Source organism: Mustela putorius, unplaced genomic scaffold (assembly GCF_011764305.1).
Source record: "Mustela putorius furo isolate JIRA1106 unplaced genomic scaffold, ASM1176430v1.1 tig00003898_pilon_pilon_pilon, whole genome shotgun sequence".
Taxonomy (NCBI): Eukaryota; Metazoa; Chordata; class Mammalia; order Carnivora; family Mustelidae; genus Mustela; species Mustela putorius.
The window spans coordinates 30,500,166-30,572,254 of NW_025422047.1; the positions used below are offsets into that span (position 1 = coordinate 30,500,166).

A 72,089-nucleotide genomic window follows, 5' to 3' on the forward strand; every position below is an offset into this window, starting at 1 on the left:
TGTTTTGTTTTGTGGTCTCTCTGCTCCCAAGCTCAGGAATCAATTGTAAGAACACCAAAACTCTAGCAGGATGAATTCTATAGCCCTAGCAAGTTTAGATAAGAGTATCATATCAATGTTAATTTTCTGAGTTTGATCATCGTAGTACAGTTAGTTTCTGAGAATTCCTTGTTTTTAGAAAATATATACCAAAGTGTTTAGAAATAAAAGGCACTCATGTTTCAGGTTAGTCTGTATGTATACAACACACACACACACCACATCCATCTATGTACAGAGAAAAGGATAAAGCTAATGTAGTTAACATAGGAGGGATCTGGATAAAAGATAGCCAGACATTTTTTGTATTCTTCCAACTTTTCTGTAAGTTTTAAATAATGTAAAAATTGTATAGAGAAGAAACAATGCTTTAATACCACAACAAATGTACATAGTAATGATTCCCAAAGGCTTTCCTGAAAGAGGCCTCTGGTCATGTACTCAGATAACCATATACTGGGAAGAAGTAGAGGACCTAAATCTTTAAAGGCTTGCTGTACACAGGGTCTTTGTTACTCAGAAGATTGAAGCACTCTTCAGACCTCCTGCTAGAGCAGAGGTATTTGGCATTGGGTAATAAATGCATTTCAAACCTAATCCTATCCAACTCACAATGGGTCCATGGTGGTCATTTCTACAATTCCTAAATGTATAAATCGAATGGACATACTAGTTTATAAACCTCCCACTTTGGGCATTCGTTTCTTAAACAGTAGAGGAATCATAGTAGGAAGGGCCAAATGAGAGCCCCTAAAACTAGACCTATCTTTAGAAAAACCAATAAATTAAAAACCAATATTGCTTCCAGAGAAAATTAGGTTAGGGCCACTCTTAGACTTAAGTGATGGTGATGACCAACAACCTCACTGATTTTCTAATTTACCAGTATGTCTCTTACAAAAACCTGGTGCATCATGGTGGATAGCAGTGGACGGCCATAAGTTCAAACAGTAGCCTCAATTGTAGTTATTGTGCCAGATGTGGTCATCTGTACTAGACAAAATCAATACAGCCTACAGAATGGGGCATGGAGGTATTGGGCCAGCAGTGCATTCTTTCTCGTATCTCTCAAGAGGAAAGATCAGAATCTGGTTGTATTCCCATGTGATGGCCAACAATGTACATGTATGGTATTGTCCTCAATTCTTAACTCTCCTACTCTCTGGTGCATCAGATTCCCAAAGTAACCTAAAACATCTGGACATTCTGCGGAACATCACATTGATCTTCCATATAGATGACATCATGTTAATGGGTCTTTATGAGCTATACAACTGGAAAGTATTCTTGATATCTTTGTAAGATATATGAGGTTTATGGGGAGAGATAGAAACCCTATGAACATTCAGAGTCTTGTTCTCTCCAAAGTTTTGGGATCCAAAGCTCTGGACCAGTCCAGGATAGCACCTCCAAAGTAAAGGACAATTTATTTTACCTTGTACCTCCTACACCCAACGCTTGATAGCCCTTTTGGATTTTTGTGGGCGGCATCATGCATACTTGAGAATACTGCTCCGACTCATTTATCAAATGATTTTGAAGGCTTCCAGTTTTGAATGGCACCCAGAGTAAGAAAGGAATCAGAAGTGAGTTCAGACCATAGTAAAAGAAATTCTGACACTTGGGCCACACTATTGGGCAGATTTCATGGTACTAGGGGTAGCCAAAGTTACCTTATGAAGTTGTGCGCAAGCTCCAAGAAGAGAACACAGCACAGATCATTAGGGTTCTACATATATAGGGAGTAGAGGGAATTAAACACTATTTGAAAAACAGCTCCCGGCATCCTAGAGATCGAGCATCTTATCAGGGAGTATCAAGTTACCATGTACGGTGAATGCCCATCATGACCCATGCAGGCTCAGAAGCAACCCACCATAAAATTAAAGTGGGACAGCTGGGATCAGGCTCAAAGCAGGCCTAAAGATCACAAAGAATCCACAAAAACAGGTAGCCCAGATTCCCATGACACCTACCAGTAATGCACAGAGCCCCTCCCTTGGCTCACACTTAGACCTTACGGTGCGAGTTCCCTAAGATTAGCTAATAAACAAAAGAAGAAAAACATGAGCTTGATTCTTGGGCTCAGACCCCTCAGTGATGAGAGTTTCAGTCATCCCATCAAACAAGACATTTAGACCAAAGCTGAGGGTACGAAGAATCTAAAATGAATGAAAGAAAAAAAAATAAAAAAGGAGATGATGAGTATTAATTGTGACTTCAGGACTAGCTGATCCATGGTGCTCTACTATTTCCACTAACTCTCCTCTTGTATGCTTTTTCTAGAAACCGTAACCAACCAAAATCATGAAGAATCTATGCTTTAATGAAATGAATTTAATGTGAGAAGCAATGAATCTGAATAGGCTAGACTTCATTTGATACTGTTAGTGTCCCACCCAAATCATTTTGATGGGACTGTGTACCCAGTTCTCTCAGCTGTTATGAGTGTTGGCTGATAATAGCTCATAGGCATGCCATTTATGGAAACTTGCCTTCAACTAAAGGCAGCTATCTTTCCCAGAAGGCTACAATTTCCACCTCCCCACTGCTATCAACAAAGACAGTGTCATTTGTGCTCCAGACTATACCTCTCCTACCCCATCAAATAGCTACACTTTACCTGAAAGTACATTTCATGCTTTGCCTCTTTCCCTTCCTTAGACCTCCCCTTGTTTCTTTTTTTCCTTTTATAAAATACATGAATCCTGAATCCTTGTCTCATGATCTGCTTCAAGCATCAAACTTAGACATCTGTGATAGGGATAGGACTCCTATTTGAAAATCTGTGGACAGATGAAACTTTTCCTACCAATTTCTAGTAAGGTTCTGCCTTAATTAAGAAGGTTGGCTGTTAAATAGCATTAGTTCAAGATTTCTCCCAGTGCTAGTGCATATTTTTAATGAGGTTAAAAACAACAACAACAAAGGAGGGGTCAAACTCAACTAGCATGCCAGGACTTTCATGAAAGTCCAATTCCCTTTTATATGTTAGTGAATTAATAGTGAAGGAGGGATTGGAGAACAGGAGGGAAAAGGTCTCCTGCTCCCCCAGTCATTCCTGTCCCACCCTTCACTCCATCTCTTCTGCCCTGAAGCTCCAATGAGTGTCTCCACCTCCTATTTTCAAGAGTCTCTAACACTATGACAAAAACAGCATTTTAGAGGGACCAGCTTGGCAATGGACCAGGACGGACTGGGGCTGGCAGAGAGACCGGTAGAGAGCGTGTTATGGAGAGGAGAGTGGAGGTGTGAAATGGTAAATGCCTACTTTTCAGTGGTGGCAGCAGGAATGGAAAGAAAGGAGTAGAAATTAGATTTTAACCCAAGTGTCCTCAGGCCCCATCATCCTGTGGCCTCAATTAACACTGAAGCAACATTAATACCCCGAATTCATGGGGTCATCCCCCCGCCTGCTGGTGTGCATCTCCTCTTCCCCATTCATTCATGGTCTACCGAAAGGGAGCCTTCTACGCCCTCGTGTCTTTCTGCCTCCACCTTCCCCTCGATGCTGGCTTCCTATACACACAGGAAGACAGTAGAGACTATCCCTCTCCCAACCCCAGTTTGTTCTTCGTGAAGACTTAAGGCATAATGAACACTGATGAAGAGCTTCTTTGGAGCAGTTGATAATATTAATTTATATATGACCATCCCATACCACTCAGTATTGCATACGGGTGTACGTTGCCTAATCACTTAGACTGGACATTCCTTCAGGGAACAAGCCTTCTCTGCATTCTCCATGGCGTGTAGTGTATATAATGGTACAAGGCGTATTGACCATTCTCAGAATCCTGGTGGAGTGACTAACCAGTAGAGACCTGGACAAGATTTCCAAGTCTTTGCCTAAGGGGAGGAAAAGCCTTCATCCCATCTATGATAGTAGTAATGACTCTAGGAGAGAGTACCATCTATTAATTTGATCAGACGATCATCTGGTTATTATTGGGGGCTGTAGGGCACTGGCACTGAAGACCTTTGACAGAGTTAAACTAGAAATAAAGAAAAGGCTGAGACAGATGGTCAAGTGAAAGAATAGCTCTTGGGCCCATAGGAGATGACTATACGTGGTCAGTAGCTACAACTTAACACACCATAAAGGGGAAACCACAGGAAAGAGAAAAGGGAGAGTGGCAGAGGCAAACGCTACAGTCCCTCCTCCAAAACCCTCTGACACCTGAGAAAGATGTCCTGAATCATTTAAAAAAAAAAGAAAAAGAAAAAAAGAAAAAAAAAGATTTCAGCACGTGCACAGAAGCCCTACGAGGGAAGCTAATGGAAATATCCAATTTTGCTCAGTGGCTGCTTAGCTCAAGTGGGGACAACACTTTACAAAAGAGCACCAAGAGGTGATCACTTCCCACGTGATCACGGTGATGTTGTGATTTATAGCAAATTTTATATAGAAATTTTAGGATGGTTTGTTCTAGCTCTGTGAAAAATGCTGAGGTATATTTTTTAAGGTTTTTTTTATTTATTTATTGGACAGACAGAGATCACAAGTAGGCAGAGGGTCAGGCAGAGAGAGAGGGGCAAGCAGGCTCCCTTCTGAGCAGAGAGCCTGATGCCAGGCTGGATCGTAGGACCTTGAGATCATGACCTGAGCCAAAGGCAGAGGCTTAACCCACTGAGCCACCCAGGGGTCCCTGGGGTATTTTTATGGGGATTTCATTAAATACATAGATTGCTTTGGGTAGCATAGACATTTTAACAATGTTTGTTCTTCCAATCCAAGAGCATGGAATGTTTTTCCCTTTCTTTATGTCCTCTTCAACTTCTCTCATAAGTGTTCTATAGTTTTCAGAGTACAGATCTTTTATTTCTCTGGTTAGATTTATTCCTAGGTATCTTACTATTTGGGGCACAGTTATAAATGGGATCACTTCTTTGATTTCTTTTTCTGCTGCTTCATTATTGGTGAATAGAAATGCAACAGGCTTCTGTATATTGACCTTGTATCTTGCAACTTTGCTGGATTCGTGTATTGGTTTTAGCAATTTTTTGGTGGAGTCTTTCAGGTTTTCTACATAGACTATCATTTCGTTCTCAAAGAGTGAAAGTCTGACCTCTTCCATGCTAATTTGGATGCCTTTTGTTTTTGTTGTTGTTGTTGTCTGATAACGGAGGCTAACACTTTCAGTACTGTGTGGATAGGCAGTGGTAAGAGTGGACATTCTTGTTCCTGATCATAGAGGGAAAACTCTGTTTTTCCCCATCGAAGAGGATACTAGCAGGGGGTCTTTTGTATATGGCCTTTATGATGTTGAGGTATGTTCCATCTATACCTACTCTGTTGAGGGTCAAAACCCTTGGACTCTCATGTGATGAGACCAATAAACGTAGCTTTTTTTTTTTTTTTAAGATTTTATTTGTTTATTTGACAGACAGAGATCACAAGTAGACAGAGAGGCAGGCGGGGGGTGGGGGGAAGCAGGCTCCCTGCTGAGCAGAGAGCCCGATGCAGGACTCGATCCCAGGACCCTGAGATCATGACCTGAGCCGAAGGCAGCGGCTTAACCCACTGAGCCACCCAGGCACCCATAAAGGTAGCTATTGTTAGGTTAAGGAAGAGACCCAGGAAAGCACCAACACAAGGGGGCTGGCCACCAGCAGAACCAACCAAGCTATTAGAGGGTTGGAATTTTCAGCCCTACTGTACCACCCCTCCCCAATACACACCTCCTGGAAGGGGAGAGGCTGAAGATAGAGACCCCCAATGGCCAAGGATTTAATTAGCTATACCTGTGTGATGAAGCCTCTGTAAAAACCCTAAAGGAGAGGATCTGGAGAGCTTCCCAGTTGGTGAACAGATGGAGATGCCAGGAAAGTGGTGTGCTTAGAGAGGGCATGGAAGCTACCCACCCTTTCCCCCGACTTTGCCCTACTTCTCTTCTACCTGGCTGTTCCTGAGTTATATAGCCTTTTATAATAATAAACAGTGATCTACTAAAATCCTTCTCAGAGATCTAAAAGCTGTTCTAGCCAATCAGTCAAACCCAAGGCAGGGATTGTTGAAACCTCCTATCCACAGCTCTTCAGTAGCCCGAGTGACAACCTGGACCACAACTGGTCACTGAAGCTGGGAACCAGTGGGGAGAGTCTTGTAGGACGGAGCCTTCCCATCTGTGGGATCTGACACTATCTCCAGGTAGTGTCAGAATGGAGATCAATTGTAAGACACCCCACTGGTGTCAGAGAATTGCTTGGTGGTGTGTTAAGAAAACACAAACACATTAGAATTGGTGTCAGAATCGTAGCTGGAGATCAGTAGCGGAATCAGGAGAGTCGTCGTCACTCAGTTATGCAATGTTATTAAGCAACTACTTTATAAAAGCTAATTCAGCTAGGTAATTTGTTTCCCCAAGGGCATATACAGAACCAAGTAAAATAAAACATGCTCATTAGTAGCTACAAAGGCAGTCTGTGAGGAATTCCTTAAAATTCGTCGCATAGCGTAATGGGAAATTAAGACCCGGGATAAGACTGGAGTGGTATTTAATTTTGTCTTGAACAGATAAGATTTGGGCAGGCAAAAGGACAGGAGAGTCAAGATTTTTTCTCTTCCACTAGCTTATTGTTCTTCCAAATATATTCTAATTGCAAAGTCAAAAGAAACCCATTCCCCGGGTGCCTGAGTGGCTCAGTGGGTTAAAGCCTCTGCCTTCGGCTCAGGTCATGATCCCAGTGTCCTGGGATCAAGCCTGGCTTTGGGCTCTCTGCTCGGCAGGGAGCCTGCTTCCTCCTCTCTCTCTGCCTGCCTCTCTGCCTACTTGTGGTCTCTATTTGTCAAATAAATAAATAAAATCTTAAGAAAGAAAGAAAGAGAGAGAGACAGAAAGAAAGAAACAAACAAACAAACCCATCCCTGCTCCTGGAACAACAGCTTCAAAACCCAAATCCAGCGCTGGGTGGAGGAGGGGCACGGCTACCAAGGACGGCATTGTTAAAGAAAAACCAGTGTCCATGCACGAATACAAGTTACAAGTTCAGGGCTGCACCAGACAAAGTCAACCAGTAGAATCAACTCCTTCTCCGGGTGCAGTACCAACCCCACCTGCCTCAGCCCCCCACCTCAGCCTCCCCCCTCCACGCCCCCCTCATCCCACACCGAGCAACCTTGAAAGTCCTTGGATTCAAGGGGAAGGCACTCGAGGCAGCGGGCCCAGCACTGGCAGTTAAATGCGGAGGTCGCCCTCCCTTGATTTTGTAGCCTTAGAAAACAGAGCCACTCCATTACCGCTAATAATGTAGGCCGAAAAGCAGAGACAAGAACGCTTTGCTTTTGAAGCTGAATCCCCACAGGAAAGCTGCTTTGCTCCGTGTAGGCAGAAAGAGACAAAGAGTTGCAAGACACAGTCACATGTGCCAGCACTTTCATCTCCTTGCTGCCTAGCTACCCTCGTAGGTAGAGCTCGCGGAGGGAAAATTCTGAGGCCAGCCCCAGAATGAGCAGGCACGTAGCTCCTGAGCTTGGGGAACACAACCTGGGCAAGGTTTTTAGTGACACGAACTCTGAAGAGCTAGCTCTCCCTTGACCACGAAGATCTGAGAAAGCGTTCTTACCTCTTCTTGTCTCTTCGCTCCCATCTTCTTTCCCCGTTGGTTCTTCGGGCCTCCTCCTCAGGCTGCAAGGAGAAAGGGCAAAGATGCTGTATTATTTGAAACCAGAGGTAGATTACTATGATTGAAAAATCAGCAAAAGCAAGAAGCTTAGCAGCACCAGTTTCCACCGCCTCCTCACTTCGTTGACTTCGACGCGACAATCCCCATCCCTGCTGATGCCGATCCCCCCTACCGCTTGCTCCCTCCATCTTGGGTTCCTCCAGTGGCTACACAGACCTTCCTAATTTTAAGCCAAGTGTGGCTTTCAGGTGTTCTGAGGAATAGCAAGGAACGAGTAGAAAAAGAATAACTGAAGAGGAAAATATTTCCCTCAGCAGAGAGGAGAAAAATCCGCCAATTAGAGAGCAATACTTAAAAGAGAGATGGAAAAGCAGAGACAGACCTAAATCCAGACCACCTGTACTTAGAGACTTGGTGGAGAATTTCTGATTTTCAGCTCTAGTAGACTAAAGAATATAAAAAATTAACATGAACAAAGAGGATTTAATAGTGATCTATAGGCATACTGCTAACTTTGTAGTCTTCTGAAAATAGACATTCTCAAATGAAATAAGTAAAAACATGCACATCTAAGAATTTTAACAAAATTCTTGGTTCAGAACAACAACAACAAAAAAACCTCTAAAGTCAGACTGTTCAGAAATAATGAAACTCTTAGTAGGAAGAAGCATTCAATTGTTACCTGTGTGTCACTTTTTTAAGACTACTTTACACTTAATCCTCATCACACTATGAAGGAGATGTTATTACTCTATATTTCAGGTGAGGAAATGGGGACACATAAAAGTCAAATAGCTCGCCGATGTCGAGTGGCAGAATCAGAACTTGAGTTGGCCATCATGTTGCGATCTTGTCTCCCCCAACCAGACCTCCTAGATCTAAAGCCCACATCTTTAACCACTTGACAGTAAAATTTCATAAAACCCCACAGGAATGGCCAAATCACAAAGAGGAAAATGCATACCCTCAATAGCTTTTTATTGTTTAAAAAACAGATGAGGGGAGACAAGATCGCAACATGATGGCCGACTCAGTAAAGGAGCCCATGGCCTCCTTTGGCATTAAATGTGTACGGGAAGGAAAAAGGAAAAAAGAAAAGTGGAAATTGTACTGCCCGGGCCGAAGATCTGTCAGTGTCTATGTGTTGGTGGGGAGGTGAGACATGAAGACACAAGCTAAGGATGGATAAGAGTGTGGCTTTGACTAGCAATCCCATGAGGATTACAGCATCCTTGCATATAGAGCCAAAATTGAGTTCTGTGATAACATCTCTAATGATTTTGATGTTAGTCACTCCCTGAATTGCTACAAATGGGGAACTTCCAGAATGAAATGGTTAAGAGCCCAGGTTGTTGTATCAGATCTTGCCTTGAGACTATGGCTTGGCCACCTGCTGGTCTTAGGCTCTTGGTAAAGTTACTGAACCTCACTTTCCCCTTATATAAAAAATGGGGAAAACAATAGCTACCACCACCATACCAGCTCCTGAAGTTGTAAGAACTAATTCTAAACACTAAAGTACCTGGCACAGAAGAGCTTCATTCTCTCATTTTATATGTGTTCTACACATGCACACATGCGCGTACACACACACAGAGCACAGCACTGGCAGATAAAGGGCCATCAGCAGACCAAAAATTGAAGAATATCCACCCTCCAAAAGTCAGAGTGGACAGAAATAAAGTGTCAGAAGAAACCATGAGACTTCACAGTCTCCATAATGATCAGCTAGGGTATTTGGGCAAGGCCCTCTTGATAACAAAACAAAAACAAACCTAAAGTCACCTGGTAAAATGTTAAAAAAATAAAACACAGACACATCTTTCTTAAAAGCAGGAGGAGCTAAGAACAGAGAAATAACCAGAAGGAAAGGAACTCTGAAGATAAATGAGCACAGAAACCACTTATGTCCAGAGATCTGTTGCTTCCATTAGACTTGAGCTTGCACTAGAAAGAATTTTGGTCACAAAAGGGACATAAGTCCCTCCCTCACACAAGATGGGGAGTCTAACGGGAGATGCTACCCTCAATAAGCCAGGACCCATAGCTGAGGATGAACCAGAGGAACCCAGGCCTTCCGTGAGATCTTGCGTCCAAGACAGACCCCGAACTCAAGGTTCAAACTAGGATTAGGGTAGTCCTGGACTAGAATTTCCCTCAGGTGCCAAGCAGAAGCGAATTCGAATGCCCTCTGGAGCAATGTAGCTTTCTTCTAGTTCCCCATTGGTTCTTAGAGATCGTCCAAGGGTAATAGTCAGGAATCGGTGATGAGGATGCATGTTAAAAACAAGCTACCTTCATAAGGAACAACATGGAGGACATTAAGAGAAGGAAAGGAAAAATGAACTGGGGGAAATCGGAGGGGAGATGAACCATGAGAGACTGTGGACTCTGAGAAACAAATAGGGTTTTGGAGGGGAGGGGGGTGGAGGGATGGAAGAGTCTGGTGGTGGGTAATAAGGAGGGCACGTATTGCACGGAGCCCTGGGTGTGGTGCATGAACAATGAATCTTGGAACGCTGAAAAAAATAAAATAAAACTAAAAAACAAAACAAAACAACAACAACAACAACAACAACAAAAAACACAAAAAAAACAAGTTACCTTGAGGGAGAAAAGCAGATATATACATACACCCACGTGCACACGTGTGTGCAAATCCACAAAAGAGTTGGCCTGTGAAAGAATTCTGATTATTTTTGTTTGTTTGTTTGTTTTTGTTTATTTATTTGACAGAGAGAGATCACAAGTAGATAGAGAGGCAGGCAGAGAGAGAGAGAGGGAAGCAGGCTCCCCGCGGAGCAGAGAGCCCGATGCAATGCGAGGCTTGATCCCAGGACTCCGGGATCATGACCTGAGCCGAAGGCAGAGGCTTAACCCACTGAGCCACCCAGGCGCCCCAGAATTCTGATTATGTTTAGTGAAATATGTAAGCTATGCCTAAGCAGGGTACAAGAAGTTTTCATCAAGTGATTTTGAATCACTTGGATCAAATAGAACTAAAGAATCAAATAGAACTTCTACCATTAAAAGATGTGATAGCCAAAGTTAAGAAAGAAGTGGGTGGAGAAGTTAACAGAAGCTCAGGAGCAGGTATAAAAACCAAAACAAGTTCTCCATAATATGTAGCCCAGAGAAACAAACAGAAAAACTGGTAAGAAGTAAGAGGTACAGATCTAAGAACAAGGGAATTCAGTCGGGGTCTCCAAAGAAGGAAGTAGGACAGAGACCACATTTGAAAAGATAATGGCTGAGAATTTTCCTTAACCGTAATTCAAGAAGCTCAGTGAATTCTAATTATAGTAAGTAAAAATAAGTCCATACCTAGACACATCACAGTAAAATTTAAAATTTCTAAAAAGCAAAAACAAGGAGTATACTTCTAATGAAGTCTGAGGGGGGAAAAAACAAACTTTTTTTTTTTTTTAAAGATTTTATTTGTTTATTTGAGAGAAGAGAGATCACAACTACGAAGAGGAGCAGGCAGAGAGAGAGGAGGAAGCAGGCTCCCTGCTGAGCAGAGAGCCTGATGTGGGGCTTGATCCCAGGACCCTGGGATCATGACCTGAGCCGAAGGCAGAGACTTTAACCCACTGAGCCACCCAGGCACCCCAAAACAAACTTTTTAAAACGATTTTATTCTTTTATTTGGCAAAGAGAAAGGAATGGAGCACAAGCAGGGGGAGCGGCAGGCAGAGGGAGAGAGGGAAGCAGGCTCCCTGCTGAGTAGGAAGCTCCATGTGGGACTCGATCCCAAGACCTGGGATCATGACCTGAGCCAAAGGCAAAGGCTTTAACCCACCGAGCCACCCAGACACCCCCCCAAAATAGACTTTATTTCTCTTTCAAGATTTTATTTATTTCAAACAGAGAGAGAGATCGAGAGATTATGAGCAGGGTAAGGGGAGAGGGAGAAACAGTCTCTCTGCTGAGCAGGGAGCCCAACGTGGGCCTCAATCCTGGAACTCTAGATCATGACCTGAGCTGAAGGCAGATGCTTAACTGACTGAGCCACCCAGGTACCCCAAAAAAAGATTTTCTTAAAAAGAGTGCTGGACTGACAGCAACAAGAGAGAAAAAAAGTAGGATAATCTTTTAGTACGTTGACGATCATCATCAACCTAACATTCCCAGTGAAAATATTTCTAGAACAAAGGTGAAATAAAGACATTTCCAGAAAAAGAGTTTATCATCCAAACAAGGGAAAATCTAACAAATGCCCTTTGGGCAATAGCAAATATGATCCAAAACTGTTGATCAGAGATGAAAAGGATTTGTGAGTTCATGTAAATAAACACTGAAGGCATCGAGTAGATCTTGTGGTTTCTAAATATTAAAAAGTCATTACCTTTTCTAAATGGAGGGTAGAATTACCGATGAACTTTAGACTTTGATACATCCCGGGATTTTTCAGGATAACATAAGAGGAATAGAGAAAGAATGTAGAATGCCTAAACTAGTAGGGGAAAAGTGAACTTACAAAAAATTTTAAAGATTCAAGAAAAGAAAAAAGTATAAAGTACAAAATAAGATTAAATTCAAATAAAAAAGTGATCACACTTCATTTAACTGAAACATAAACAAAAGAATGAGGAAACTCTCTACGAGCTGATAAAAATATATCCTGAATATCACCCCATCAGTGACAAAGCAAGAGGCAAAAAAGCTACCTGTCACCTTTTGTAGAAGAAAAGGAAAAATGGAAATGTGCATGCTTATTTTTGCAAAATAAAACCAAAGATAAATGAGAAAATCAGCGGCCTATGGGGGAAGAGGTCGTTAGCATCTATGAAGTAGAAGTGGTAGAGAGGGAACGAGACTTCTAAGTACACCTGTTCATAGAGCTTTGACTTTTGAACCATGTTAATATTTTATGCATTCAAAAATTAAATTGAAACAAGAGTGGGGAAAACACGAAAGCTGAATGCAAATAGAAACAAAAGAACTCAACCATATATCACATTGACTGTATCCATAACTATACACATAATTACACAGAAGGAAAAAATTAATCTAAATAATTTCTGAACGCAGTACTCTGACAATACACTTTCAGTGGAACACAGTTTAGTCTAGGGACAGAAAGAAAGCTGCAAAGAAAATGTTTAAACGACTTAGTTTGCTGTTGAAGAAGCCATTATGAAATACTGTCAATTTATCACAGAACGGAACCAACCTGTTGTTGGGAACCCAGGTTCTCATTGTGGGAGATGAGAGTTACAACTGTGGAAGGTGGACGAAGAGAAAAAAAAAACAAAACCCTGTGATATTAAAATAGAATTAAGAGACCTCATCAGTGTCAACTTGAGATCGCTTAGCCCTCCACAGAAAGGCCCTAGAAGCAATTACATCTCTGTACCGAGTGCTGTGGTATCCAGACCTTAGTTCAGAACACTGCTCCCCACTTTAAAGGAACATTAGGATACCTTAGAGAAAGGAGAGATTGCAGGGCTGAGACTGGGTAAGTTTAAAAGAAGTTGAAAAGATCTTGCCCTGGAAAAGTTAGGAAGTGCGCTCAGGCCTGGTGGGGAATCTCACAAGAACAGGCTCCCTGAACACCGGAGCTTGAAAGGGCTCAAGATGGCCAAACTGGGGAGAATTGAAGCATCAGAATGAAAAAGGACAGGAGTAGTTTGTAACACTGGATCAACAAAATCATTCACGAATCCATCCACCCTGATCGCAAAACCTTATTTTAAAAGGAATGGCACAAGAGAGGAGAGAAAGGGAAAGCTTTTCTGGAGAGTAGAATGCCAACCAGTGACTGTCACGGGAAAGACAAAAATCGAAAATCATTATTTTGCAAGCGTAAACATCACCAATGGATGGTAACATAATGGGGTAAGAGATTGCAGCGGAGTAGAGTATAGAGAAACTCTACAGACATCTACCTTAGCCAAGGAATCAAACTTACTATAACAAGACAAACCATCCCAAGTGTCCCTTACCCCCCCGCTGATGAGAACACAGCCTTGTCTGGGCTGTACTCTGGCCAGCAATATCTCCCTAGGCCGAACCTGAAACAGGGAAGGAGTCAGACAAATACAAACAGAGGGATAGCCTGCAAAACAAATAAGCTGGGATCTTGAACAAGAGACACACACACACACAGGCAAAATAAAAAAACCTAAGGATGGAAATTTTAAAAAGAAAAAAAAAAAAGAGTCTGGGTCTCTGTTCTTCATTAGTAAATATTATGGGATAATCCCCTGTTAAAGAAAAAAATAAATCCAAAAGGAAAACATAGAAACCGATGAGAACCAAGAAGGCAATTAAAAAACCAACAAACAAAAGCCCTCTAAAAATTCTTCATTACAGGAAAAATAATAATAATAATAATGACCCTAGAACGAGTATCTGAGATTTTCTTAATAGGAGAGGTGGTTGGAATCGAGAAGGATCTGAAGATGTGTAGACGTGGTTGTTTTGTACAAGAGGAAGCTACAGATTCTGATGAACTCCAGGGGATAAGAAAATATTTAGATGCACATCAAAAATTCAAGGTTAACTACTAGAAAAATATAGCATATTGCTTCTGAATGACTTCAGTGAAAAATAGGAACAAGAACAAAAACAAACAAAGAAGAAGTTGATCAAAGACAGGAAAGTAACAAAACAAGAAACTAAGCAGGGTAAAATAAGGTACATCACTCCAAACACATCAGGGACTCCAACGGAGGGCTTGTAGGAGGAGAAACAAAGCCAGGAGCTATTTACAAGAGATACCCCTAAAATAAAACACCACCACAAAGTCAAAAATAAAGAAATGGAAAAAAAAAAACCCACCACCTATCAGAAAAATTCTACAAGAATAATGTCAGATAATACAGAGTTAGAGGCAACAGTCACTAACAGAAAACAAAGAGATGTATATTTTTTAAAAATCATAGTCCACAAAAACCCTAATGGTCACACACAGTTGTGTATTAGCCCCAGAATTTCCAAGTACAGAAAGCAAAAAATCTTCATAAAAATATAAGAAAGGAAAACCCCTAAGCACAGGAGTAGGTCTAACATCCTTGGAATCCACCCCTATATTCCTTTCCAGGTTTCTCCTGATTTCTTAGCAAAGTCTTACAGGATCTTTAGTGTGTAAGTCACTTTTTCTCAGGTGTCAGTATATTTCTGTCCCCAGAGCTTGCTAGGAATGGACCCCAGTGATAGAGCCAAGTGTGACAAGGATGGCTGGGGTGGGTCTTCAGAAGAAAGAATATCCCCTTTTGAGACATCTACCCTAGCTGATCGTGTAGGTTTTAAGCAAAGGAATGCAAGCCCTTCCGTGGGCACGACCCTTCCGTGGGCACGACCCTTCTGTGGGCACAACCCTTCCGTGGGCACGGGAAGCTTGCAGTGATTTGGGGCTTCAAGACTATTCATTTTGTCAGAGTCTAACCAGACATTTCCATTCCTAGTTTTGGAATTCCATCCTTTCCCAGTCAATGCCCTAAACTTGAATGAAAGAAACTTGGCAACACTATGAACTTAGCACTCCTAACTCTCCAATCCACACAATTACATTTTGTACCTGACTCTTAGCAATATCAGCCCTGTGACTACGGAAGTACTAATCCTTGGAGTGCTATAAGAAAAACTCTGTGCTATCCTGTAATCAGACCAGAATCTGAGCTGAGAACAAATGGACTTGAACTTGTCCTCTCCTCTCTGTAAACGCTCTAGTAGACTCAGGCCAATCCACTTCCACGGCTCTGTTCTTTAGTCCTGTTCTTTTAGTTCTTTATCTAAGATTCCAGTCCAGCAGTTGCTGGGGATCTCAAGACATTTGCTTCCAATGACATTGCATCACAAGTAACCACAGATGATAGCTCGATTCCTTGTGATTCCTTGGAATGCCAAAGATTGCCAGCATCCCATTTCCCATTAGCAAGGAGCAGAGTACTGCACTTAAGCCTAGAGCAAATACCGTGTGTGTGTGTGTGTGTGTGTGTGTGTGAGAGAGAGAGAGAGAGAGAGAGAGAGAGAGAGAGAGAGAGTGAGAGAGAGAGAGAGATTGAGATTTATTTTCTGGGACCACTCCCCGTACCCATTCTATCACTCAGGGTCCAGGCAATAGACAAACTACATAGGAATTTGATCAGGGAGGATTAATAGGAGAAACTCTCTATAGGGAGGATATAGTAATAGAGAACAGGGCTAAGGAAGAGCAACCAAGGAAAAAACAAACGGGTTCCCCCCCTTCCCTAGAGATCCCCAGATTCAGGTCTCTTGTTAGAGGACAAGCCTACAGCCCACTGGATGATGGAGGAGCATTCTAGATGGCCTAGGGCCAGACCTGGTCCGTGGGGGGAGCTGAGGCTAGGGTCAGGAAGCCTCCAGCTGGGTGCCCACAAGCTGAGCAGATGGTCTAGGGGCTGGGGACACAGCTTGCTGGAGGGTAAGCCTCTCTCAGTGTCCTACATAGTCCCATGACTGCCGGAGACAAGCCCAATGGGAAGGTGCCCCTGCCTCCTGCAACGTCCCTATAGCACCCTCTACCGACAAAAGTTGGCATTGTGCCGACTGGCAAAGGAAAAAGGTCTTGCAGAGTCTAATTCCACTCTCCCTACAGAGGAGGGTATATTTGGAGACAGTAAATTGGTAACTAACTTATTCACTCTCCATGCAGCCACTTTTCCTTCACCCAACTCTATTGCTGTCCCAGGGCTCTTGACCTGGCTCAGTAACCAAACCTCTCATTCCCGGTGGGGTTAGCCCTGGGCAGTGCTGCCTGAAGAGTGCAGAGCCAACCTGTATTATGGACCTAGTGGTCCCAGGACAGAACCCAGGCAGAGCCCTAGATGTCTGTCATCCATGGCTCTCGGCATCCTCCTTGGGCAAGGAAACTCCCCTGATAGCTTAATCAATTGCTCCAGTTAACAGTGGGTCATGTTGTTGTCATTCACGGTTGCCCATGTACCAGGTAGGAGTCCTGAAGTCAGGACAGCCAGGTGGCTCTCTCAACGTCCAAATTAAAGAGCACTATCACTGTGCCTCCTGGAGGAAGCCTGTGGCTGTCGGGCACTAACAGCTCAGAGCTCGCTGAGCCCAGGTTCACAGGGACAGGAAACACTTTGTAAGTGAGTTATCTTATCATCAGCAGGAATGGGGGGAAAGTTACTGAGGAAAAAACTGAAGCATACAGAGGTTAGGTACCTTGCAGAGGTTGCACGTTTACAGACTGCTAATCAGGAATTCGAAACCATGCCTGGCTCGGAAGTCCACGTCGTTTCCACGATGCCATGTGGCCTCCCCGCTATCTGCTGGGCTGCTGTGAAGTATCGGCGATGACCACGACATCACACCCCAGCCTCCTGGGCTCCGTCTCAGCACCCAGGAGAATCGCCAACATCTCACAGACACATGACGCCCATGGTCGCATCTGGCTGCCTGCAGCTTCCCCTGCGGGTGTATGCTGCTCATCACCCAAAAAAAGGCATTTCCCCCAACAACATTGAAACTGGGCGTCCCACCCGTGCAGCCAGAGGGCTCTTCCCTTATCTTAGAGCCCAACTCGCTCCAAGCTTGAAAGCACGACAGCGGCGCAGGCTCACGGGTCCAGTCAGCAACTGTGTCACCACCCTTCCGACCCTGCGGTAGCGGACGCAGAGTCTGGTTCAAGGGTGGCGACAGTGACTTTGCAAGGGTGAAAAAGCATGCGACCTGCAACCCGGAGGAGCCGGAGAAACTTTAAGCTGCTGAGGGAGGAACCCCTGACCTCTAAGAACACCTCTAAGCACCAGCCTGGCTGTTTGGGCGAAGGAGCACTTCCAGGTGGTTAGCTGTCACTAATGCCTCTCCTTGGAGATGGTGGGCGTGACTGACGCAGCCTCAAGCTCTCTGCTTTATGATGATTTCTAACTGGCAGCGCCCTGATGGATGCAAGAGAAACACATGGCTCAGACTTAGGGAAAAATACGAATTGGATCCTATAGGTCCTTCTGAGTCTAATATAGAGTCTTCTTCTTCTTCTTCTTCTTTTTTTTTTTTTTTTGTTTGTTTTGTTTGTTTGTTTGTTTGTTTTAGAAGCAGCTGGCCATAATCTAATAGAGAAAGAAATGACCGTGATGTAGTTATTCTCTGGAGCACATGTTTCACTCCCAAGACCAGACTCCGATGTGGGTTTAAGAAACACGATCTAATTTGTGTGGCTCTAAGTTCTCAGCCAGGGTCTGGTATGTCTCATCCAACCACCGAGTCCAGGGAGGGACAAGGCAGAGCCCACCTCCGGAAATGGTGTGAAATGAAAACAAGTGCTTGCCATCGCCCACCCCCTGCATTCCTCCCTCCGTTCCCTGGAGCCCAATCCCCATCTGCTCTGCTTTCCCCCACTGCAACCTATTTTCTGCATCTCTCAGACCCCAGATACGGAGAGCCGTGAATCTGATTCACAGATCAGAGCACATGTGAACAACAAATAGGCAATGTACCATCATCTAAGTAGATGTGTATTAAAATTAAAACCTAGCTTTCACCTCTTAAGTGACAATGATTGCAATGACTTCATTTCTGCTTTAAAAAAAAAAAGAAAAGAAAAGAAAAGAAAGAGGGAATGTCAGCGATCCTATGCGATCTGGAAGGGCCCACACTGCCCACATCCTCTTTCAGAAGAAACAGCCTCATAGGGAACACAGCCACAGCACTGGCAGACACCTGACCCTGGGATGGTCAGTCCAGGCTTCTGGTCTGGCCCAAAAAGGTGAGCTCTGAAAATCATATTTTTCTGGAAAATTGGAAAACTGGAGGCAGCTAGAATGGCAGTTAGCTAGGCTATCATGGTCTGGAAGAAATTGTCCAGCCAAGAGAAGGAGAGCAGAAGAGAGAAACTGAGGGGGATAGCAGCCTTGAGGGTTTCCTTAGTCCGTGACTGCTTTCTAGGCTTCCAGAACAAGTCCAAGGAGTCCTCTTCTGTTGGCCTGTTCTTAGATGTCCATGACATTTCCTCTTGAATTTCAACACTGTGACAGCAGGTGAGCAAGGGGTCCATCAGTTAGTTAGTCACAGAGCTCAGAGCAAAATCTTGGCCTCCAAACCAAAACTGATGAATCTACCCTCAAAAGTAGGGGCGATTATGAGAACACCCAGCAATCGCATGGCAGAGGCCCCACTTCATTGGGAATGAAGGTCTGCCTGGTCAGACGCTGGCAAAGGTGTACTGGCCTCCAGCTTAAGGTGGGACCAGGGATCAGGGCACTTGAAAGGAGGCCATCCACAATAGCTTCACACCTCCCTAAATGAGGTCATGCCGCAAGAGCTTACCATAAATTAGCAAGTGTGAGACAGTCTTCACATTTCTCCCAACCAGACTCCGCCCTTCCAGCATCACCCCACTTTCCATGGTGCCTGAAAGGAGTGAGGGTGGGACCCTTCGGAAACACAGGGAAATCTCCCTGGTCTGGTGGCCAGACCAAATCCTTAGGTGGAACTCAAGTAGTCACTTCAAAATTTGGTTGCTCTGGATCCACATGAGTTCAAATGAGGCAGGGTATGGCCTTCAGAGCAGGGAGAGAATCTCACCGAAGCTCTTGGGGGAGATTGTGGCAAAAAGACGTACAGTATTAGTGGCCCTGGTGAAAAGCAGAGGCATGCTGTCTCTCATAGAGGAGGACCGCTCACTCCTTCACATGATCCCTGTTGAGCTCTACCAGTGATGTCCAGTTTTGCACAGACCCAGAAGAAACTTATATATATAAAAAAAAAATAGGTAACCCTTGCATATTTTTAAGCTAATATCTAAGTATTTCATTTTGAGTTTAAACAGTTGCAAACAATGTCACTTACAGAATAAATGTTGACATTTCAAAATAAAACTTTTTTTATTCTCTTAAATGTAAAAATAGAAGTGGATAGTGAGATAGAATATGACTGGAGGGTGAAATGGGAGGCTGAGAAATCCTCTTTATGGAGCTGAGATGATCAGTATCCAGGCATAGTGGTAGGACAAGAATTCTCTAGGCAGAGGAAACAAGTGCAAAGGTCCTGAGGCAGGGACAAACCTGATTTGTTTGAAGATCAGGACAATGTTAGTCTTGCAGACACATAGCAGACAAAGAAAAAAGTAGCAAGAGAGAGGCTATAAGACAGGGAGATAGCCAGGGGCTAGATTGTGTAGAATTCTGAAGGCCATTTGTGCTGATTTCTTTTTGCCCCGCCTAACTCTTCACCCTTATGTCCTGTCCTGGGCCTCAGGAGCCTGACCTGTGTCTCTGTCAGTGGACTTGGGTGATAGGTGACTTCTAGATGCATTTAACCAAGGGTGTGCTCCAGCAGGTCTGAAGAGGAAACAGCAGGAGGGCGGGGTTTTTATTCCTCTTGCTCCCTTCTTGCAGGATCCCATGAGCCAGTTGGGTTCCTCCAGCAAAGATCCCAGCTCCTGCCAGGGATCTTCTCCAGCCCTGCCTCTGTTTCTGTATACCACTTTCTTGCCCTGCCTTCCCACTTCCCACACCCCTTCATGCCTGGGGTGAGCCCACCTGCTGAGATAGACTTGGGTACTTTACTCTCTTATGGTTTCCCTACACCCTCCCCACATTGGAAAAAAGTCCCTTCACTTAACTCCTCTCCAATTATCTCAGTTCGTAGGGGTCATCTGTTTCCCCCAAGACCCTGCTTGGTACACAGGATAAAGTGTTTACATTATATTAGCCCTATTCTTGGATCCTCTAATAATTGTCTTCCATCCTGTGAAATTATATAACTGTATCACAGATCGTTTTTATTTTAGCTTTCATTTCCAGGGCTTTGATGGTGTTATAGGAAATGCAAAACTATAGATAAAATGCATGACGGAGCTACGTGATACTTGAGAGACAACTGGTCTACCGAGAACAGAATGCAGTTGGAGGCCATGAAGTTCAAGTCTTGAGCGGCATTCCCAGGCACAGCCCTCTCTGGGGAATGCAGTCACAGTAGCTGCAGAGCCCATTCCCCTCTCCAGGTTAAAAGGTTCCTCTTCACCCTGGTGATGGTGTTTGGAAAATTTTTCAGCCATAATCATATTCAGTCATATTTGGGGAGGCGGGAGGGGCAGGTTAAAAGCTAAAAGGAAAAATAAAGAAGGTATATATACTTCCATAACTGAGATCAGTTTACTCTTAGCATCTTTGTCTGGGAAAGCCTCAGTCAGAGGTCAAGTAGCCAACAAAGCCAACCAGAAGAGAAACTTCTCCCTTCGGTTGGGTGGACACTGGCTGCTTTCATTCATCTCAATCCAAGAAACATCATGTCCAGTCATGGCTTTGTCACACGGGTAGGAGCCTTAAGTGGCGGCCAGGAAGACAGTCCATGCTAATCACGGCAAGTCACAGCTATCTTGTTTTGTTTTGTTTTAAAGTGTGTTTCCTTCATCAAGATAACAGAAATGTATTGACAAAGGAAACTTACAGACAGCCCAGAAGGGAAGCAGGAGGTTAAGAGTGAATTGCCCAGTTAAAAACAAGAACATGTGCAGAGGAGAAAGTTTCCCTCCCCTTGGAAGCTAAGCCAGGTTCCCAGCACCCTGAGTGCCTGCTCCAAGATGGGGACACCCAGCAGCCCAGTACCATCCGTTGTCACCAGATGTGCTCACACCTTCTGAGAAAGCTGGGGAAGGCCAAGGTGCACGTGGGCTCAGGAAAATAAGAAGCAAAGAAAAAAGGATGTAGAGGTTGGTTAAAAATAAAACTTATCAGATGAGAATTAAGTCCGAGAATGTTATCTCTCCCCGCAGGAGGGTGGGAAAAAAAAATAGGCATGTCAAAGAGAACACAGGCCACAGGATGAATAAGCATAAAAATAGGAGGAAATGACCAAGGGAACGTGCCAACTCTGCCAGAGGAGGGCCTTTCTGGAGGTGCTGACACTCCAGGACAGGCCAGGAACCCTCAAGGGGGTACCCAAGAAACGGGCTAATGGACCGTTTCTCAGGCTGAGATAGATTTTATTCCCCCTCTATACTTTTTTCAAATCAATTGCTTTAACCCCTTCCCTTCCCCCACCGCACCGCCATGTGCTTTAATTATCTTTTCAGAAAAAAAATAAAAGGTCTATGGAAAATGTTCTTGGGGAATTCCTACTTACCAGCATTTTTATGGCAGGTAACCTTGTCCCCGGTGAATTTTTCAAGATTCAAAAGTTGGCAAGTGCTTATGTCTTCCCCAGCTGCTTGCTACCACTTCCTTCATCCTGGCCCAGCCCTTGGACACAGGGAACAGCTGCCCACCTCCCCACCACCACCCACAGCTTATGGGACACCTGACAGGAATTTGGGTTACTCCCAAAGCTCCCGTGGCAAGGGGCTGACCACACCGGCTCCTGTTCCCTTTTAACTCCCATTTGCCTTGAACCTCACAAATGATCCATAAAATGCTCCTTCCGTTTCTTCATCCCAAGTCACCTTCTTTCTGCCTCTAGACCCCCCAGGCATCTGTCATAAGGGTGATGCTGTTTTCCCTCAAAAAAAAAAAAAAAAAAAGGCACAAAACAGACTACTTGCTAAATTAATTTTTAATGACCTAGTGTTTATCCACTCCTGAAATTATGAATTTTCATTCCACAACTGCTCTTAAATCTGCGACGAGAAATCGTGACAATAAAACCCAATGGCCACTCTCTGAGCTCCTTCTCTAGCTTTAAAAAAAAGAATCACAAAATGGTCTTTGTAAATTTGCTGAAAAATCTCAGCATTCGGGAGCATGAGCAGCAACCACTTCCAAAAAAAAGCTGACTTTTCTAAGTGCGAAGTTTATCAAAGGTCAAACAAACAGGATTCAAGAAAGAAATCTGGTGCTTTTTCGTCACTCAGAACATTTAAGTAAGCAAAAGAGCTGTGTTAAAGAAATTAAAATGACAGCCTCTTACAAGCCACCTTAAAAAGATTAGGCAGAGACCGCCCAAGTGCCTTTGAGAATTAAAAATGTTTCTAAATCCCCACTCGATGTCACTGAGAGGTGATGAAAGTATTGCTGAAGATGCGAAGGTCTTTTTGGTTTTCTCCCTCAGTTTCTTTTTTTTTTTTCTTTTAAGATTTCATTTATTTGACACAGAGAGATAGCGAGAGAGAGGGAACACAGCAGGGGGAGTGGGAGGGGAAGCAGCAGGCTCCCCACTGAGCCTGATGTGGGGCTCAATTCCAGGACACTGTGATCATGACCTGAGCCCAAGACAGATGCTTCCAACAAGCCACTGAGGCGCCCCTTCTCCCTTAGTTTCTACTTATCAGATGGAGAATCATCAGTAACAGAACTACGCTGACATCTCAGCCTGACCTCAACCCCAAATTGGGAAGGTAGGTGCATCAAAAAGAAAAATCTGCTTTCCTCCCCGAGAGTGCATCAAAGCAGGGACAAGAGGCGGGAGACTTTGCACACTGCCCAGACATCCTGATGAGGAACCGTGGTCTGCTGGGAGGCCTCCAAATGGTGCCCAGGAAATCCAAACTGTTTTCCCTTCCGGTGGCCCCACCCTGCTCCTGTCAAGCCTGAGCCTGACAGGCCAATATTGGACACAGACCCAAAGTTCGTCCAAATCCTGAGAGGCAGGAGGAAAATATCCCATTGCCAGTCAAGGAATTTCTGCTCCTGTTCTTTACACTGAATAACTGACATTCCTTTAGGAGGCTGGGCAGCAGACCCCTGTGGATAGCCAAAACATTATGTAAGAATCCAAGCATTCATCTCCCCTTCTCTCAAATCCACTTAATCCTACTCTTCTGTCTGGCCTCTCCTCCACAGGAAGCGGAGACCACCAAAGACCTCAGGCACTGAGGAACCCGCAAGTTCCAAGTCAAATCCTGGGTGCTGCTCTGTTACCCTGTCATCTCAGACGAGCCACCTCACTATTCTGAGAACATGTCCTCGTGTGGAGAGAAGAGCTGTGTCACAGCAGCTGCAGAGAATAAACCCGTGACAGCCGGAAGCACAGGCCTGGCATAGAGGTATTCTTGGGGGCAGGGGTGTCATTTTACCAGTTGTTCTCTGTGGAGAATCCTTGACCTCTGACCCTGGACTTGCAAGGGTAAAGACAGGCCTTAATAAACGTAGCCTCTCTGAGGACCTAACCTATCAGCGTGGAGAAACAGAAACATACTTAAAAAAAATCACATTCAGATGGGAGTGGCGTGGGTCTGAGAGTGGACTGGTTCTTGAATACAAACCAGCATATATGACCCAAAAGAGCGCAACTATAACCAGCTTTGTTTTGAGAAAAACTATTTCTCTCTACTGTTTTGACAAGTCTCTAACCCACTTCACTGACCAGCCGTATTCTTTTCGTGTCATTCAAAGGATTCAAGACTGAAGCTAGGTCGGTCTTGTATTCTTTTTACTTAAAATTACATGACCAAGGGGCGCCTGGGTGGCTCAGTGGATTAAGCCGCTCAGGTCGTGATCTCAGGGTCCTGGGATTGAGTCCCACATCGGGCTCTCTGCTCAGCAGGGAGCCTGCTTCCTCCTCTCTCTCTCTGTCTGCCTCTTTACCTACTTGTAATCTCTCTGTCAAATAAATAAATAAAATCTTTTAAAAATAAATAAATAAATAAATAAATAACATGACCAAGAACATCCTTTGGGCTAGTCCTTGTAGTTAATCAAATATGAAAGTACCTGACATGTCCAAATTCCTCTTTAATACAAGCTGCTGAGCCAGCATGGCATTTCCCATCATTGGTCTCAAACACAGGAAATTTTGGGATTGAATGGCCCAAAGAAATGAGGATGACCCAGCCTCGAAAAAAACCTGAGTTATTTAAAGGAGAAAAACAAAATCATGTCTGAATGGGTAATTCATGATTCAGACAGCCCAGCATTTAATTGGTATTAACTACTCTACTAAAGATCTATTTAATGCACTTAGGTAAGACTTTTTATTTCCATGAAATTGGATCTTTGGTTCAAAATTGAATCTCCTGCCAAGGACTCTGCACTTTTTAGGTGACGTAACACTGAGGTGGGCTCTTAACATTTCATTGCCAGGAATATAAAGAAAATTGATCAGATTATTTGCCAAATAATGTTTCTTTGTCGGGGCTGAGTCCTCCCCTAAGTGGGCTGTCAAGGAGAAAAGCAAAAAGCAGACGCTATTACAGTTTTATTTTCTAGGTTCAACCTTCCAGGGCTCAGAGTCAACCCTGAGAAAAATCAGTGCATTAAAAATTGATTTGTTATTTAGTTTATTCGCTTATAGGACTTTTGTCTGAAAGGAATAAGCAAGGCCCAAGAGGTCAGATCTTTGGGCAAGTCAAAATAATGTCTCAAGTGAAAGATACAAGACATACTATTGGAATGATACGACATTCCTTCAGAATCTTGTCACAAGCACCCTCATGACATCAAGAACCACGGGAAAAACTTGATTACAATTCAATGGCATATAGAATTCCTGGTGAACAACATTCTTTCTTTCTCTCTTACTGAAGTGTTTCAAAATCGTTCCAAAGGAGGGATGTACTCTGTCCTATCTGAAGCTGTTCTGAGGTTCCTCCTGAAGTCCCAAGCTGCTGAAGGGCAGAATTTTTCGTTGTTCTGTTTTTAGATTCCTAGTTGTCAAAGACCGATTCCAATAGGGAAACAGATACAGAATGACACTATGACCAAAACTTCCTAATACTCTTTGCCTCAATCTGTAAGTCAATGAGAGAGAGAGAGTTATATAAAAACTTCCAGCAGTCCTTTTTTGCCAGAGATGGAGGAAATGAATCAAACCATGAATACGCTAAGGTAGGAAAGCAAGTTTATTCAATAAAGTATTTACTGAGCCCTTAACGTGCCAGGCACTATTTTAGGTGCTGGGAGTACATTCCATTGATTAAAAACATACAAATATCCCTGTCTTCATTGTGCTTACACTCTAGAGAAAGAAAACGAGACAATAAACATAATAAATAAGTAAATTACATAGGAAGTTAGAAGGTGATAAGCACTATGAAAAAAATAGAGCAGTTGTGAGAACGAAGACAAGTCTTATCTGGGAACTTTCCAAAACCAGAAATGGGGAGTGTGGGGGGAGAAAGCTTCTTTCTTGGAAAGTATATGTATCTATAAATGACAAAAGAATATACTTCTGGCTCTTTCATGTTCATGGGATTTGTATGCAAGAAATTAATGGGAGTTAAAAACATGAGAATGGAACTGAAAACTAGGAAGACTAACTTTCATAAAATAGGTGCACAATTCAGGATTCTCGAGACAGTGGGACCTATGCTCACTGCAATAGTAGGACCTTCCCCATTTCTGGTAAATTCCATAGTTCTGGACATACTGCCAACCACAGTGGATCTGAGAGTCAATTCTGTTGAAGAAAGGCTACTAGGGACAGAAAATAGCCTTCTGGGATTTTTTCCTTTTTTTCATTTTCCTTTTTAAAATACAACACCCCATTTTTTTTAATTTTCTCATTCTGTTAAACAAGAAGGGTGAGCTCATTAAAAAGGAAAACTGGAATGCGGGAGCGCCTACATTTCCAACCCCACTGCCATTCTCAGACAATCCAAGATGCACACAGGTTTACAGTGTATTAGCAGACCCACATCTTTTGATACCAGCTCCCAGAGGCTATTGCCTCTGCACGCCCTACCAAGTGGGTTCTTTTCCCCTTTGCTTGAAATTCAAATTCCATTTCAACAAAGTAACCCAAACAACTAAGGTCTAGTTTTTGCCTTTGGGGAATTAGGTTCTCAACTAACAAATGAAAACAAAAAATAGATGGTAGATCACCTTTGACCAAAAAACTCTATTTTCAGCAAAATGGGGCACAGGCAGCAAATCCAGGTTACAGGACCAGGAAAGAGAGAGTGTCCACCCACAGGATACTTCTAAATTGATGACAATGACAGCAGCTCTTTCTAGAGGTAATAATGTCATTAGGTTGTGATAATTCTCCAGAAACCCCCCCCCCCAAAAAAAAGCCCGGGATTAAGAATATCTGGAAACTGTTCAGATGACACAAATTTCTGTTTCCTGCTGTTAAGGCTTCATGAATGCCTCTCGGCATCTGTCACCATTTTGTTTTTCTTTGCAAACCTCCTCCTTTCAAACCAGGAAGTGTACATAAAGTGCAAGTAAGAGTCGTTCCCTTGCCCATGCTTCCAGGATCTTGTGTTGGTAGCCAGTATTATGAAATCTATCAGTTCAACCGCTGGCCAGCTAGGTCGTCTGCAGGTATTTCTGGAGTTAGCAAATGAGTTCATCTGGCAAAGAGAGTGTCTGAAGGTGGATGCAGTCTTGGCAAGAAAACACAAAGTACCATACGTAAGACAGGGATGTGAATGACGCAAGCAGTAGGGGGGCTTCTTGTCACCAAGTCACGGAAGAGGCCTTCTTTGGATCTCAACTCTTCAAGAGATAGAAGGAACCATTACCAAAATGAATGAGGCCAGCGGATTTCAGAGCACAGTCAGTCCTCAGTGAGGGCAGATTCAGTTTTCCCTGAGTTGGGGGCAGAAGAGAAAATGAAGAGGGTAAGGAGACAGATCTGATGAGTTTAATGCCACAAATGGCATCAAAAAAGCCTCCAGTGAACACCTCCCATTTTATAATCCAAAGCTGAGCATGATGCCCACCCCCATAGGACTCAGCACAATGTGTTTTCTTTGGTACCAAATGGGTAATAGGCAATGTTGCACATATCTTTATTTCAATCTTAGATTAACTTCTCTTGATTAATATGCCAATGACCACTGTAAGTCTTCGAAAGAAGGACACAGCATGTAACATTTCCCACGTTTAGGGGGCCAGAAGTTTTCCCTTCACAAACCAACATGGCGAAACCACTAGCAGGATGTTTCAGTATGACATATTTTGGGAAATGCTGCCTTACAGCTAGAGGCAGGACAGAATGGTGTTAACAATGGAAAGGACATATTCAGGTTGTATTACATGAGTGTCTGTAGACAAGTTACGGTCCCACACCAATATAATACATTTAACCATTCTAGCTGGGCTCCATTGTATCCCCTATGCAATATGCCAAAATCATGGGCCAAACTGAATGTTATGTTTGATGGGTGAACATTAATGAGAGAAAGTTAACTATTTACTGTCACACAATCAGTGGACATTCATAGGGGAGGTCCTTTGCATTTTTTTCTGATTTTTCCAGCACAGCTAAGGCCAGGGTTTCAGGATTTAGCCCACCAAGATGTCACTACTTATAAAGCTAAGCCCCAGTCAAGACCAAACAGAATACAGCTGACCCTTGAACAATATGGGTTTGAACTGTATGGGTCCACTTCTACACATGTATTTTTCAATAAATACAGTGCAGCAGTGTATTTCTCTTCCTAATGATTTTCTTAATAGCATTCTTTTCACTAGCTTACTTTATTGTAATACAGCATATAACACATAGAACATATAAAATATGTGTTGATTGAATGGTTTATATTTAAGGTTTCCTGTCAACAGGAAGCAATTATTAGTTAAGTGTTGGAGAGTCCAAAGGTATATGAAGATTATTGGAGAGAGGGTCAGCACCCCTAATCCCATGCTCATTATTCAAGGCTCAAGTATTTATTAGAATACATAGACAAATGTTAAATAAAAGTCACAGACTGACCCCATTAAAAGTCACAGAAAAATTTCAAACACCTACTCGTTAAATTCCTGAATTTCTTTTTGGCTTCTGCCCTTTCTTCAGCATCAAAGTACCAAACAGTCATAGCATATCTGTGAAAGATAAGCAGATATAAGAAAAGTAGTTTAGAAATACTACCAAAAAAATAAAAAATACTTATTATAAATCTCACATCAGAGTCATTCATAAAGCCAACATTTAAAGTTCTCCCTATTATTAGAAGTTCATCCCAATTTTAATTTAAAATAAACTTCTCTGGTTTCAATTCTATTTAAATGTAAAAAAACACGTAAGGAATTCCAAGTATGAAGCAAGCATTATCCTGAGCAATGGGAATTCAAATGATCTTTGTGAATAAATCTGCCTCTTTCTCAAGGAGCTCAGACTCTCATATGGGAGACAAACAATTCAACGAATAATGTAACAGGTCAAGATGATCTACACAGAAAGGACTAGAAGGGAGTCTTTTTTTTTTTTTTTAAGATTATTTATTTATTTGACACAGAGAGAGAGAGAGACAGCAAGAGAGAGAGAACACAAGCAGGGGGAGAGGGAAAAGCAGACTTAGGAAGCCCGATGTAGGGCTCCATCCCAGAACCCTGGATCCACGACCTGAGCCTGAGCCAAAGGCAGGTGCTTAACAACTGAGCTACCCAGGCACCCCAAAGGGAGTCATTCTGCTCAAGACTTGAGAGACCCAAGATGGTGTGTGTGTGGGGGGGGGGGGACACGGAGAAGAGGAGGTGACAGATGCATAAAACTTTGAAGAGCAAATTATTTAAACAACAGGCCCCTAAAACTCTTTTGACCTGCTTTCTTTGGTTTTGGATACTGAGGCAAGGATGCAACAGAATAATGATGCCCTCAAGCTTTCTATTGTGTTTCCACTAATCTGCTTTATCCCATCTATGGGATAGACTGTAATAGGAATCATTTCATGCATGAGTTTTCAGAAAGTTTCATTTTCTAATTATTATTAACTACTGGAATTCCTATAGCCCTTGATTTTTTTTTTCAAGGGCTTCCCATCAACATCTGCTAATGTTTCTCCTGTGAATTGGGTGATCAAGAGATTGGGGAATACCGAGGGAATGCTGGCACAAATGACAGGGCCCAATTATCGTACCCTATTAAACAAGCCACAACCAGGCTCTGGTGGGGAGAATCAGCTACCTGCTCACCTAGGGCGCATTCCAATTTGACATTTAATATGCAACACTGTGTGGGGCTCAGATCTGGGATTCCTTCGGGGGGGGGGGGACACCTATAAATCTTAAATGCGATGCTAATTTAGTTAGGCTTGTTAAGGTTCAGTCAATATTCTACCGCAGTTGTCTCCTCCTGCCCCCAATTGCGATTCCCAGTTCGGGCTGCATCCCCACAGCACAGGGCCACCGCCTGGTTTACAGCTCGGGCCATAAAACAAAGATAATGAAAGGTATATTCCGAAAGTAAGATTACATCTACAGTTTCTAGACTAATACTAAACAAGTTCATCATGTTCCCCTGAAAATCTTCTCATGCTTCAACTCAGGAAGGGGCTTTTAAAAATCCCATTACTGGGACATGATGGGTACACTGGGCCCAAACCAACTTGAAGGGAAGGAAAGGGTAAAAAGAGAAAGAAGTCAGAACAAATTCCTCTTTTCTCAAGGTTCTCTCTCTGTTTGCAATAGGCAACTTATAAATTCATCCGGAGTTAACCATCAGAATTCCTGATATGTGATGACCAAAACTCTCTAGGTCTACTTCAAAGTTAGAGGGTTTAAGGGAGGAGTAGCAAAGGAGAAAGGGAAAAGCACTATGGGAAATCGAGAATCCACCATGCTCACCTAATGGAAAATTATCTGTTATTAGTTCCAGCTGACATTATGGAAAACAATATGTTAATTGTTCCAGCTGACCTAAGGAATCTAGTTTCCCCTTCAACTGTGATCGCCTCCAAACAGGTTAGCTATCAGCCTTGGAGAGCAGTTGGTCCTTCGTATGCATGGGACATGAGTTTAGAGACTTCTCTGGGAACTGGGTTTTATACAGAAGTTTCTCAGGAGGCATCATGGCTCTGGCTATTACCTGGTCGCATAAGAAGGCTGGACTTCATGCGGGTTCCGGCGGTCCGACCAGAAGAACAAGAGTCTGTCAAAAATGGGCTCCACATCTGCTATGAATGACTTCCCTTCTGGAAATATCCGCAAGACCCCTCCGTGTAGCTGAGGGCCACAAAGAAGATGGATTATTTCCTAGCCTCACATATAATTAACTACCAATAGTATTTCAGCCTCATCTGGAGACACTGCCATCTTCCAACCTCCAGTCCGGGTGTGCATTACTCCCAAAATTCTCCACAGCCTTACACCTTGTATTTCGTTTTATTCCCAACTTAGCTAGTCATCCTTCCTTCTCCACCTCACATGGAATGAAACCTTCCTACCCCCAGTCATGAAACCCCTGGACACAAAATGGAGTGCTATTAGGTCCAATCACACAAAACGATCAGCATCTGAGTGTTTTTGACCTACAAAAACCCACTGGAAATTTCATAGGGTTCCATCTAATATTAAGAACGTCCTAGGACAGTCATCACACATAACATCCCCTTCAATTAGAATTTACAGCTTTCTTTTGAACTGCTCCAGCTCCTATGTGATCTCAGCAGCTGAAGTCCATGTTCTTTTTTCTGAACTCCGACTACCTTATCTACACTTTTTAGGACATGCATCACTCTCTTCCTTGGATTTCTTCTTAAAAACATGTACACCCATAGGGCGCCTCGGTGGCTCAGTGGGTTAAGGCCTCTGCTTTCGGCTTGGGTCATGGTCCCAGGGTCCTGGGATCGAGCCCCGCATCAGGCTCTCTGCTCGGCAGGGAGCCTGCTCCCCCACCTCCCGCCTGCCTCTCTGCCTACTTGTGATCTCTATCTGTCAAATAAATAAAATCTTAAAAAAAAAAAAATATGTACACCCGAACGCCTGCTGGGATAACCATATCAAGGTAGAAACCAGGCCCCACACATCAATGTTTCTGCATAGCACAAGGCCTGGCATTAACAGGCTCTCATGTATTTGTTGCATGATTTCATACTTCATGATTTTTTATCACTGACTTGATAACTTTACTCTCTTGCCTATAACACTATCTTTTAAAGATTTTAAAAGACAACTAAGGGATGTATTCCAGGCATGTTACCACAGAGGGGAAGAGACATCTGACTCACTGGTTTCCCAGGTTTTGTTTCCCTGACACCAGATAAAATATCCTTGTGCTTCAGGATGACCAGTATCTGCCCCAATGAACAGGAAATGGAGATGCAGAAGGTTCAAAAGCCAAATGAGCTTGAAAAGTTCTCTGACTTCTCAGACTCCTAAATCATCCTTAAGTTTCGGAAAGCATACAAATTCCAGACAAACGTCCATAAGCGTGGAACCAGACTTCCTATCTGTATGTATCTATATGTTCAAAAATATAAAAATAAGCCAGAATGCCTCTGACATTCATAAACCATGGTGAGCCATGGCAAGCAGCCACCAATGAGACGGGTCACCCCGAGAGGGCTGTGTGGGAAATCTCACTTGGGGCCGGTTTTATATCCTACAGTTAGTTCTATTTTTATAGACTCTGTCAATGTTGCTGCTGGAAGGAAAATGTATGTATCTTATTGTGCACTGAAAGTCCTATCAGCTCTGGTTTAGGCAAGAAAAAAAAAAATTGATGCCCCATTCCTGAAATAGTAAATTACCTTCTTCCTATCAACCACCCTTCCCATAACCTAATAATGACCCTCTCCTACTGCCCCCCTACCCCCCGCCCCCTCACCCCTCCCGATTAACTTCACATCCATTATTTTCATCTGGTCAATTTAAGTACTAACACCACAGTAGGAGACAAAAAGAAAATGGTTAAAAAAAAAAAGGAAATGGTGAAGTAGAAAAGAGTCATCCATGGGAATCATGAACTCCTCTAAGTCATCTGAATTTTTTCCCTAGAGTTCTCTAGCCCCGCGCTCTACTCCCTTTATTCCACTGTACCTTGGCGTCCCAATTCTTGTTCAGATAGTAGATGCAGGTGATGCAGCGGCCATCGCCGTTGGGGTTGTCCACATGTCGAACATAACCCGTCCCATTTCCTGGATAGCAAGCCACCATTGCCTGTGGAGACATCCCAAGAAAGCCGGTTAACAAAGCTGAGACACGTTCTCCCACTGGGGAACAGCAGAGTAATGCAGTCTCTTTGGGTGCTATGTGACATTACAGGCAGCCGTGGGCTCCTTAACTGCATGGACAGTACATAAATCGAGATCCTTCGTCATGTAAGATTAACAGCCACGTCATACCTTTTGACTCAGCCCCAGTGGAAAGTGGTTCAGCAATATTCCCACAGTCCTAGAATATTTTAGACAGTAACCCAGCTACAGCATCATGAGGATACCCTTCTTTTCTCTAATCCTCCTCTTTGAAAAAGCAGGTTCTGGGCTCCCATCCTAGACCCACAAAATCAGACCACTAGATAATGGAGTTTAGGAATTATACCTTATAAGAAGTGCTCCTGAACCACCAAATCTCACCAAATCACCCGCTGTCTTAGAATAATGGCTAAAGATCCTGGCATTGACAAAGAAACAGGAACCAATCACAAGGAAGGAAAAGATCAGGCCTGCTCAATAAAATGATTAGGACAGAAAGGATCAGTCGGAAGGAAGGAAGCTGTGCCCCAATTTGTTACCACAGGCAGCGTAATCAGGTCCAATTCATAGATGAAGCCACAGAAACATCAGAGTATGTTTCTCAATGCTTGTCTTCTTGCCTACTGATAACTATCACATCAGACAGAGAAGTTCTTCTCTTCCTTTGCCCAGGCACTACCTGTATCAGCCAGGCGGAGGAATAAAGTAGAAAGCCATACCAACAAATCCTACTAAAAATTACTATTAGAGAATTACTATTATGCAGGTACCAAACCTCTAATTGTTCCATGGGAAGATTATGGCAAGGAGTAGAAACAATGGGCAAAGCGCAAAAACTAGTTCTCTTCACAGGATACTGCCTTTATTCCTAAAATATTTTCATCGGAACGAGACATATGCAGGGAAGATACTGGAACTGGCAACATAAGATGAGGAAAGGGATATTTTTCCTATTTTATCGGCTGATGCCTTCTTAGTGCCTAACACAGTGCCTGCCACATGGAAGGTGTCTGTTTAAAATGTGATTAAGTAAATAAATTAGCAAATGGCTCTGTCCTCTACAGAGGTATCTGTCATCTTATTTTAAGGATTTATTTATCTTAGAGAGAGAGCACAAGTAGGGGAAAGGAGTAGAGGAAGAGAAAGAGAGAATCTCAAGCAGACTCCCCGCTGAGCATGGAACCCAACATGGGGCTCGATCCCAAGACCCTGAGATCAAGACCTGAACCAAAAATCAAGAGTCAGATGCTTTACCAACTGAGGCACCCAGGTGCCCCAAGATTTCTGTTATTTTTTAATTTTTTCTAAGATTTTATTTATTTAGTTGAGACACAGAGAGCATGAAAGAGAGCATGAGCAGGGAGAGAGGGAGAAGCAGATTCCCCTGCTGAGCAGGGAGCCCAAAACAGGGCTCGATCCCATGCCCTGAGATCATGACCTAAGTGGAAAGCAGATGCTAACTGACTGAGCCACCCAGCTGCCCCAAGATTTCCATCATTTTAAAAACCTATCCTCAAAATATATGTACTGATCAGTTGGTACTGTCCCTCATAAAGGGCAGGGCTGTTTTACTGGTAAAATGATCAGTCAGGTAGAGGTCCAAATTAATGCACGAGCGGCTCAATGAATCAGCTTCCATGCTGTGGCTCCCAAGTCACCGTGAGCAGTAGCATGAAAACACTAACAAAGAGTGTCGCTTTAAAGGCATCACACACACTGCATACTAGAAGAGTAAGGCTCAACAGTAACTTGGCTTTACAATGACCTTAACACTGAAATCACGTACCCCTCATGCACCTATCGATCCCTGTATCCTGCCTTTGACCATCTACAATGTTGATGCAATGTCATATCTTGGAGCTGACGTGAGACTGTTGGCCTGAACCTCATCCACAAAGTGGAGTTCTGAGGCCACTGCAATCAAGATTTAACAAATGATGGTACCATCAAGCGAAGGATGGGTTGGAGAAAGCTGATCGGTAGCAGGCAGAAATGATGGGCCTGGCTGGGAAGAAGAGATAAATGAAGTCACCTATAATGACTAGGGAATTACTCATCCCTGGAAGCAGCTATTAGGATTATAAGAGCCACCACTGAGCCAATAATGAAAGTCACTTAAGCCACAAACAATTATAGGCAAGATTCTCTACCATCTCAGCCTCTCCCCACTGTGAAGCCCTGAAAAGAAGCAGCTTTCCGTCAATGCTATATAATCTTAAATGCTTAAACAGCCCTAATCTACGGAAAAGGTCAGTGGTCTGGATGCCTGCCATCTGGTTCACTCAGCAACTAATTATGTGATCCCGGGCTTAGTTTCTTTTCTAGAAGGAGGGGCACAGGTTGAAGGGCCTCTGAAGGTCTGAGACTCCAGCTAAGCAGCAACCCTAGAAGGAGCGCCGGGGTTCTTCAGGGTGTTACGAAACACCTGTCTACCTCAGAATGCAGTCTCCAGTAAATACTGAAAAAAGAGATAAAAACTCACAAGAGTACCTCCTTTACAAATATTTGCATCCATAAAACACAGACACACACCCAGAAAAAGAGCTAGACCCTCCCAGGGACTTATTAGGACAAAACCCCTAAGTGTCAGCAGAGAATCTGATTGCTTAGGGAAGGGGAGCAGAGGGAATTTTTCTGGCCAGAGCAAATCTTCGCCCTCTCTCCTGCTTTCTGAAGCCATAGCATCAAGTCTGAAACAATGGAAGGAAATTATTGTGGGCCTCAGTGGGCCTGTCGAAATGACACAGGCCAATTTTATCAGTGTTTTCTGGACATGAGCCACAGGCGATAGGTCTTGGCTTGGGCATGCTCCCAGCTATTTGGTCTCTGATAGAGTCTAGAACCAGGAGGTAAGGATGTCCTGAGAAGCAAGGCTCCGTTCAGCAACGGGGCATGCATTTCTGGGCCAACTTGTGCACGGGACAGAAACAAACCCCGGAAACAGATGGGTTCAACTGCAGGGTGATTTAAGTCTCATCGAGGCTGGGAAGGGGTTTATAATGTATAAAGGCAGAGAACGCTTCGGAATAGTAAAAACGGGGCCAGAGCTCTTGAATTATCACAGGATCAACATGCCAAGCAGTAACACTGGCACTGACCAGGACGACTCCTTAATGGCAGACTCTTTATTTGCCAAAACTTCCTGACTAGATTGATACCTGAAATTTATAGAACTTTAGTGACATGTTAGCGTGGCCCACAGCAGTCCATACAATACAGCCCTAGATTTGCATTCTTGGATGTGCAAATGAATCCCGTGTCCCCTTATGCATTCATCATTTCTTCCTCCAACCCCGCTGTGCCCCACAACAACCCACCACCACCACCCCTGGAAGCCTTTCCAGAGCTCTGTAGCAGAAGGAAATGAGTGGAGGGGTGAAATCCTCCCAGGCTGGCTCTAGACCAGAGACAGGTGCTCCAGACATCTGGGTGGCCACATTCAGGCCGGGACACATATTGTCTCCTCAGCAGTGACAATCATTTTAGACCCCTAGGTGGAAAGGTGATACGTCTGCCCCATCAGCCTCTGATTAGACTAACCACTTCCTTAGGAACGACCTAGATTTTTAGAGAAACATACCTCACATAGCTCATGACTTTGGAGTCAGATTCACTAGTATGACTTGGTCTTAAACAAGTTATAAAGTGGCCTTTTACGTAAAATTGAATGTAGCACATCAAAATATTAATCAACTCATTTTATTCATAAAATTTGCAATCAATGTGAATCCACTGTAAAAAATGTGTCAAGAATAGCATAAGTTCAGAGCTGCCTGGCTGAGTGACCTTCAAGCCCATATTTTGGTCCACTGCCAAATGCTAGACCCCTCTCATTGCTAGATAGAAATACCAGTCAGTCTTTGTAAGGATTTGCTTTCAATTATGAATGCCCTTGAGCACACACATACATGGAATAAAATGCAACCAAAGTACAGGATAACCTGTACTTAACCTTTTCCTACCTCAGTTTTCTTATCTGTAAAATGGGCTTATGAGGACTAAAGGAGTTAAGCCCTGTAAAATGCTGAGCTCAAGGCCTGGCATACACTAAACGCTGCTTCTTTCACTATATATTTAGCTATTCCCCTCAGCCAGGGCTTCTGAATATCTCCCCTTCAAGGATCAGATTCTACTTAAGTACTCTGCAGCTTCAAATCCAGGACTGGCTGACTCAAATAGCTTTGGTGCTTCCAAGTAACAGAAATGACTGAAGCTAATCAGGAATATAATGTGTGGCCTCCGGAATGTGTGCTCTGCTGCCTACAATCAGGAAATTTGCAGGTCTTTGCAACGAAGGCCCAGTGTTCCAAATCCACAGATTTTAGAAGACACACGGGCAACCGAAGCAGATCTGCGTATAAACTCTCTTGAATGGTTTTTATCCCAATTTTTTAATCAAGGTCACAAAAAATTACATCAGGCTGTACTCTGAGGTCGCCGTTTGTGGTCTCCTAAGAAGTCAAGCTACTCTGGGACAGCTCCTGAGCTCCAGGGGGGCACTCGCCCATCTTTCCTCGCCCAGCTCAGATGTACCCCGTCCAAATGCAAGGCCTCATCCTTCAATGCCATCCACATCCCATGGGCCTCCTCTGGTCCTTCCCCCATGTGGGCTCTGGACAGGGTCCTTCTTCTCTCCACCATTAGACAGTTAACCACACAGAGAACTCGGGTGTGTAAAGACTTGAGAAGAAATACAGGAGATGATGTAGCTTTGTTAGCTTGCAAAAATAGCCAAGCAGCTCACCATAGTATAAAAGGTAAGAGTTCAAACTTTCTGGCTAGAAATGGGTCCAATTTATAGATGGGTGACAACCGCCAAGGCGATAAACCTGCCAATTTTCCTAGTCAGATCTGGGCCCAAGGAGCTGAAGGCTATACTACCAGGGTCATTTTTCTGGGTGCTTGGAGTTCAGCACATATTTAAACACACACATTTTATGGGGACAGTGAACAGGGCAGTCCTCGGGCTGTATGCTTTACATCCTGTATTCACAGAGGCCCCCACTGAGGAAGGGGTCCCATTTGGTAATTCAGGACGGGGTAGGGGGAGTGTTAGTCCCTGCAACAAAGACATTAGCTCTAAAATTGAAGTTCTCCTATTTAAAAAGAAAAGCAAAAATTAGAAGTATTCAAACTGCTATATGCAGGTAAACCATAAGAAAGGCTAGAGAGAAACTGGAAGAGGCATGGTCTTTCCAAGTTTTATTCTTAAAAAAAAAAAAAAAAAGAAAGAAAGAAAGAAAAGAAAAACAAGACAAAACGAAAGACTAAAGATAAATTAAGCCAAAATGTCATTTTCCATGGTTTTCCACTTGGCTCTGACAAGGACTGAGAGAAGAGAACTACAAAAATCCTTTGCAAAGGCAAGGAAGTTAAATCCAGAGGACAAGAAAGCATATGGTGGGATTACTCCATTAGCCTCATATTCTTTGTTCAGGAGTATGTAATCTTCAAGGACCCGCTCATGGGACCCACTGTTGTCACTTAAATTCCTACTGTACAATATTCATAAGGCATCTTTGCAAGATAAAGGCAACCATGTGCGGCTTCCTCCAAGAGTTTCCAGAAAAGTCACTCTGCGAAGTTCACACTTCTGACAGTTCTAGCCTTCATCTGAAATTGAACAACCACCAAAAAAGCAAACTCTCAAGGTGATGACGAACCGCTCATGCACATAAAAAGTACTTTCGAAACCTTTTACACTCACTCTAACTTCATCCAGACTGGCATGAAGAAATTAGTTGTAGATAATGTAGGCATTTTTGAGAACAAAGCAGGAAACTCTGCAAACTGTCACGAATTATCTTGGCATCTTGCTTGTTGTCTATCGGGTTGGTTAAGAGCAAACCTAGCTGTTTCCTTCTGCCTAGTGCTTCTAGTTAAAGACTTATGTAACAAAATGAGGAAAAAATAGGAAATATGCTTTTGGTGGGCAATAACATGAGCTTGGCCAACTACCTACCATGTCCCCTTCCCAAAGTCTCAGTATCTGACCAGACAATTCAGAGGAGTCAGAACACCAGACAACTACAACTGTAAGTAAGTAATCCTTTCAGCAAACCTCAAGTTGTTCATTCAAATGTTTTCTGCTATTCTATTTCTATAATGAGAACCACTTCTGCCTTCCTCATTTGTTCTAAATCCACACTAAAAATACCTCTTCCTGGAGTGCCTGGATGGCTCAGTGGGTTATGCATCTGGCTCTTGATATCAACTCATCTTGATCTCAGGGTCCTGAGTTCAAGTCCTAAGTTGACTTAAAAAAAAAAAAAAAAGGAAAGAAAAAAGAAAAGCCTCTTCCTGAACCCAGAGCACTGGGACAGAAAACCTCACCTTCAATTTACAGCAATAATCATCATGCCCCCCCATGCATGGATTTTGTTGAAATGCAAGAGCACTGGTAATTCTGAAAATGAAAAGTAATAAGGCCAAACCCACTCTCAGCTGCTCTGATGATGAAGGTCTATCCACCGCTTTCAGGTCAGGTGAGAGCATGGTGCATGTGAAGGCAGGGAATTTACCATCTTCACTTGAAAACCTGTCCCCAGGTAGACTTTTCCATCCATGCCCTTGTTCAACTCTACTAAGAATTTGGTCCTAGCTCTGGAATCATCCAAACCACCACCAACTACCCAGACTCTAGAACCTTCGATTTAGTTTTCCTAGCTCAATGACGGCAGTTTTACCAGATGCCAAAGCTCCTTGAAATTCTTCATTAAAGAGTTAGGTTCCCACCCTCACCCCAGAAATGCACGTGTGCACACACACACACGTCTGCATAAAATCACAGGGGATTCACACGCCTGTAAAGTCTGACTGCACTGTATCAAGATTCTATTCCAGGGAATCCTGCACTTCGTGCATGAACTTGAGTGAATCACTCTCCCTGGAGAGACCGTGGAAACTCTGTGAGGCCAAGAATTTCAGAAACTATTGTCATTCCTTTCTGAATTGTGGTTAATTCCTCTCCTTGGAGAGGATTCAGCCAGAGCTCTGCAATTAAACACAGTAAACAGGCTGGGGAACATGGACATATCAATACAGGCTGTTTGGGTTTGGAAAGGCAGCCCTTCCCCCCAAGAAGCCTGGCTCCCGGCCAGCAGGGTGACGGCTGAGTGACAGGGCTACGTGCGCTGCGTGAGGGTGGCAGCTAGCCCACGCCCGAGCACACCGCAGGGCAGACTGCGGAGGGAACCGGTAGAGGACAGCCCTCCCCCGGCGCTCCCCGAGTCACCAGAGAAATGTTTTGAATAAGGGCTTCCTTGCACTTATGAAATCAGCAACAGTCAGCCAGACTCAGGGTGAAGGACATTAAGAAAGGCGTTTAACCATATCCTTTCCAATGCCTTTCTCCACACTTTAACAGCTGCCATTTCCTGAGGACCTGTGTAGCCAGGTGGCCCTCTGGGGTGGCACTTTCCACGCACCATCCTGTTTCATTTCCTGACCGTCGGGTCAGCAGCAGCCTTGGCCAGGAGTCCCTGCCCCCAAGTTCTCAGTAGAAGTCATTAACCACCACACCCCCCATCTCCAAGTTATCTTCTTTGTATAGAAAAACAAATTCATGACTAATCCTTAAGGCAATATGGGGGTAGGGACTCACAATATTTGACTTCTTTTGATGTTAGAAATAGGCTTATCAGAAGAACAAAACTTTACCTGCAGCTCTCAGAAAGGCTCTGAAAATAAGAGAAAACAAGAATGTTTGTGGTTGCAGGACTCAGAAACTAGAAGTGTCTGTCCTTAAGTTCTCTTCAGCCATGAATCCTCAAACATGTTAAAAAAAAAAATCATAACTCAAATATAATTGGGAAGACAAGATTTTATAAATGGGTAATAAAAAAAAAGTTACCAGTCAAAACACATCATGAAAAATGCCTTGAAACAATCTTAAGCTAAGAGAAACCAGCCAAAACACTACCTGCAATTCTCTAGGGATACTGCAGCTGTGCGGGAAAAAATAAAGTCAGATTATTTTCTAGGAAGCCAGATCTTATATTTTCATGTGCCCTTCAACACCTGGCAAAATGTATCAGCGCAGTTAAAGAACTGACACACAGCAAATAAGCTGGAATTAGAACTTACGACATTGAGGAAACACACTGATTTACTGAACATTCTGTATAGTGCTTACCACGTGCCTGACACTGATCCGTGTGCTTCATGAATATTCCCTCACTCAATATTCATAAATAACCCCATGAGGCAGGAGCCCTCTTCAGGTCCATTTTACAGATGGGGAAACTGAGGCACCAGGAGTTTCGTCTAGCCAAGTCACCCGTTTGGGGAGAACCGAGATCTTCAGTTCTACTTGAAGCTTTTAAATCCCTCTCACCCTTGCCTAACACCCATTCCATAATCGTAGAAAACTGTAAAGGGGAAAAAAAAAAAGACAAAAATATGAAAAAGAAGGGCGCTCGTATTGAGTCTGTGAATGAAAGCTTCAAGGCAGGAGAGCGGTTAATAGAAGCACAGGGTAAAGGAGACTGATTTACTCCTGGTGGAAAGCACCAGCTGTCCACAGGGTCTTTGCTTCAGATCCTCCCACTGAAGGGCAAACTCACGCCCACTCTAAACCCGGGGCCCCCAGGGGCTGCTCCCAGGCCCGGGGGTTCCATGGGAGAAGGTCAGCATCTCGGGACCTTTTCTTGTTAGCTCAGGTCAACACCCGCCAAGGTTTTCACACTTGTTTCAAAGTCGGAAGATAAATGACCAAGGAAAAAAAAATCTTCAAGGAAATACAAAAGTGTTTTGTCAAAGGAGAGGCACCTGGTAAACACAAAGGAATGCCAGAGATGAGATTAAGCTGTCCTTACTCACGCGCCGAGCTTGCTCAGGAGACAACTCCAGCAGTACGGTGTCAACCAGAAATCACTGTACACAGAACTTTCTAAAAACCATGTTAACTACAATACGTTGGCTACAGGCCCACTGAAGCCCAGAGGAGGGGTGAGACCCACAGGGGTAACTTAAAGAAGAAATGAAAAGGCTCCTCTAAGAGCAAAGTATAAACTATTTGGGGGCGCAGTAAGGAGACTAGAAATAAAGGGGTGGCTGGCTCTGAATCTAGGGGACAGGGATCATTCATTTATGTGTCCCCGTGTTCTTCTAAGACCCATACAAAGCCCCAGTTTATAGCGGGGGAGAAACCCAAAGTAACTCATGGAACGTTGTAGAACTAAGCATGGTCCTTCTACCACTAAACACCACTTCTAAAATATCAGGAAGCATTTGTTAACTGAAACAAGTGCTCTTATTTCCAGGGCAACCGCTTCAACTCCAAGATAAAGCAAGGAGGTGGATTCTCAGATGACTCTCTTGACTTACCAGATGCAGACTCAAACCTTTAACTGGGGATTCAAAGGCCTCCACGCAGAAGGAAGAAAAGGCCAAGCAGCTGCTCCTGCCAGCCCTTCTCCAGGTCCTATCATCGATTCCCATCAAGCTGGATTTGCTTGTCAGCTTTTCAGCCCACCCCCAAAGAGCTCCTCCGGTCTGCCTTCTCAGGTCTCCCATGGGGCAGCCATCCCCAACCCTGGTGGGGCAGAGACCATTCTAGGCTTCCGTGTGGGAGTCACAGGGAGCACAGGCAGTTAGCATCTAAGCCAGGCAGTTGATGCATATGGTCTGTGCTCATTCAAAATCATGAGGGGCCTGTCCACCATCCTCGTGGAGCCTTCAGCTCCCACTTCTTGCGACACTGTTGGGCACATGGAGGGCAGCCACACCCCGCAGTCCTTAACCAAGATTCTCACCACCGTGCCCCCCCCTCCCCCGCCCCCGCCATTTCACAGAAAGAGGGGGCCATCAGTTCCAAGCTGCACTCCAATTCTGGCTCTAGAAAACTTGTTTACTGATACAAACAACAGAAAGAAAGTCCTAACATGTTCACAGGTGGTGGGTTTTTCTCAGAAATCTCCCAGATGAGCCTCACGTGCTTGTATGTTTTCGTCTTAGCAATAAATACACTCAGATCTGAGCAAACGACTGAACTCTAATTTTCTCACGAATAGGGAAAGTGTAGGAAGATACAGCCCCACCCCGGTTCAGCCTCCTCTGATTCATTTCACTGTTTCTCCAACTTGAGCAAGTGTGAGAATCACCTGACTGATGAGGTCTGGGGAGAGGCCCAAGAACTTGCATTTTCGGCAAGTTTCTAGATGAGGCTGATGCAGCTGACCCAACCACCCCACTCTGCAAACCATGGCGATTCTGTGGCCAAACCAAGAGTTTTTGAGCAACGCCTCCTCCTAGACGGTGGAGAGTCACCAACCACCGGTGCTTGTTCCTCTGAGGAGGGTGGTGGGTACCCGGAGGAGGTTGGTAACAGCAGGAAGGGAGAGGAATTCCTCAGGCAGTTTCTGGCCCAGGCTTGGCAGTGTGATTCCTAAAGCTGGCAGGAAACATCCCAATTTTAACTCGGTGGCATGGCTGAGGATTACTGTCATGTCAGCGCTGGAGTGTGACCGCTGGTAGGAGTTGCTTCTGGAATCAAATAAGAAGTGCTGAGAGCACCCATTTGCCCTCTCAGATGGAAATTCAGTCTCAATTTTCATTTAATTCCCTATAATCCCGGAGGCAGAGAAATAGTTATCATAGCCATGGTATAGATGAGGAAAGCAAGGCTCAGAAAATAGGCTTGCCCAGAGTCAAGGCGAGATGAATGAAAATGTAAAATAAAATGCCCATCCTAGGGTCTAGTGGTAGGTACCAACTAAATAGAACTTTATATATATATATTTAAAAAAAAAATCCATCTCATTCATAAAGAAGTGGAGATGGAGGTCCTGAGACACCACTTGCCAGAAGCCAGGGCTTGAAGCTCACGGTCCGGGGTTTTCTTGCTTCCCGGCGCCAGACCCGTCCGAATGTGTGAGCTGCCAAGATCTGGGCGTGACCCCGGTACTTGCTGGGGCCAAGAATAAAATTTCACAACTGAGGGGAAAAAAAACCTCATAAAGCCAAAGTCTTGTCTTTGAGATGCTCCTTCATAGCATGTTAATATAATAAAATATTTAAAGACTTTGACATCAAATTAGGGGCCACACTGCAGAATCTTTTTTTCACCTAACAAAATATTTATAGCTTTTCTGACACCCTGACATCCTTTGAAATCAAAGTTCCTTTTGAAGATAATGAAATTAAGTCAAGCACCTATGAATTTTAAGAGACTATTCTGAGGCACTAGAAGTTTCTTTCAAGCTTAACAGTCTCTGCCGGAGTCTGTAAGTAAATGGAGGGTAGGGTAACTAAGTAAGTAAATACAGGTATGTCTGTAGGTAGCAGGGAGGCTTGGACTGAGCTACCCACAGAGTTCTGGGAAGCAGGAGGGACAGCTTCATGGAGAAGTCACTAAGATGGATTCTGAACAGTAGAAGACAACAGGGACGCTCAGTGTGCCTGGCAAATCAGCTTCCAGCATTTCAGGGAGTGGGAGGAAGAAGTCGGTCATCAGGAGATTAAGCATAGTAGGGTCAGATGGGGTCAAATGGGGTCAGACATGGAGGGCCTTAAATGACACGGTAAGAAGTTTGTAGCACATACGGTAGACACTGGGGTGAGAGCGTGGTTTAGTCTGCAGAAAGCATGGAGATGACATGATTAGTGTTGGGTTTTGGACTGCTTACATTCCGGCAAAACCACATTAAAATCACATTAAAATGGATCACTGAGTGATAGTTCGCAAGAAACAAAGGCAGGTGATTTATGGTTAAAATAAGGCTCTTTAAAATAATTCCCTCCTCAGGGATTCCTACTAGGAAAGCAAAACAAAATTTAATTAAAAGGTTTGAAGAAAAAAAGACAAAACCTGAGGTTCCACAATGAACCTGAAACAAAACAAAAACAAAAATCCAAAACAGACCAAGTTTGAACCAATAATATTGCATGTTCCTGCCCGAGTGTTCGATATTTTGTTTGTTTTTAAAAGATTTTATTTATTTGACAGAGAGAGACACAGCAAGAGAGGGAACACAAGCAGGGCGACTAGAAGAGGGAGAAGCAGGCTTCCAGTCGATCAGGGAGCCCATGTAGGGCTCGATCCCGTGAACCTGGGATCATGACCTGAGCTGAAGGCAGCCACTTAATGACTGAGCCACCCAGGTGCCCCAATATTTTGTGTTTTAAAAAGGTCCTGAATAGGCGGTGCCTGGCTGGGTCAGTCACTAGAGCATGGGACTCTTGATCTTGGGGTTGTGAGTTTGAGCCCCACGTTGGCTGCAGAGATTCCTTAGATGATAAAATCTTAAAAGAAATTATTAAAAAATTAAAATGAAAAATGAAAAGGTTTTGGGTTTTTTCTTCCCCCCACTCCAGTAATTCAAATTAACCTGCAGAACAGTATGAGTCCAAAAGGAGCCATCCAGAAGCACACACACACACACACACACAGACTCCCTGTCAGTTCTGTGTGGAGCACCGAGCTCTCTCTCAGGTTTAACTAGAAAGACAGGAGACATGGGAGAGGGCATGGGATGAGGGGCACAGGCAGAATCTTTGTTGCATGTGTTGTGTTGTGTCGGGAGAACACAGAGCAAAGCTCCCAGAGAAATCCAGACTGTTTAAAACCGTAGGTCCTTACCACTTCCAAGCAATGCTCAAAAGAATATTATCCCCAACACTTCAAAACAACTTCACATTCCCCCAGCAGAACCAAAAATAGATGTCACTGACACCTGGAATTGAGTTTGTCATTTTGCTTCCTTCCCAGTGAAAAACTAATCGAGGCTACCATCATATTCTCTGATCCTTTGTAGCTTGGAACTTTCTAAATATGGTAATAGCATGTTGGCCTCATTTTGGAAGGAAAAAATAACATTTAGTATGAAAAAGGCACACTTATTCCAGAACTTGAGAAACACTGATCACTCTATCTCCTGTAGGATGAAAACCCGGCACGGCCTGATAAGGAGGGATTCCTGTGCCACAGAGCAGGAGAGCCGGCCAGCAAGGAGGTACGGACTGAATCCAGTCCCGGATCTGAAAGCCTGCATTATACGACCAAACACCCACAGGTCCATAAGGCTGGGATCAAGTTGGGGGAGGGGGTGAAAAATACAACCCTCAGTCCCTCCTGACTCACCAAACCAAGAATAGGAATGTAACCCACAGATCATGATTGAAAGAAGATACGAAATTCAGGTAAGTGCCACCCTGGTTTAAGATTGAGATAATCAAGGGAAACAGGGTATAAATTCTATGTATAATGAACCAAGCTAACTAATCTCTCTTGGCAAACAGACACAGGGCTCTGAATGTGAGCCAAATCAACGGCTCCTGGCCACCTGCCAAAACCGGATTCCTTAGGCTGGCATCATAAAATGATTTGTCTGTCGCATTTACAATTCCAGTGCCTCTGGATTCCACTACCCGCTAGGCACCCCTGGCAGGGGCCCAGCAGAATACATCTGAACTATCATTACTGTCAGAACGTCAGCATTTGACAAACACTAGAGGAAAACGACACCCATTTCTTAGAGGAATATTACTTAACAACTATGAAGTGATACTACAAAGGAATGGTCAAATCTGTTGCTGTAATAATGAAAAAAGGAACGAAGAACCTTCTCCCTGGAAGGTTACCTGCAAAGCCTAGAAGGCTAGCCAGCAAACTGCTTCCTGGGTGCTCAATAGACTTGGGTCGAAATGTCACTTAATGTACCCAAGGCCACAAGGGTGTGTCAGAGGCAGAGGTCTTGTCAAACGGAGCAAACGTGGCCCACAGGCGAGGTCCTCCACGTTTCATCCTGAAGGGCATGGCGCTGGTGCCTGGAGATACTTCACAGACGCCCTCCACTCCTGCTGGGTTAAACCACCCCACCTTAGAGCTTCGGCAGAGAAATCGTCTATACATGGTGTGTCTTCGGAATGGTGTTGTAACATGCAAGGCTGCTTGTTATTTACAAATTTGAAATTTTTCTAGCCAGAGTCAGGATACAGGAAGAAATTTACAAATTTTGCCTGAGCTGAACAAGGTCAGAAAGGGAAATAATTCATGATACCCAAAAGTCGAGCGCACATAATTCCACCTAAGAGTGTCTATCAATTTTAAGTCTTCACTGTATTTTAAATTCCCAAGTTGCATGCTGAAGTGGCTGAATTAACCTAAGGACCCTGTTTCCTAGTCTACCTGACTCACGAGGCCAGCCCCTCTCTAGAACACCTTTCCTTGCTCCAGCCCAAGGCACACCCTAATCCCTTCCCCATGGCTTGCGAAAGAGCTCATCTCTCCAAATATAAAAACACCTTACCTGCTGACTGACTGACGAACAAGATAGGTGTGATTTCTCATACCTCTCTAGCTCTAAAGACCTCTTATTAAAGGTCTGTGTATTTCTGATCACTTAAATTTTAAGTACATTTTGGTCACTTCTCATTTTAAGTAAACAGAGAAACTGTTGAGAGCCCAAAGAAGAGAAACAAACAGGACAAATCAGTGAACAAGGGGACTGTTTAACCAGAAAAAGAAAAAGCAAAGTTGGTGACAACTATCTCACCCTCCTCCGTTTTCAATGTACTTCTTTTTAGGTAGTTTTTTTGTTTTGTTTTGTTTTTTACATTTTATTTATTTATTTGACAGAGAGAGACACAGCAAGAGAGAAAGCCCATGCTGAGAGGGAGGGAAAAGCAGGCTTCCCTCTCAGCAGAGAGCCTGATGTGGGCCTCGATCCCAGAACCCTGGAATCATGACCTGAGCTGAAGGCAGATGCTTAATGACTGAGCCACCCAGATGCCCCTCTTTTTAGGTAGTTTTATAATCACTTTCCACATCCCTTTGCATATCCATGTACAGGTCCACCACAGTGCAAGACATTTAATGTGTTGTGAATAAATAAATGAAGCTGATACCCACTGATTTGCAACTTCAATGCAAGCAGGTAAGCTGTGGTGGAATGGCCAGGGGCCCAAAACTGAGCAAAAGAAATTACAAGGTAAATGCGTGCACGTGCATACACACACACACACCAAGTCTTTTTCCTTGATCCTAAGTGTCATTCAACAAAATTCACCAAGAATATTATGAAAACCCACCCAATGGTGAAACTTGCTTTCCTGTCCCTGAGGTTGTAGCCTACAAATTATTTCATTGAATTAATATCCTTCCTCCAGGAGTTCAATTATTTTGAAATAAAAACCTTTTCTAGACATTCTTCACATCCCTACTAGAAGATAGTCCAGTACTTCAAACTCAGTGACTCTCCCCCTAAAATATCTTATTCACAGACAGACTTTTAAAAAAGTCTTAATTACAGAAACACCGTGCATGGTGTCTAGTCCTCAAACACCATGCTCTAAGAACTGGACCTTTCTTCGGCCCTGGTAACTGTGGTTTCATATGATTATACATTCCCACTACCACCCCAACCCAGACTGACAGGTCCCCAAGACCAAGGTGAAACCCTCAGACTTTCCTCCAGAGAATGAAAACAAGGATTCTAGAATGTTCGTCAAGTTTCTGTTGATTTCAGACTGAGGCTGAGGTGGCCATTGTGAGGCAGCCATCTTGAGCCAGATGCATGGAGAAGGAGCCAAAGCTAGATGGTAAGTAGATTGGGGCAGAATTCAAGAGCACACTCAGAGAAGCAAAGATGAGGGCCATAAACCTTCAGAGAAAACAACTAACACACCAGCTGTCCTTTGGACTTTCAGGTTCCTAGTTCACGGCCCCAGTCTTCTGTGAACCCTGATCGCATTTCCTGCGTTTGGGTCCCGAGACATATCCTAATCTTTGACGTATATTATGCCATTTTTGCAACCATGAGAAGCGCCCCTGAGGCAAAGATATTCCCGATATCACCGAAGAACGGTGGGCCACAACTGTCAGTGCTCAGCTGGAGAGGAACAGGTCTACTACCTTGCAACACATTTTCTTTTATTCACAACTTATTGCTGAGTCATCTTTTGTCTGTGCTGCTTCAGGAGGGCTGATCTATCTGTTCACAATACAACTCCGGTGACCCCACTGTCCAGAACTACACCGGGCAGGGGATCCTACCAACCAACCTTGTTAGCGAACACTTTCCCTGCAAATAACAGAAGGAAAACATTAGCCCAGCATTCCGCTTTCTTCTTCAATGCTTAGGTTTTTGTCTTTTTGCTGTTTTAAGCTTGAGAATTAATTGAGTGGGGACTACGGGATCCTACGATTCCACAGTACATGGGAATGGAAGCTCTATAAGGCAGGGTTGATGCCTGTTTACCTTGGTGTCTTCGGGCCCTGCAGAGCACCCCACACAAAGCAAACGCCCCTCAAAAAATCAAAGGGCGAAAAGGAGAACAGTCAAGAACACAAACCCTGGAGTCAGATCTGGGTTAGAATTCTAAATCCTCCACTTACAGCCTCGTAATATTCACCGGGGTACAGAATTCCACTAAGAATTTTATGTACATTATCTTATTTAATACTCCTTCCCCCCAAAAGCTTTAAGGTATTATTACCCCTCATTTTACACTTTATGAAAAGTAAACAACTTACCTGAGGCCACAAAGTTCCCGAGCCCATGCCTAAGTCCCTAACACCTATAGGATAAACTGTGGCTTACCATTCAATTTGCGACCTTGGGGAAATGATTTAATCACTCAGTTTGCTGAAGACTGTGATTCTGAAGGCTAAATCAGATAGACAGTGTTTATAAAGTGCTTAGCACCGTGCCAGACAGGGCAAACAGCTCAATAAAAAGTAGTTATTATTCTGAAAGTGACTAAATAGTGAGCCTACAGTGAGATGCTTCAAGCAGGAGAACATTTGGTTCCATAAATTACACGTTCTCTGGAAAACAGCCATTTCCAAGATCTAGGCAGCCAAAGCAAAAGGAGCAAATTATGACCACTGTTTATCTTGGATGGGGTCTGAATTCTCCAAAAGGGAGTAATAGATAAGAAATCTCTTGATAGCCTGGAAGCAATGACCATGCTTGAAGTTAGGGGGCGCCATGCCGCTGTGCATTTTAGGAAACTCCTTCCCCAGAGGGTCTCCAGCACCCTTGGATTTTTCTCCAACAAAGTGGAGAAAGATAAATTCTGACTGGTAACACCTTTTTTGGCAGTAAGGAGGAACCCTTTAACATTTCTTTCCAGTCTCTTTCACAATTTCAACTTTAGGTCCAACATATATATATTTCTATTTTATTCATAACCAGCACCTTTGTTTTTGCTTTTGCTTCATTGAGATAAAGGGCATTCTTGCATTATTCAATGACCTTTAAAAGTCTAAGGGGAAAAAAGTATTTAATTAGGATGAGTGGGTTAACAGATAAAACCCCAAGAAATATCAAAAAAAAAAAAAAAAAACTGTTGCGACCACTGAAAATGGGTCATGGGAGCAAAAATCACTACACTGACCTCTATACCTCATATACATGTTTGAAATTTTCCATAATAAAACCTTAGAAATAACTTTTGAAGATAAATGTATAAATCCCACCTTTCAAAAATTTAGTTTCTACTCAAAACCTGCTTGGAAGATGCAGCTGGAAACTGGGTTTGCATCACTACTCTGGGAAGCAGCATGGAGTAAGGCACTCAGATGAGGGAAGAGAAAAAGTTAAATTAATGTGAAACAATGGAAATCATGCTTTAATAAGACCCAAGGCCACAAAGCTAAGGACAACTGTATAACAGGCCAATCAAGCCTTTTTTATTTTTGACTCTAATAATCCAGTTGGCCAAGGAATAGCCCAGCCTAGAGGTGATTTTTCTAAAGGACCGGAATGAAGAGCTTTGTGCAAAAACAACCAAAGAAAAGCTGGAGATCTAGCTAGGGACAAAACATGTATTTCTCTTTTCACTTCAGTCACCTTCTGAAAGGGTTAACTGAGAAGTTATTTGTTCTCTCCAGAAGAGAATCTATAACTGAAGAATCTTATCTAGAGATCTTTCTTTTCCCTTACCCAGGCGTGCACAGTGTTTCTCATTCAAATGAGTCAAATTCTAGCCTACAACCCTAGCACGGAGGGTCCTTTAAGTCACAGGTAAATACAAACACCTAACTTTCAAATCTGTTCGTGACATCTTTCTACCAGCTAATTCTGCCCTCCCTCTGAGCAAATTACGTTCCCAGAATGCTGGGGGTAAAATCTTAGCACCTGAGCTGAAATGAAACTTGAAAAACTGATAAGGCAGTCATCTGCTCTTCTAGACTGAAGCAACACCCACTTCTGCAACACTGAGGCCGGCCCTTCCCCCCTCCCCTTTCCGGCCCCAGAGAGGCAAGGTCACTCTGTGCAAAACCAAAACTAACCGAGACAAATGGCTTTCTAATCACCCAAAGGATAAAGGAGCAAAGAAACACTTCAACGTCAACCTTCCAGAGTCCAGGTAACCGAATTTTCCCCAAATCAAAATAAAATTTAGAAAGCAGCATTTTCTCCCAAGATTTACTTTATTTGTGTCTGATTAGTAAGTGCTCACTGACATTCTATTTATGTCCTGCCAGCTTGAAAGGCATACAGCAATGTGTTTTCTCAACAACTGGGTTCCCCCACTCCAACCTCTTCCTTTCCACACATTTCCAGTCTTCACCACTTGCCCTTTATTTAAACTGTCCTGATCTATGAGAGAGATGAGACGATAAGGATATGTTTTATCAAAGAGTCAGTCTTGAACTGAGAAATACTAAACGTATTGTTGAAGAATAGTGCGCCTTTCTTCTCGTGCTAGCACACACTTGCCTCACTAGTGTTAATGTAAAAGTTTTCCATAGCTCCACGTGCCCCCTGACCAGTCCACAATAAAAGGGCAAATCACTCAGAACTGCCACTGGAAAATGGCAGAATTACCATCTGTAGAAAAGACCCGAGTAGCTGGACTATCCGAGAGTAAGGTACACAGACCAACATCAGGGTACCACAGGGCCCCGTAGTTCTGCCAATCTACCTGTAAATGTTTCCAAGATAAATTACCACCCAGGGAGTCACTTTTGGCCCTGTGAACAAAAATAGGGATTTCTTTCCCAAGGTGTACTCCCCATCACTTAACTAGCTGTTTTCAGTGGATCTGAGAGTTAGGAAAGGGAAGGTGGTGGCGGTGTAGGGCTCAGCACCAGGAGAGAATGAATGTTCTAATCAAGCAGTTGATCTAGGAGCGTCCTGGGCGCAACAAGCCAAGGGTACCTCTCAAAAGGGAAAAGCAGCTTTACTCTTTCACGGGGCAACTTTCTTCCCACCTGCCAAACTCCACACACCAAATGCCACACTAAAAAATCACAACCGTCTCCAGAAGCCTTAAAGCGCGCTCTTTTTTTTCAAAAAAGAGCTCTGAACACCATGAAGTACAACAGTAGGTGACTTTCAAGTGGCCATTTAGCAGCATGAATTCGCACGTGTCTCAGATCACACGCAATGTTTCCAATAACCTGTCCCTCGTCTGGACCTTGGAGAACACTCACGTGTTACAATCAGACCAAAAAAAAAAAAAAAAAAAAAAAAAAAAAAAAAAAAAAAAAAAAACCAGAGCTTGTCCGGTTCGCACCACCTACCGGACCCATTATTTCAGTTAACAGAAGGTCACCGTAACGACACACCTGAGTCCCTCAGTCTGGATTTTTGCTCGAAGGAGGGGTGGGGGAGGGGGAGGCAGACCGACTGCCCGCTTCTCAGGTGAAAAACTAAAGTTCACTCGCAGCCCCGAGAAGCCAACAGACCGCGGGCTCCGCAAGTCCCCCAGTCCCCGCGGGCTACAGCGGCGGCGGGGAACCCGCGCGCGTCCTACCTTGGATCTTTCCTTGACGTAGTATTTGCCCAGCCGGCTCCCGCAGTACAGGACCAGCCTGTCGATGAGGGACAGGAGGAAGCTGATGGCCTCGCAGCCCTCCTCGTTGCCCCCGATCCACGTGATCTGGTCGCCCCGCAGGTGCCGCTTGGAGACGCCGGCACGCGGCCCCGCCAACTGGCCGTCCCGCAGGGCCCCGTTGCAGTGCAGCTGCTTGACGCGTTCCAGGACGCAGTCGCCCACCACCTCGCCGAGGAAGTTGTCTAGGTAGCAGAAGCCGACCTCGTGCAGACAGGGCACGATGTACTCCAGGGCGATTTTCTCCAGATCCAGCCTCATGATGTGTCCCAGGGGCATCTCGCCCTCAGAGCCGAGCTCGGGGATCCCCAGCGTGCACGGAGACCCGGGGCGACCGACGCGCGCGCGCGCGCGCAGCCGAGGCGCGGGGAGCGTGGCCCGGGGTTCAGCTACCTGAGGTGGCCACTGTCCCCGAGCCGCCGCCGCCGCGCGGGGGGGAGGGGAAAGTTGCTCTAAACTCTGGAGGAGGGATCCCTTGAGAGGCCAGTAGGAGTTGCGCGGGGCTCCACGACCCGGCGCCGGACTGGCCCAGCGAGGAGTCGGAGGGCCCTTTTTGGAGATGCTGAGCCACCACTGGTGCCGCGGCGGCCCCAGGCTGGGAGAGGCTGAGGTCCAGCCCCCAAGCCGGCCGACTCGGCGCGTCACGGGCCCCGCCCAGGCCCCGCCCCGGGCCCGCCTCCGGGACAGCCCTCCCCGGGCCCGTCCCCCACCCGATCCCCGACAACCGCTGCCCCGCGCCAACCGCGCTTGTTTGTGAGTAGAGGAGGGGCTAGAGAACAGACGGAATTTTTAGACTGTGGTCGATTTGCATATGTTTTGCATAAAGTCCCATCTCAAACTTGAAAACCTGGATCCCAACTCTGGAAATGTAAATGAAATCAGCACAGTTTATGGCCGCGTTCTGGGCCGGTCACCTCTTGAACAGAATAACGAACTCAGGAACAAGTATGTGTATTAAACCGTGATCTGGTTCTAGCTTCACCTGGTTCCTTTCCTTACTCCCCTTGATTCTGCTGTTTGACCCAGGTCAGGAGACTCAAGCCACTGAAGACTGGGAGAAATCCAGTTTGAACTCAAAACATTTCCCTAACCCCTGTCTCCCCAAAGCCCTGTGTCCTCTCAATGGGGGTTGGGGGGGGAGAGATGCACAATGAAGAAATGCTGGATTTTATCTGATTGAACCCTGAAAATGTTGTATTTTGCTTTGTTGGATGTTTTCATCAACTTCTCTTGCAAGCTGCTTACTCAAATAGGGTGTTCTGAAAGTCTGCCTTCAGAATTAATCACATGCTCATATAACAACCATCTAAGTATATCCCCCAAATGACACACTAAATTCTAGGTCTCCAAGCTCACTTTTTCTTTTTACAAGAAACTACACTTACGCAGGAGGGATGGACACCACCTGAAAAACTTTTTAGTTATCCAAAGGTAAGCTGACTGCTTTATGAATTTTTTTCATTCCCTTTCCTACCAAACACCAGAGATTAGAATCAGGGGGGAAAAGGTTCATAAATTGCATGCAAAGTTATTTCCATATTTTAAATTTTACATTAGATTACATTCAGGTTCTTCATTTAAATGGAACAAAAGAATATACAAGTTTTACAGGTATTGTGTATTTTGTACACAATCCTCTATAGCTTTTTCACTTTCATTCCCCTTCCAATAGCCCTCTCTGCTCAGCAGGCAAGGGGAGAGATATGAAAGGAAGAAATGGTGAATTTCAAGCCAAGAATAAAGAGTAAAACAGGAAAGGGGCTACTGCTACATGATGGAAAGAAGCAGACAGGGGCACTTGGTGGAGTGAGAACCTAAGGAATGTTCCAGAGGAGCAGTCAATAAGAAACCTTTGGTGGAACTTCTGTTATCCTAAGAGGAGGTTCTCTGCCAAGACGATGATTAGTTGGCACTGTCTGCATGACCCTTCTATAGGAGCTGCACCTACTGGGGTTAAGTCTTGACTTGGCCAGAATGTCCACAGCAGCTTCTTGATGACAGGAGCCCATCCTCCTGGGACCCCCCAGGGTGCCTAATAAATAGTTACTGGGAATCTGGTGTGCAACTTCCACAAGGATTTGGGGCATGTCTGGACTTGTCTGAAAGCCTACAAGAAAGGTCCGTTTGCTTGAGGACCTGGGGAACCTGCTCAAAGAGAAGCCACTGGAAGAGGGTCTGGCCTGGTCCAGAACCAAATCGAAGAGGCCAGTGAAGGAGGCAGTCTGAAAGGTATCTGTCTCTTGGCTGTGTTTTCCCCAACCAGCCATGGTAAATGGTCCAGTCCTGGGAGCAGGAGACCTAAAGCGAAAGCTGAAGGACTGACTGTTCATCTGTGCAAGGAGGGAAATGGAGATGCCATACTGGAAGGGAGGAAAGCATTCTCCCACTTCAGCAGGATCCCCCACATAGGGCAGGAACTGCTCTGGTCCATTCAGTGATCTCCAGGGACATTATGGATATCGGGATACCCAGGAGAGATGTGGTCTGAAGTGGCCTGAATATGGGCCCTGGTAGGCTGTGGCTTGTAGCATTTGCAGCTTTGGGGTCTGCTGTAGACCTTAGAAGTTGATACCTGAACTAAAAAAGGAGGAAATGACAGATAATCCTTGGTAGTTGGCTGAAATTTTGCTGGTTAAAACTTCTCTGCAGGGCACCTGGGTGACTCAGTTGGTTAAGCAACTGCCTTCGGCTCAGGTCATGATCCTGGAGTCCCAGGATCAAGTTCCACATCAGGCCTTCTGCTCATCAGGGAGCTGGCTTCTCCCTCTACCCCTCGCCCCTTTCATGCTCTCTCTCTCTCTCTCTCTCAAATACATAAAATCTTAAAAAGAAAAAAAGAAAAAATCTTCTCTGCAGATACACCTGACACTCAGAGGAGTAATTAGAAGGAAACGTACAGAGGGCTGAAAATCTGCCGTAGCAGGTGGGGGAAGTAGTAGCAGTCAGCAAAACACAGAAGACTGCATTCGTACCCATTTACCAGGATGCACATATTGACCCAGGACTTTAAATCCCAGGACTGGGTTACCTTGGCTTACTAGCAGCTAATGTTTCGATGGTTATAACTAGTCTAGTTGTAACTAGAATAATAGCCTATAAACAAGTTCTAGCGACTGACAGCCTTCAACTGCTCTAGATGATTTGGTTGCACCATGTGGGCAGAGTGGAAGGGGATTCAATACCTTCCCACGCTTCCTGCTCAGCTAGGGTGCCTATTAATCAATCAAGGGCCCCCGATCCACTAGGGGCTGCCAGCTCCACACTTGGCAAAGAAGCCCGAGATACTGTGCCTGGCAAAAAGCACTCGGTGTGATTACACAGACGGGGGCAGACAGGCTGGAGCCACAGGCAGGCTAGGAGGCTGAGCCTCAGAGTGGCAAACCCCAAGCTAAGCATTAAAGTACATTTGCTTTAGTTATCTGCCCATTAATGTGTGGCATTATAATAATATTAAAATACTTTTCATATTCATAACTAAAACAAATTAATGTCCATGTCATTTAGTTACAATAACATTGTCTTCCAGGGTCCATCTGCGGGACAGATGCTGTCATTTTCAAGCACATGGTTGAGTCAGGGAGAGAGAAGTGTGGTGAATTTCTTTGCCTTCGAATGTGAGCTGAAAGGGATCTTAGTGGTCACTTGGTCCAACTTCATCTTCCTACAGATGAGAAAATCAAGACCCGAAGGGCTGAACATCAGCTCTTCATGAAGGAGTCTCTGGTAGGTGGGAGAAGGAACCTGGAATGCCTCTGTCTTCTCAACTAGAACAGAGAGAGCACTCACTCTCATCCTCTTCTGTGTCTGTCTTTTTAATGAAGTGAAAGCGACAAAACATAAAATAACCTCGTTTAAAAAGAACAATTCAGTGGCACTTAGTACACTCATATGTTGTGCATCAATGGCCTCTGTCTAGTGCCAAGACATTTTCACCACTCCAAATGAAAACCCTGTACCCGCTAAGCAGTTACTCCCCAGTTCCTACCTCCCCCCAGCCCCTGGCCACCACCAGTCTGCTTTCAATCTGGATAGTCCCCATAAGTGGAACCACAGGATATGAGATCTTTCGTGACTCACTTCTGTCACTTGGCATGTTTTCCAGGTTCATCCACGTGATATCATGTGTCAGGACTTTATGTCTTTTTGAGGCTGAATGATATTCCATTGTATGGATATACCACTTGTGTTTATCCATTCATAAGCTAGTGGACATTTGGGTTGTTTCCACTTTGGGTTATTTTGAGTAATGCTGTTATAAGCATACACATGTAAGTATTTGAGAACCTGCTTTCAGTTCTTTGGGCAGGAGTCGAATTGCTGGGTCATACGGTAATCCTGTTTAACTTTCTGAGGAGCCACCACACTATTTTCCACAGCAGCTGCCCCATTTTACGTTCCCACCAACAACATGGAAGAGTGGGAGAGTTCCAACACATCCTTTTTTATTTCTTCTATTTCTTTTTTTTTTAGAGAGGGAGTGAGAGGTGGGTGGGAAGGGGCAGAGGGAGAGGGAGAGAGAGGAAGGAGGACTGAATCTCATAACCCTAAGATCATGACCTGATCAAGAGTCAGACACTTAACTGACCGAGCCACCCAGGTGCCCTCATTTTTCATTTCTGATGAACACTGTCTACATTTCTTTTGCCCTTTCAATATCCTGGTGTGCCTGAGGTTGCCTCTCTCCTATCTGCTACCATTCTTCCTTGTGTTTTTGCCATGACACATCAAGAGGTTGATCATTACATTGAATGACCTGAAAATGGGCAAGGGTTATCTTGTTTGCAACATTTACCACATTCTAGGCACTGTGCTAAAGTGTTTCAAATGTTACTTCTATTAATTCTGATGACACTACCAAGAAAAAGGTACTATTATTATCCCACATGATAAAGATGATGAAAATGGGACATAGAGAGGCTAAGGAACTTGTCCAAGTCACAAAGTAAGAGAGTATAACCACAATGGACAAAATCAGAGAGATTCCAATGTAGTAAGATCAGGGGGAGAGTTATTTTGAGCCACTTGCTTGGCACAGCAATGTTTTCACCCTTAAATACTCTTTTTTTGTTATAACTCTTAGTTATAATACTCCTCAATGACAATTTTAATTATTGGTTCCCTTACTGATATTTGGTGCAGAAAGGAAATAAACAAAACTTACCATAAATTATTTAGTCAGCTGCATTAAGAGTAACCCTCCAAACCTCCAAACTACAAATTAGGATTTGTTCCTTGCTCCCTTCCACCAGTTATGGCCCAGTGTTTCCAGGAATCCCACATAAATCCAAGGATAAAAAGCCTGTTGACAATAGTCAAGTAGTCCCTGGTAATAAGCCACACCTCAGTCCATTGGGTCCTGTGGCTGCCCTTCAGGACACAGGAAGTGCATCTAATTTAAATGGAGCTGACGAAACAAGAGGGGAGTGCCTGAAAGGAATCTATGCTCTAGCTCACTGCTATGAATTGGGTTTAAAGAAAGATGCATATGATTATGTGCCATTCCCTGTGAGTCAAGCCATCCTACTCCTTTCCAGGTCTAGCGGGATGGCAAGGAAAGCAACTTTCAGTATGTGTCTTGTTTGTATGTTTGTTTGTTTGTAAGGGAGGTAGGGGCTCAGGGAGAAAGAATCTTAAGCAGGCTCCATGTCCAGCGCAGAACCCAACAGGGGCTCCATCTCACAACCCTGAGATCATGACCCGAGCGGAAATCAAGTCGGAGGCTTAACTGACTGAGCCACCCAGGCGCCCCTATGTGGGTTCTTAACTGTTCTAACATATGGACAAACTTAAGCCTCTCTCATTTGCTCTTTGATAATTCAGGCCATGTGCAGATTCTGGGAAGTGTGAACTATCAGGAATCTTCATTAATATTTTCCAAGTCAACTCCTGCTTAAAGCCGAAAATGTTTTAAAAGCATTTGCTCTGACTAAAAACGTGACACTGATCATAAAAATATAGCGGGGTCAAGCTTATATTAATGTGGAGTATTTTAAAGAATGATTTATGCTTAATTTCATAAAGCCTTTTCCTAAATGTTTTTATCCATTAGAATTTCACATCTTAATGTATCTTTTTTTTTTTTTTTTTACGATTGTATTTGTCAAAGAGAGAGAGAGTACAAGCCGGGGAGTAGCAGGCAGAGAGAGAAGCAGGCTCCCTGCTCAGCTAGGAACCTGATACAGGACTCCATCCCAGGACCCTGAGACCATGACCCAAGCAGGAAGCAGACACTTAACTGACTAAGCCACTCAAGTGTCCCTTAATGCACTGTATTTTTGAAAACCTTTATATTTTAGAGTAGTTTTAGATTTACAGGAGAATTCTGAAGATTTATACAGAGTTCCCATATGTCCCATGCCCAGTTTCCCGATTAATATCTGATTTAGTACAGATATGGTATATTGTCACAACTTATGAACCAATATTGATACATTATTTTTAACAAAAGTCCTTATTGTACTCAGATTTCCTGTGTTATCAAAGGTCTTTTTTCTTTTCCAGGATCCTGTGGAAACTGTACAGTGGTTGAAATGAGTTCACAGTGTTTTCAGGAAAGTCTAGACCAAGAGAGTCTTTTCAGCCCTTGGGCTCCTGCAGAAACTTCCAGGGGTTCCCCAAGGTAGGAAGGAATGGATACCAATAGAACATGTCTTCTTCCCATCGTAATAGCCCATTGTGGTGGCTGAGCCTTGGTCGAACCGTTGAGAGATGGTTCTGTACAACCAGGTATCTCTGGGGTTCAGGTCACTAATTCCTCCCCTTTCCTCCCTTTTCCAGCCTGACTATGAAAGGGGGAATACAAAGGCTCCAGTGACCTGGGGATCACTGTTTAACAGAACTTTATTTTGTTCATATATTTACATCTCCTCCCTAGCTCCAGAGAAAAAGTCTGATTGGTCTAAGGCAGTGTGTCTCCAACATTAGCATCCATCCCAATCACCTGTCAAGCTTGCTAAAGCACAGATCTGTACTAAAGCACAGATCCACAGGCAGAGCTTCTGATTCAGCAGGTCTGGGTGGGGTCCAATAATTTGCATTATGAATGCATATGCATATGAAATATGCAAGTGAAGCTGCTTCTACTGGTCTGGGTCACACTCTGAGATCCACTTTTCTAAGCCATTCTGTTCCTGATGTCACCTGGCAATTGTTAGTCCAAGGGGTGGGCAGGTGACCTTAACCAGCCTAATCCAGGGGTTCTCCCCACTGACTGCACATCAGACTCACTTGGGAGCTCCTAAAAAACTACCTCCAGCCAGGGCCCATCCCAGACTAATAAATTAATATTTCCAGCAATAAGGCATAGGTATGGAGCAGTTTAAAAATTAAAATAGCGGGGCACCTGAGTGGCTCAGTGGGTTAAGCCTCTGCCTTCAGCTTGGGTCATGATCTCAGGGTCCTGGGATCAAGCCCCAAGGCAGGCCCTCAGCTCAGCAGGGAGCCTGCTTCCACTCTCTGCATGCCTCTCTGCCTACTTGTGATCTCTGTCTGTCAAATAAATAAAATCTTTAAAAAAAAATTAAAATAGCAAGTAAATAAATAATACATCATCATCACCATCCCCATCACCAATTACTAAACAATAAATTGATTTAAAAATTAATCCATTAAAATGAAATAATAGCAAGGGGCGCCTGGGTGGCTAAGTGGGTTGAGCCTCTGCCTTCGGCTCAGGTCATGATCTCGGGGTCCTGGGATCGAGCCCCACATCGGGCTCTCTGCTCGGCAGGGGGCCTGCTTCCCTCTCTCTCTCTCTCTCTCTGCCTGCCTCTCTGCCTACTTGTGATCTCTCTGTCAAATGAAAAAGTAAAATCTTAAAAAAAATGAAATAATAGCAATAATAAATAATAAAGCACTCGTGAGGATTGGAATGTATAGCAGTATTGAGAACCACTAGTTGGCTTGAACTGAAAAGAATTTATATTGGAGGGAGATGTCTCTTTGTTTTTCTTTATGCTGAATGTAGAGAAAAGCAACAGACAGCTCTATGGCCTCTGGCAGACCTCTAGTTACCACCAAGGGAGCCAGGGTCTGGATGAAACCAACACTGAGGAAGGCAGAACCGAGCGTTGAAAGAACTTGGGACCTTGATGACATCAGTGAGAGGCTTATCTTACTGTTCCAGGAATCTGCCCTACCTCTGGACTTCTAGTTACAGGAGAACATGAGATAATACATTTCCTCATTTTAAAAACCAATTCAAGTCACAGTTTTCAGCAACTAGTACTGAGAAGCATTCTAACAGGAGACCCCAGAGAAATGGTCATGCCGTGGCCATCACAAATGGCATCCACTCTTAACGATACTCTGGCTCAGTGTCACCCCTCTGTACACTTCAGGGGACTAGTTTCCTTGTCAGAAATCTGACTCATGGAGACGAGACAGATGGGGTAGAGGACAGTTCTGAGGTAGTCTGTGGCTAAGCGCCTCTCCCTCTCCAGAGTGTGTGTTTCCATCTCTGTAATTCTGTTGTCCTGTCCCCAACAGAGGAAATGAACAGGATGAGGAAAGACCTCACATTTCACCTTTTGTTAAAAATAATTAGTTTTCTCTACCTACCTAAGCAAATTATCTCATAATAGTCAAACTGGAAGTTATAACTGTATGCTTCATGAGCTGTTTTCTTAAAAGTGCAAATTTGTTTTCAGGCAATAATTCCTTTTTTATATTTATAATAGGAAAATATGAGTAAAACATAAATATTCAACACTGGGAGCTAGCTAGACCAAAGTAAGTATCCAGCAAATGTTTACTGCATAGATTTAGTGTAGTAGGTTACAAAACTGAAAAGTAGAGGAAGAGTCACTTTTTGAGAGAGAAAAAGAGAGAGACTGAGACCAAGATGTTAATAATTATTTGAGTAAGTGCGAATATGAAAGTTTTGTTATGTTGTATTATTTGTCTGTGGTTCTAATTTTTCTGTAGTAGACACATATTGTTTTTGTAAAAACAACATAATACATATTTGTAAAGGATAAGGGATTGTTTTTCCTACAGAAAACAAATCCTTAATTCTTCCACGTGCTGGTCATTGGCTTGTTGGTGCCAAGGACCATTCCCGCCATTCTGTACAGTGCTCTGTCAGAGGTGGCTGGAATCCTGTGAATTGCATTTCCCAGACTCCTTTGCCAACTGGCTGAGTTAGATCCTGCCAGTGGGTAGCATTGGTGGGAAACTGAATGAAATGATGGAGAGACATCCTCCCCTTTGTTAAAAGCTTCTGGCAGTGGCTGTGGCCATGACCAGCAGCTAGGGGCTCCAGCAACAGCATCAATGGCTAGGGCAGGGGCCAGTTCCAACAACATCAGCAGCTTCACAATGTCAGAGGCCCTCGCCACCTCCCTTTCTCTCCTCCAGTATTAGGACTGGTCCTGACTTCCTGCAGATGCTTACCTCCAGGTTACCACACCCTTTTTCTTCCTCTAATCTTGACAACATTTACTTGTAACTGATTCCTTAAGCTCAACTCCCTGTTTGAAATACCTAGAATGACCTCTGTTTTCACAGTTGGACACTGACGGATATGCTTACGGACTCTCAGTTCCTGCCTCAAATTCACTGATAACTCCTCTACTGCCAAACTGCAACTCCAACCTCTTGTCTGCTCCTTATCTCCATTGCCAAGACCAGTCTGGACCACCATCGTCTCCCATGCACATTACGAAAACCTTCTCTCGGCTCTCCCTTCTTTTACACTTGCCCTCCAAAGATCCATACTCTACACAGAAGCTCGAGAAATCTTTCTTAGGCATAAGTAAGTTGTCACCGTTCCCCTTTGTGAAGCCCTTGCCTTTACAATCAAGTCCAAACTCATTGCCATGGTCTAGGAGAGGCCCTGGTGACCACGTCATCATCATGCCTTGTCTTCTTCACTCATTATGATCCAGTCACACTTTTCTTTCAGTTCCTAAAACAAGCCAAGCTCTTTCCTACCTCATGATACTGCATACGTGGTATCTTCACTCTGAAATACATTTCTCCCTACCCTATGAAAGGTAGCTCCTTCTGATGATCCTACATTTTCTTTCTTCAGAAAGGCCTTCTTTATCACCCTAATGAAAATAGACTGTGCCCATCTCATCTCCTTGTTCATTTCCTTCAATCGTGCCTGTCAAAACTTGACTCTTTATTCTTTTTTTTATTTTGTCTGCTTTACATCTATTTCTCCAAGAAGTCTGGAGGCAGAGACATGTTCACCACACTATTTTCCAGTGCCCAGCACCATGCCTGAAACAAATCAGATGTCTGCTATCCACTGAACGACTGTGCTGCATTTTTAAGTGTGTTCCTAAATTCACACGTAGAACTCAAGGAAATCTGATTTTCTCAAAAATTTTTTCCATTGTTGGTTGTTTACCTTGTGTTTCTATAGAGAATAAGCCAAAAGTTAATGAAAATCTAAAAAGTAGAAAGAAAAAAATGGAAAAACAGGCCAAATTGACAAATTTTTGGAAAAACAGAACAAATTGACAAAAGATAAATAGAGCTGAAAAATCTTCCCATGATGCAGTTGCAAAACGTTCTACCAAATCTGATTTGGTCCAAACTCTTCTGTGGGCAAATTTGGTTTTGCCTGAGTTGATTGAAGCCCATTAGCTAAAGCTTATTCAGTTATCCAGCCTGGATTCTGAGTCTCTTTTAAGGCTATGTGAAGGTCGTGCAGAGAATTTCACATAGGATCAGAGCTCATTCTTTTTTTTTTTTTTTTTTAAAGACTTTATCTATTTATTTGACAGTCAGAGAGATAGCAAGAAAGGGAACACAACCAGAGGGAGCAGCAGAGGGAGAGGGAGAAGCAAGCTCCCCACCAAGCACCAAGCAAGGAGCCCAATGTGGGACTCGATGCCAAGACCCTGGGAACATGAGCTGAGCCGAAGGCAGATGCTTAACGACAGAGCCACCCAGGCGCCCCCAAATCTCATTTTTAAAACGCTTTTAGCTCTTGCATTCTTACATCCTTCAGTCAGGACTTTATTCATTGAATCATTCAGTCAGTCAGTCAACAAATACATTCTTGACTGCTTTCCCTGTGCCACACACTAGTAGGTGCAGGACACAGAGTAAACAAGACTGATGGGATTCCTGGGCTCTGGAGGCCTACATGCAAAAGGGATACAGCCAGTCAACAAGAAAACACATAAGTAAAGCAAAATAATTTCAGGTAGTGATGAAGTGCTATGGGAAAATACAACAGGAGAATGTGAAACATGGTAGAAGGGCACCATTGAGTCTCTGGTCAGAGAACTCTTCCGTAAGAAGGCCCCACTCACAAGGCTACCCTGAGACTTGAATATACCAAAATGATGGTGTCTTCTCTCCTTCCCCCTCCCAGGTAATTAAAAATTTAAAAAGCCAACCAAGCCTTAAAATAAGTGCAGAGAAGGTCAACAAAGTTCTGATCACCCTCCACCCTCTGCCCCCCAACAATGACAACCACTTGAAGACTTTGGGGAAAATATCTAAAATCAAATTCATTCCACAATATTTTCTCACTGTGAGGGCTCTTTTTTGGCTGGGTCTCCAAAGTATACTTTTAATCTGTTTACTGAGTGACCTAGTACCAAGGGCCATCTATGCAAAAACCTGAAGAGAAAGTAGCGACCCGCAAAGCCTCTGATTGAGAACTTGGTGTATCCAGCCTGTGGGCTGAATACAGTTTTACTGGCACATTCTTTGTCCATTGCCTGAGTCTACTGCCTCCAAGAGGAACCATCTCCTTTCCTTCCCTTCGGCCCCTTGTCTGGCTCCCTCTAGTGTGGCCCACACCCCAGGACGACAACATACAACAACTACCATGTCAGATAAAACCTGAAGTACAGGGGCCCACTACCGAAAATGTTTGCTGATCCATGGATTTTCTTTTTCTTTCTTCTTCTTCTTTTTTTTTAATTTCTGAAATAAGATCAAGAGCTGGTAGGGAATTTTCAGTTGCAGCGGGACCATGATTTTCTTTTTCCTTTTTTAAAAGGTGATGATGGCCACTCTGCAGAGCCTGTGGGCAGGAGGCTGGGCATGGCAGAACCAGGTAGAAACTTTGGCAGCAGTTGAGGTGAGTCCCCAGAGATGGGGGGCTCATGGTAAGGGTCAAGTCCCCTGGGGCTGGGACTTGCATGGAAACGGTAGGCATCAAGTCTCCAGGAGCGCCAATCCTTCTGTATCTGCAAATGGGATTATTTTTCTCCATAAAGGGCTCAATGTATCCTTCCCAGTGTAGCTCTTAGCAGTCGAAAAAGTTGCCTTTCGAATCGTCCCATTTGATTCATCCTCTTTGAGACGCCTCTGATGTACTTCTGCCCATTTCAGGCCTTCACAGGAACCTCTGGACTCTGGCCTCCCATTTCGTTCCCAGATGCCTCGGAAATCCCCCAGGGCCTCTGCCAGCTGCCTGTGCCATCAGAAACAGTGTGGACATTGGTGTCACTCTCCAGCTTCTCTTGGGGACAAGCTGCTGAGAACTGGGGCAGGCTAATGGCAGAGTCTTGATGCTGTGTCCTTCTCTCTGGTCATTCTTACAGGGCACAGTGTTCTCTGGGACTCTGCTGATGTGCCCACCTGCCTGGGCTTCTCTTCTCAAGAGCTGACACTTTAGACAAAGCAGGCCCGCGTCTCTTTTTTTCTCTAAAAAACAAAGAGCAATGTGTCCTCTTTTCTCTAACTTGGAACTCTGCATCTGCTGCCTGTCTGGTGGCTGTCTAGGTGCTCTCTGGATCTGCTTTCTGCTGAGTGTTGGCTCTTCCTGGCAAGCGGAGGCAAGTGGGCTGTGGAAGGTGATGGAAGCTAAAGTTTTTGACAAAACTTCCTGGACTGATTGAGAGGCTGGTTTCTGCCATATCTCATTTGTTCACTCTCAGCTGCATTCAAGTTCAATTCAGTTTTTAAAGATTTTTATTTATTTATTAATTTTGAGGGGGGAGGGGCAGAAGGAGAGTGAGAGGGAGAGAATCTCAAGCAGGCTCCCCACTGAGTGCACAGCCTCATGCGGGGCTCAATCCAAGACCCTGAGATCATGAACTGAGATGAAATCAAGAGTTGGACACCTAACTAAGGGGAGCCAGCCAGGCGCCCCAATTCAATTTTTAAAAAATAAACTATTTTTCTCAAACTATTATAGATTTGAGTTAGAATCTTCAAAATCAAGTCCGAATGCAAATCAGATGAACCCACAGCCTGGGAGGTACCACAAAATAATATCAACAACAAAAAATAAACCTTTAAAGAGTGTTCTTATCTCATTTTGTTCATTAAAAAGACAGAAAGGGAGGGAAGGAGGAAACGGAAAAATTTAGGGAAGTACATGGAATCATGTTACTCCTGAGTGCCCCCTCATTTTTCAAAGTTCTATGCCTCATTTACTTTAAAAAAAAATTGTGGGGTGCCTGGATGGCTCAGTGGGTTAAGATTCTGCCTTTGGCTCAGGTCATGATCTCAGGGTCCTGGGATGGAGACCTATATCAGGCTCTCTGCTCAGGAAGGAGCCTGCTTCCCCCCCTCTCTCTGCCTGCCTCTCTGCCTACTCGTGATCTCTCTCTCTGTGTCAAATAAATAAATAAAATCTTTAAAAAAAAATTATAGTTAAGGGATGCCTGAGTGGCTCAGTTGTTTAAGTGTCTGCCTTCAGCTCAGGTCATGATCCCAGGGTCCTGGGATAGAGACCCACATGGGCCTCCTTGCTCAGCAAGGAGCCTGCTTCTCTGTCTGCCTACTGCTCCCCCTGCTTGTGCTCGCTTGCTCTCTGAAAAATAAATAAATAAAGTCTTTTAAAAAGTTTAAAAATTGTGGTTAAAAAAAGAAAAACCCACATAACTTCATTCCTTGATTTATGAGATTATAATTTTTCCTGCCAGCCTGGTTTACTCCCCACCCTCCTCCAAATCTCTCCAAACCTCCCCAGCAGCAGGTGTTTGTCTGACAACAGGTGAAATGGAGACAAACAGAAAGTGAATACCCAGGTGATTCTAAAGAGATAAGAACTATTTTGCGGCTGCCTGCTTCCAAAAAGGTGAGTGACTTACAGAAGGATCTGGGAACTTCAGTACATTGCCACGTTTTCGAGAAAGATGAGGCCAGTAGTAGCTGTGTTGCAAGGCAGAGGTCAGAAAAGCCAGAGAGAGGAAACCATTCTGGAGTTTGCATGGCTGGTCCGCTTTCCTCGGGCACCTCCAGGACCCAGAGAATGAGGCTGACAAAGGCAGGGAGGTGCAGTGAAATGGACAAAGGCCATTTAGACTTTCACTGCAAGGTTAGTCCTCATCTGAGAGTGAAAGTGGTTTTAGAGCCTTAAAGGAACAGAGGGAGATGGCGTGGCTGTGCAGGATTGGGGGTTTGTGGGTTGAACACGGAGTAAGAATGCATCTCAAAAGGGGGAAGCATATCAGAATCACCTGTGAAACTTTTTCAAACTCATCATTTTGATCCAACCCTGTCCACCATGCCCCCCAAGGCCCATATCGATACCTCTGTATCCTCCTTTTCCCCACTTACCACTATAGAATGAACCTCTGTTAGCTCACAGGTGTGAGTCTGTCTTCCAAGTGGGTTGGGGCCAAAAGTGTATCCAGATTTGGGGGGATCTGAAGCTGATACAGTTTTAGGGGATCTCTTTAAACAAAATACAAAATAGCAGATATAAAATGCCTGTAAGCTAATATAAAATTCACTCAAAGCACTCCAGTGCCACAGACAGATCTGCCTCCTTCTTCTGAATAACTGCATACTATTTTATTGTATGAATGCACCACAATTTATTTATCCATTCCTCTATGATAGATCTATATGTGGTTTTCAGCCTCTTGCTCTTATATAAAACACTGCTATGAGCACCTGTTTACATACATCAATTCCCACATTCAGGAACATATCTGTAGGGCAAATTTCTAGAACTAAAAATCCCAGGGTGGAAAGTGCATTTGCGCATTTCTAATTTTGATAAATATTATGGAATCACCTTTATAAAAATTGTCCCAGTTTATACTGTTACCAGTAGGATACGAGGGTACCTGTTTCTCACATCCTTGCTGGCATTAGAATAGTATTGATTTATCTTTGCCAATGTGAAAGATGAAAAATTGTATCTCTCTCTCTCTCTTTCAGTACTTTTTCATATATTTGGGCAGCATATGTGGGTTGTTTACTTGAATTGTTTGTATCCTTTGCCTGGTTTTGTTTTGTTTTGTTTTGTTTACAGTAGACCAATAACCTAATTGGTCTTTTTCTCACCAAACTGTAGAAACACTTCATATTTTAGGAAATCTATCACAGTAATATGTAAAATGCAAATATTTTTCCCAGTTTTTTGTTGATCTTTTGACTTGGCTTTTAGGGGCTTTGCCATCACATTTCAAAAAAAAAAAAAAATTTACCCAATTTAGACTTCCAAGAGTGAACTATTTTTTTTTTAAGATTTTTATTTATTTATTTGAGAGAGAGAGAGAGATCGGGAGGGAGCACACAAGCGGGGGGAGTAGCAGAGGAAGAGGGAGAAGCAGACTCCCTGCTGAGCACAGAGCCTGATGCAGGACCCATTCTGGGACCAGGAGGCTGGGATCATGACCAGAGCCAAAGGCAGACGCCTAACAACTGAGCCCCGCAGGTGCCCCAGGTATGGGCTATTTTAGCTCTGGCCCTGTGGGAAGGCTCCTCCAGAAGGGTGGCCCTTGACACAAAACCTCTAAGATCGCATGTACATCTATTTGTTCGGGGGTCTCATGCAAAGAGCGGGAATCAGGCGCTCTCATCAGAAGGCTCTCAGGAAGGCCTGTGCACAGCATGTTAGCAAACACAGCCAGTAAGAAGTACCAGAACTAGACAGAGCCCAAATCATAAACGTTCTGAAGGTCAGGGAAAGGATTATAGGTTAGCCTTAAGGCCCCACAGGGGAACCAAAATCAATGGGGGAAAAAATGATAGGAAGCCATTTTAGATTCTACATATTATTAGATGACTATTCTAATGATTCTCACAGTGCAGCATGGATTGGGCTTCAAGAGTATTTGTCAGTGAGTTTCAGGCAGAAGGATAACACACCTGGGTGGAAACACGAGGGGAAACTGAAGCATTTGATGGGAGTTCGAACTCAGTGACATTTCTTTCTTTACCAAGAATACCGGGATTCTGAGATTTCCTGTGGTAGATCATCTATACTCCCCTCCCCCTCAACTTTTCTCTTCCTTCATGGGCTCTCCCCTTTTCTGTTCATAAATCTTTTGTCCTTCCATCCTTCCTTTCCTTTCTCCTCTCTCACTTAATAGTACAGCCAATGCTTTATTCCTGACCCCACTGACAGCATTAAGGGACAAGGCGAGACAGATTGATGTGGAAAAAACTCTCTATTTTCACTGACATGTGTTTATAGCAACGCCGTGTATGGAACTGGCACGGGAACATTCTTTGCCCCAGGAGTCCCCGAGGACAGGAACCACCCCATTTCCCTCTTATGTTGCATTATGGTGCAAGAGACATGAATCTACTATATCTACAAAAAGCAGGTGATGTTATTATGCATTCATGGGCTGTCTCCAAAATGACTAACTGCAGATAGTATGGCTTCCTCTTAACAATTCAGGTCTAGGAACATTTGAGGGCAAAGACTGGTCTGAGGGGTCATTACTGAAAACAGATTTGAGAGTCTTCCCTCTAGAAGAGGCAAAGCCATAATTTAAAGATGGGATCAGTACATCAGAAGGCAGTTGAGAAGGTGCAGAAGGACAAGAAAAAAAAAAAAGCGTATATCCATAGGATGGTTGGCAAAGGAACACCTTCAAAACTTGAGGCAGACAATCTCACATGATCCTAGATCTGGAGAAAGGCCTAGATAAGGCCCGAAACTGAGGTGGGAGGAAAATAAGGAAAAGAGGACAGAGCGCGCTTCTCTCAGAACCCTGCTGGAAGTGCAGCAGACCAGGAGGGGAGTGGGCAAGGAGGAACAGAGAGCAGGTTGGACACTGCAGAAGTGCTTTCCATTTTCTTGCCTCATTGCATTTCATGGCGGTTTTCCAAGTTACAAATTATGATCCTGGTTTTACGGCTGTGGAAACTGAGGCAAAGAAAAGTCGAGGGACTTCCCGAGAGTCGGCCATGGTGGTGGGATTTCTACCCCATCTACATACAAGGCCTCACCTCTATCACTCAATTCAATCATAGCAAAAGGAAAGTTCCTGTTATTGAAAACAATCAGGGAGGTCTCCCAGGTGAGCACCGGCTGTGCCTTCAGCCAGGTGAGCTGGGCCAGCAGATAGGCTCTGCTCTTGGCAGAAGAAGGAAAAGAGAACTGTAGTTACAAGTTTTCTCAGCTTCTCCTCCCAGCCAAGTCGACGTCATATTTGTTCTAGGGCCATCTTTTATCCAAATAATATCTCAGTGTTTCCTCAAAGAAGATATCAGTGTGCTTGGTTTGGATGCACTGACTTCTTTCCAATTTCTTACTTCCCTGCGGCCACATTCTCTTGACACATCTCTCCTCCACACATAGCAACCACACTAATTTGGAATTGGAATCCTACACAGAGAGGGAAAACACCCAGCAGAAAATAAATCCTAATTTTTTTTTTTTTTTAACCCACCATAGATTTAGTTGGAGATGAGAGGGGTCCTGCTTCAAACACACTGCAGTACAATTAAATACATAAACAGAAAGAATCCTTAAATATTCTGATTTGCTCACTGTTTACATTACAAAATTAATTGAATACAAGAACAAAGGCAAACAGCTGCAAATGGAGGAGAGGGGTGAACAGCCAAAAAAATACCAGGAAACAAGAGCTGGTTTTCTGCTTTTTTTAAAAAAAATTGATGAATCCATTCCCCATGACTCCTTGCCTACCACTGATTTTTCTTATCAATGGGTACATAATTAAAGTTGTTAGCTGTTATTATGGAACAAGCCCAAATGAAAAAGACAAAAATGACAGAACACAGAGAATATTCCTTATGTAAATCCTGAATTCGAGAATGCCAAAAACCAATGGAAAATGACAGTGCCAGCTGACTTGGGACTTAGGACAAGACCCTCAAAGTTGCTTCCACTTTCTAAGGCTTCCCATTTCAGCCTCTATCTCGCTCACTATTGGCCACTCACTCCGTGAGTGCATGAGGCTTGGAGAAGTCAGTTCTGCCCTCTGAGTCTCAGGATCCTCACCTACCAGGTGAGGGCGATAGGACTAACAGATTCTCCAGATACCATCTCCCATGGTTCAATGCAAACTGTACATCTCACCGCCTTTTCCCACTCATACTCTGGTCTAAGCCAGAGCCCGCTGGCTGTGTGAGTATCATTGATGAGGGAGCAGGAGGCTGGCTGAGGACAAAGCAAGAGCTGGCGCCTTGCACACCCCCTTCCATCCGCTCCCCTCCATAGGTGTAGCATTCCTCAGGCACCCCTGACTGCCATAAAATGATAAATAGTTAACTTGCTGAGATCACAATCCTGCAAGACAGGAGTCTCCCTTGGTTTGCAATGTCCTTGAGATTTACAAACAAAGAAGTTACCTTATCAATAGCCCAATTTCCAAAGACACAGAACTCAGTTCCTCAAGCCTAATGTCACCCTCCCCTCCATAAAAAACCGAAGGAGGTGGAGGTAGAAGGAAAAGTAAATAAAGTTAAATGTCTTCTAAACCTAAATCTCATTAACAGGGATGCTTGATAGCAGGAATGTAACATTCCACCAGACTCCCAATTGTCTTTACTTGATAGTAACCAGGTCTTCAATATCCTGATAGTATTCTTTGCCCCAATAGCCCTTCTGAACACCCCTTTGTCCTCACCTACCCAACTCCTGTGTATATAACCAACCACTCCTCACAACCCGGGGCAGCAGCAGTTCTTCCTGCCCACGGGTCCTGTCCCCGTGCTTTAATAAACCACCATTTTGCACCAATGACGTCTTAAGAATTCTTTCTTTAGTCGTCGGCTCCGAACCTCCTCACCCCACCGAACCTGACTTAGGTTCTGGGACTTCATCATCATCACTAAGGATTCTGTAGGAGAAGGAGGGGCATCTGGTCTTTGGGTGCTTTTCTTGAGGTAAGACACATACACTGTACATGAAACATCCCACTACCATCCAGGCAGGGGTCCTTCTGTTCCTTAAGGGGCAGGCAGGCCTGCAGGCTCTGTAATGTGATACATGACTCAGGGATCACAAAAGTGAGCTATCTTGTGAACCAAAATACTGTGGCCAACTTTACTCAAAATCAAGTTCAGCCTGTTCATAACCAAATCCTCTCCTATGTAAAAAATTATCTAGAATTTAGTTAAGTTGCCCCAACTTTATAGTCCGTAATTATTTTTGCTTGTTCTTTAACACTGATGATAATAAGATAGTACATGTTCACCAAACCTCGTGTACATTTTGCAATACATTTCCATTTGGTGAACCTTGATACTTGGTTAGGAAATGTGTGATCTCATGAGAGCAAGTTTCCTCCCGACAAACCACTCTCGAAAACAAGTGAGAAGTTTTTGTCTTTAATTCCTGTTTTAGACATGTTATAAACATGCAAATTTATTTCCCAGTTGATTCAATCTGCCACCTCTAAATCTTTAGGGAGAATTACAGAAATGGAGATAAAATCTTGGTAATTTATTCAATTTTATCACTTCTACGGATCCCATAAAAAGACTCCATCTGTCAAATTATCTTTTCTTAAAAAAAAAAAACCCACAAAAAACCTTTTATAATTTTCTTTATATGGGAATGTTGAAAACGAGTAGTTTAAGTATCTGTGTCATGAAAACTATTGACGTTCCAATAAAATCTGTTCTTTCTAAATTATCTGTTCCTTCGCCTCTTTTGAGAGGAAACTTCAGCTTCTATCATTTGTTTATAATTTGCTTGTGCAGCTTGGGATTTATTGCTTTGGGTGAATATATTATGGCATGTTTGGGAAGTGTAGAATAAAATATTCTTATGTTAACATAT

At 43.9% G+C, this 72,089-nt stretch overlaps 1 protein-coding gene across 1 annotated transcript; it reads right to left on the reverse strand.

The window, feature by feature from the left end:
* Nucleotides 1-25,348: 25,348 nt before the first annotated feature.
* EGLN3 (egl-9 family hypoxia inducible factor 3) lies at nucleotides 25,349-52,788 on the reverse strand. The gene is made up of 5 exons (XM_004775747.3): nucleotides 52,094-52,788; nucleotides 32,232-32,351; nucleotides 30,280-30,416; nucleotides 28,225-28,298; nucleotides 25,349-27,059 (listed from the first exon to the last, which is right to left on the reverse strand). The coding sequence occupies exons 1-5, from the start codon at nucleotides 52,448-52,450 to the stop codon at nucleotides 27,028-27,030; spliced, it is 720 nt and encodes a 239-aa protein (XP_004775804.1). The 5' UTR covers nucleotides 52,451-52,788; the 3' UTR covers nucleotides 25,349-27,027.
* Between the last annotated feature and the right edge of the window lie 19,301 nt (nucleotides 52,789-72,089).

Bases quoted from the DNA above. Each gene is read 5' to 3' on its own strand.
- EGLN3 (XM_004775747.3), bottom strand. From the start codon at position 52,450: ATGCCCCTGGGACACATCATGAGGCTGGATCTGGAGAAAATCGCCCTG. The intron at 32,352-52,093 runs GTAGGACGCGCG...ATGTCTCCACAG, and splicing joins ACGTCAAGGAAAGATCCAAG to GCAATGGTGGCTTGCTATCC. The intron at 30,417-32,231 runs GTACAGTGGAAT...TGTGGCCCTCAG, and splicing joins ACAAGAATTGGGACGCCAAG to CTACACGGAGGGGTCTTGCG.